The 72,089-nt window shown below is 47.7% G+C and overlaps 1 pseudogene; it reads left to right on the top strand.

Moving 5' to 3' along the window:
* The first annotated feature begins 38,458 nt into the window (after positions 1-38,458).
* LOC125519531 lies at positions 38,459-49,606 on the top strand (annotated as a pseudogene).
* Positions 49,607-72,089: the final 22,483 nt, after the last annotated feature.

Consider the following 72,089-nt stretch of genomic DNA (forward strand, 5'->3'; position numbering starts at 1 on the left):
CTCATGTCCGTGTCCTGAACTTCGATCTTGGTGACGATTATGTTGAACTTGATGATATCTTTGCTTCTGTTACAAAGTGAATGTTTCCTCTTTAAGCTAGCCAGCGTTGATGATGATTAGATAGCTAGCGCGGTAATGACTATGATGATTAAATAGTGGTAATTAGACGACTACGATGATTTTTAGCTAGCTAGAGTTTATTTATTTATTAATATGCGATGATGATGATGACGACTACAACTCATTATAACGTAAAACAATCCTAAATTAAATTGATAACACAAATTTAATTGAAAAATACAAAATAAAACAAAAACCCACAACCATTTAGTACCGGCTGGTGTTACCAACCGGTACTAAAGGGCTCCCGGCCCCCGGAGCTGGCTCGTGCCACGAGGTTCCCCTTTAGCACCGGTTCGTGCTGAACCGGTACTAAAGGGGGGGGGGGCTTTAGTGCCGAAACGTTAGTGCCGGTTCCATAACCGGCACTAAAGGCCCTTACAAACCGGTGCTAATGGCCCGTTTTCTACTAGTGAAGCACCACCAACACCACCACCTTGATGCATGTCTAGGTGTCCCCGGCGCTGGCGGCGAGGAGGAAGCACAACAAGGCTTGCCGTCATAGGAGGAGACGAACAGAGAATGAGTTGGTTCATGCTCGGGGGCAATTTAGTCATGATTTTGTGGTGTAATCTGGAAACTTATGCTAACCGTGTAAAAGGGGCAAATCCTCAAGTTTTTAGCAAAGTTGGGGCAAAATATCAGGATTTGCCACACCTTACCTAACACTTTGAGGATTTGCCCTTGTTTACATTGACATGGATATTTTGCCCCAAGTTTGCTAAAAACTTGAGGATTTGCCCCTGATAATATGGACCACTCTGCAATGTCCAAAATGCCTCTCAGCCCATCCTAAAATTCCCCATCTTCTTCACCGATTCAAATCTCGAGTGAGCTTTCTCCTCAAAACAGGAAAGAAAGAAAGAAAGGATGCATGTCAAAAAACGAAGAAGAAGAGATGATGGTTGACTACTGCCAGAACTAATAACGTTGCGTGCTCTACGCCGAGTGGGCCTTGCTGCAGCACCGGCGCCCAAGCTCGCCGCTGCCGACTTGGATGCTGGAGCCTCTACTGGCAGGGTCCCGCACGGTCTGCATCAGGATGATGGCCACTCGACGCCTCGTTGACAAGCGCGTGTGCATGGACTTCACGCGAACCTCCAGCTCGCCATCGCCGCAGCTCAGCTGTGGCGCGCGCTCGCTCACCCGCCTCATGTTCACGGGGCCTCCGTACTCGTTGTCGGCGTGCTCCGGTCATCTTTAACGGAACAAAAAGGGCATCGAGCTGGCCGACGGTGTCATTAGCGCCGGCGAGGTTGACTTCGTTGCTGCCTACTCGCTTCCACAACACCAGGATCAAGCTTGAGACGGCGAGTCCTGCATTTCCTCCACCAGGAGCCTAAGTCGGTCCACCGCAGCTAGCCAGCGCACCGTGCCATAGGGTTTGCTCGTCGAGGAGGCATTGGTTGTCGTGCTCGCTGGAAAAAAGCACCACCAACACCACCACCTTGATGCATGTCTAGGTGTCCCCGGCGCTGGCGGCGAGGAGGAAGCACAACAAGGCTTGCCGTCATAGGAGGAGACGAACAGAGAATGAGTTGGTTCATGCTCGGGGGCAATTTAGTCATGATTTTGTGGTGTAATCTGGAAACTTATGCTAACCGTGTAAAAGGGGCAAATCCTCAAGTTTTTAGCAAGGTTGGGGCAAAATATCCATGTCAATGTAAACAAGGGCAAATCCTCAAAGTGTTAGGTAAGGTGTGGCAAATCCTCAAATTCCCCATTGTTTATGATTGCTAAACATATGGACACCGTCAGTTAAGCACACACCCTACAGCGGCCCACTAAGCGAGACCATGACCAAATTAGTCCCTTAATTTTGTCCCCAGGTTTAATCACAACCTTCAACTTTGATTTTGTTTGTTCAAAATGCAATCCTGAGCTCCTCGTTTTTTCCCTTAGGATCCACCGTCTTCTTAATTCTTTTTCCTGTTGCTAAAACAATCCTAGAAGATTCACACAAAAAAAGCATCCTAGAAGAATTTTCTCATGAGCCCCAACTCCCAGCAGCCCTTGTCATGGTCGACCGTCCACCGCCGACGCCGCTCTCCCTACCCCGAGCGCGCTGCAGGAGGCACCCTACAGCGGCTCACAAAACCTCTGCTCAGCCCCGTACGTCACTGCTCGCCAAAAGTCAAAAATTCACTAGCTCAAAAAAATGAATTAAAAAAACAAAAAACATGAATATTGACTATTGGTGTTAACCTCCGGGTGTTAAATCACATTGAGTCACGGCCGGATATACTTACTTAAAATTCACTAGCTCAAAAACTATTGGTGTTAAATCACATGGCGATGTGAATTAGAATATTGACTCTAGTGCAAGTGGGTGACTGAAGGAAATATGCCCTAGAGGAAATATTAAAGTTGTTATTTTATATTTCCTTATATCATGATAAATGTTTATTATTCGGGCTAGAATTGTATTAACCGAAACTTGATACATGTGTGCATACATAGACAAAACACAGTGTCCCTAGCAAGCCTCTACTAGACTAGCTCGTTAATCAAAGATGGTTAATTAAGTTTTCCAACCATAGACATGTGTTGTCATTTGATGAACGGGATCATATCATTAGGAGAATTATGTGATGGACAAGACCCATCCGTTAGCTTAGCATAATGATCATTAAGTTTTATTGCTATTGCTTTCTTCACGACCTATACATATTCCTTTGACTATGAGATTATGCAACTCCCGGATACCGGAGGAATACCTTGTGTGCTATCAAACATCACAACGTAACTGGGTGATTATAAAGATGCTCTACAGGTATCTCCAAAGGTGTTTGTCGGGTCGGCATAGATCGAGATTAGGATTTGTCACTCCGAGTATCAAAGAGGTATCTCTGGGCCCTCTCGGTAATGCAGATCATGATAAGCCTTGCAAGAAATGTGATTAATGAGTTAGTTGTGGGATGATGCATTACGGAACGAGTACAGAGACTTGCCATTAACGATATTGAACTAGGTATTAAGATACCGACGATCGAATCTCGGGCAAGTAACATACCGATGACAAAGGGAATTACGTATGTTGTCATTACGGTTTGACCGATAAAGATCTTCGTAGAATATGTAGGAACCAATATGAGCATCCAGGTTCCGCTATTGGTTATTGGTCGGAGAGGTGTCTCGGTCATGTCTACATAGTTCTCGAACCCGTAGGGTCCGCACGCTTAACGTTCAATGACGATTTTGTATTATAGGTGTTATGTGATTTGGTGCTAAATGTTGTTCAGAGTCCCGGATGAGATCACAGACATGACGAGGAGTCTCGAAATGGTCGAGAGGTAAAGATTCATATATAGGACGATAATATTCGGACATCAGAAGTGTTCAGGGGATACCGGGTACGTATCGGGTCACCAGAAGGGGTTCCGGGCAACCCCCGGCAAGCTATATGGGCCTAATGGGCCAAGAGGGGAAACACACCAGCCACAAAGGGGCTGGTGCCCCCCCCATATGGTCTGGCCAAATTGGAGAAGGAAAGGGGAAGAAGGAAAGGAAAAAGGGAATAGGATTCCCCCTTCCCCCTCTTCCCTTCCAACTCCGAATAGGAATAGGAAAGGGGGGAGGCTAAATTGGGAGGGCCCCAAGTAGGATTCCACCTACTTGGGTCGCCCCCTTGGCTGCCTCTCCTCCCCTCCAACCTATATATATGAGGGGGGACACCGCTAGAACACACAAAAAACATTGTTAGCCGTGTGCGGCGCCCCCCTCCACAGTTTACGCCTCCGGTCATATTCACGTAGTGCTTAGGCGAAGCCCTGCACGGATCACTTTACCATCACCGTCAACACGCTGTCCTGCTGATGAAACTCTCCCTCGACACTTTGATAGATCAAGAGTTCGAGGGACGTCATCGAGCTGAACGTGTGCAGAACTCAGAGGTGCCATACGTTCGGTGCTTGGTCGGTTGAATCGAGAAGACGTTCGACTACATCAACCGCGTTAAGCTAACGCTTTCGCTTTCGGTCTACGAGGGTACGAGGAAACACTCTCCCCCTCTCGTTGCTATGCATCTCCTACATAGATTTTGCATGATCGTGGGAATTTTTTTGAAATTGCATGCTACGTTCCCCAACAATAGGGAGTGACTTTCATTCTCTATCTATCTTCTGCCGAGGTCGGGTTTTGAGTCTTACTCAACTTCACACCTTGCAACATTGGCAAGAACCCTTTCTTTGACTGACCATTTTGAACCTCTTTAAAACTTTGCCAAGGTATGTGCTTTGTGAAAGTCCTATTAAGCGTCTCGATCTATCCCTAGAGATCTTGATGCCCAATACGTAAGTAGCTTCACCGAGGTCTTTCATTAAAATTCTTATTCAAGTATCCTTTTATGCTATCCAGAAATTCTACATCATTTCCAATTGTTTGACACGAAAAATAATAACAAACAACGATAGTCGTGTTATTATCTCTCTACGTGTCAGGGGAAATAAAAAATTGCGGCGTGCCAGTGTACTGTAGTACACAAAGAAAAGGATGCGGGAAACGAGTATTTCATCAATCTCATTGGAGAAACAAAAGTACAAGATCCCGTAAAGAAAAAGTGCGCTCCGTGGCCTACTAGCGCGGCCAGCCTGACTATGGCGATTGCGGTCTCCTGGTTCCCGGGGCCTCGGAAGGCTCCCGGTTAATTACTCCCGCGGGTTGATCTGCGGGATACCTCCGATTAAGCCCTGTGGTCGTCTTCGTCGTCTTCGCTTCTCGTCCTCCATGCATGATTATGGTGATGTGTGTGTGGACAGCGGCAGAGCCCATGTCCTCGTCGGTACACGCGCCGCAAGTGGCGTGGCCTTAGTGGTGGCCGCGCCCGCCCTGGCCGTCGTGCCTCGTCGGTCTTGGCGGCGTTGGAGTAGTTGGTGTTGGGGTAGCATGGGTCGAGGTCGACTCAGACTTCTCGATGACCTGTTGCTTCATCGGGGTGTTCAAGGGGCTACGCCTTGCGGGAGTAACGGTTTGGGGAGACCGGCGTCAGTGTAAAAATAAACTGACACACGCTCACATTGGCGTGGCCAGGGTGGTTGGCGCCTCATCTTGGCTAGACGCCAAGTATTTGGCGGTCTGCCAAGGCAAAGGCGCCGCCTCACAGGGCCGTGGAAAGTGGTGTCGCAAAGGCCGCATCGCCTTGGGCTGTTACTACGCGAAAAAGTGACCTGTGCGCCGGCGATGCCATGGACCTGCACACTAAGGACCTGTCCGCCATGGTGGGTGCGCCTCTCGAAGGAGGGACTGGTCTTGGACAGCGTCGTTGCAATATTCGGTTCAGTGAAGGATCTATACGCCATTGACCTGTTCGTCGGGGACGCGGGCGTCATGAAGGAGGAACCGGTCTTAGACCCGTCGTTGCGGATATTGGTTCCACCAAGGATCTGTACGTCGTGATGGGAAAGGCGGGGGCTGCGTTATCGGCGAGCTCCGGTTCCGCCGCACCGTCCCCTCCAAGAGTGTGATGCAAAACCTGTACACCGGTGTCTCCTTCGCCATAAACCTGCCCACCGTGGCCTTTTTCGTCGCAATCTGTGCGTCATGAAGGGAAAAGCGAGACTCGGGTTGCGTCGTCAGCGAGCTCCGGTTCTGCCATGCCGTCTCCTCCAAGAGCGTGATGCAAAACCTGTACGCCTGTGTATCCTTTGCCATGAACCTGTTCACAGTGGCCCTGTTCGTCGCAATCTGTGCGTCGTGACCTGTACACCATGGGCTATTCGCCGAGCGCCATGAAGACCGCCATGGTAGAGCACCGGGGCTAGCAGTTGGGCCGTGTCGTTGGCGAGCTCCGACAGCTCCCGAGTCATCTCCAGCCAAGAACATGACACCTGAAAATAAAAGGCTTGGCGTAGACGATCTCCGGCGGTGTCGGTGCAGTTTGCTGTTTTGGTGCAGTCATCTCCGGCGGCGGCGATGGGATCACACGAGGGTCATCTCCGGTGACCGGCACATACTCTCCGCGTAGCGCATGCATGCTACAGAGGAGACAGAAGAAAATAGATGTATTAGATCAAAATCTCACCCTTCGGGAACGTGAGCTTGGTGTCCATGTCGCTGGCGCCGGTGTTCTCGCCTGGCTGCGTTGGCCCGTCGATGCTATCTGGTCTTCTGCCGGCTGCGTGGCCGCGTCCACCCCACCGACAACCAAGCAAACGACAGATGAGCGAGGAAGACCACTTGGAGCCGACAGAGACCTCCACCGTGAGCAACCACAATAAAGAGGTGAGCCAACAACAACGAAGGCAGGACTCTAAAGCGGTGCCTCCCAGAAGGGTACGACCATGGATAGCCAGCACTGCCCGATCCTAAAGATTAGGTTTTCACCCGGAGCAAGACGGCAGGAGTGGGAACGCCAAAACGGAGCCTTTAGGAAGGATACGACAACGGCCGCCGCCACTGTCGGCCAGTCGAAGGACTGGGCAAGTGGTGTACCCTGAAGCTCACACCCCTCCGTTGCACCCTAACTCCATCAACTATCCGCAACCACGCCACCTGCGTGACCATGGTTGCCCGCCTGCATCTGAGACGCGCGCTCCGCCCCAAAATACCACGCCTCCCTGCGCTAGAGCCACCGCCCTGCAACCAGACAACCCCGAGACAACACAAAGGCGCCGTCTTTGGCCCAACCGGCAGCACCTGACCAATGGAGCCACTAGCAGATGCTCCACCCCAGACATCGGTAGACCTGCGCCAACCCACTTGTGGCGAGGGAAGGGGGAGAAGGAGGAGATGACATATTCGGTGCGGTACACCCCTATGCCAGCAACAGGTGACGTGATCGCATCAAGGCCACCCATCCCTCCTATCGAGCTCCCCACCGAACACGAGGAAACAGGGAGAAGGAGGAGTGGACGCATCCGGACCGACACACTCCTGGGCCGGCAACAGGTGACCGGACCGCATTGAGGCCACCTGTCCCTCCTACTGAGCTCCCCATCGAGCACAACACCCTCGTGTCGCGCCACCATGGCAGCCGACACACATCCCCGCGAGGCCACCAGCAATCGCGTGCCCACAACCGAGAGGTACCAAATCGACCCGTAGCAGCAGCCAAGGGAGCTCACTGGAGATGCCTCCACGTGCCGCCCGCACACCAGCCGCCGGAGCAACCAAAGCGGGCGAGCCCGCCCACCATTCCGCCACACCACCAGCGCCCACAGCCGAGGAGGTGTTATGGGTTCACATTACTCAGGACACGTATGATACATGAGGGTGATGACTTCCTTTCATGGGAAATAAATTATGTCAATTGAGATTTTCACTCGTCTTATGCGTTCACATTACTATGGCACGTATGATACACGAGGGCGACAATCGACTTATTTCCATTGAAAATAATGGCACATCCATTGAGATTTATAGTCATCTTATGTGTTACAATACATGTGGGCAGTGACTTCTTTTCGGGGAAATAAAGCTTGTCGATTGAGTTTTCCATTCGTCTTCTGTGTTCACATTATTATGGCACAGACAATTAATACATGAGGGCAACGGCTTTTTTCACATAAACTAAAGCACGTCGATTAAGATTTTCGGTCATCTCGTGCGGTCACATTACTAGGGCATGTACCATAAACAAGAGTGATGACTTTTTTTTTACAGAAATAAAGCATGTCAATAGAAATTTCTAGTGGTCTTATGCGTTTACATTCCTAGGACACGCACAATAGTAAGTTAGCCTCTTCTAAGCATCGAAGTCATCTGGTGATGACAGTAATAACGAGTTATACAACAAAGATCTGTTATCGTTATCTTTAGAAATTTATTATTTCATTACTGACTCCAGTGTAACGCTGTTCTCAATTAACAGAAATTGCTGCCCAACGTAACGGTCAATCTGTGTCCAACTATGTAAAAAGGCAAATTTTAACATACTCCTGCCTAGCCTATCTCTTTACATGTGAGGTAAGAAGGTGAGAGTTAATCATACCACTAAGTAATGAGATCAACGGCTCCGATGTATTATATACTCTTACCTCTCATGTGAATAGAGGAGGTAAGAGGGAGCATGTTAAAACTGTGTCCAATCTGTCTCCGTGTATGTTTATGTTTTCTTGTAAACCTGTTGGGGCTTCTTGATCTTTATATCTATTTTTTCCTAGTGTTTACTAATTAAATGGGCAACTCTATTTTGTCCTAAAGATGATGCAATGACAATACTCTAGCTTAAAAAAATGGATCATTCCTGCCTTGTACTTGAGGGCTCATCTTAGACAATTTTCATGCAAGGAATGAACATCCTAGATGGAGGAAGAGTTGTTATCCTGGATAAGAGCATTCACGGATGCGTTAAAAAAACATGAGTGAGGTGATCTTTAAGATTGACTTTAAAAAAGCTTATGACTAGGCCAAATGGTCGCTTTTGCAGCAGGTTCTAAGAATGAAGAGCTTCTACGAGATATGGCGTGCTTGGGTCAATAATTTCTTTTATAGAGGTAGTGGGCTATAGAAGTCAATAATGACGTTGGCCATTACTTGCGAAATAAAAAGGAACACATCCACTATCCCCTATGTAATTTAAAAATTGGGGCGAACATGTTTGTCAGTTCTGAATGATCATGCCAATACATCCGACCAGATTACAAGAGTGATGCCTCATCTTGTGGATGATAGCCTCTCTATACTGCAATATGCCAATAGCATGATTCTTTTATTGAACATGACCTCGAAAAGGCAAAAAACCTAAAGGTTTTGCCTTTGGTGTTTGAACAGATGTTAGGTCTCAAAATCAATTTCCATAAATGTGAAATGTTTTGCTTTGGAGAAGCTAATAAAATGGCCATGCGGTACCGATGGTTGAGGAAGGCCAAATACTTAAATGAAAGAAGCAAATCGATGCATACAAGAGTTTGGTTGCTAAATCATGAAATTAATGAAGCTTACTTACAACAAGTTAAGCACCTATGTATTCGAGGCTTAAGGCCCTTCCCAATGCTCCAAGGAGTACTGGTGCTAAGGGTGCCACATAGGTAAAAAAAAAAGATGTGGCAAAGCAATTAAAGAGGAGAGAGAGAGCATTATGGTGACCCGGAAGTAACGATGCTAACACGTGAACCTATGAGAAATGGCTACCAACCAATGCATAGAGAATTGCATGCTACCGCGAACCAACCTGTGGTTGGATGGTTAGATGGACAGTGGTATCCCCTACCCACCAGGGTTCAAGTCTTTGTGCTCGCATTATTTCTGAATTTATTTCAGGATTTCTGGCGATGCGCTTCCAGTGGGACGAGACGTCCCCGTCGACGACAAGGCGCCTACGGTGACTTTGTAAATCTCAAGATAACATGTCGGCTCAGTCTGTCGAAGGTGCTCATAGGGATAGAGTGTGCATGCATGCATACATAGATGTGAGTGTATGTGTGTATGTATGAGTGTCTGCGTCTGTACTGTGTTAAAAAAAATGCATGCTACCAATGTTACAGTTCGCACAGGAACATCAGTAAGCTGTACTATATATTTTATTTAGGGTATAGTGGTACTACTAGCATTGCTGACCCTGATCCCAATAATTTTGGTAGATGGACTAGTTGGTGGATTTTAATGCTGCCGTACGAGTGTAACGACAATGGTGGAGGACGTTGGGCCCGGGCCGCTGATGCACGTTTCGGGCACTGACTGGTTGCCGATGCGATACACATGGGCGACCTTAAATAGCCCGGTCTCTCCCATTCCTTGCGTCCGTCCATCCATCCATCCGCCCTCCAAGCTACAACTCCATTGTGCGTCTCCTTTGATTCATTGCTACCAGTAGCTAGTATGACATCAATCCCTCCAGGTTCAGCCCTGAGAGATTGTGCAGCTGCCTATCCACAGCCTATAGACGATGAATCTGCAGCTGCTGCTCTAAGGTTGCGGGAAACTGTTGGACAACACAATGGTGATGTCGTATACAGGGGTAGCGGTGTGGAACAGGATATCACCCGCCATGTTTTTCGTTGGAACACTACTGATTATAGACAAGTCTTTGAAAATGGATTCCAAGCAAGGCCTCAGGGAGACACTCCCGACGGCACCTACTTCAATTTGGATCACCATGTCCATCATGGAGGTACTACTGTTTTTTCTTTTCCTTTCCCTTTTTTTTTTGCTTACCACGTACCGCATGTGGTATGCAGGAGCTCCTGGTGATCCCGATAGGCCTGAACCACACGCCTTCATTAGCACCACCGTAAACACTAGATGGGTTCCTGACCCTCCTACAACAATACTCCCAGTAGGAGGGCGAATGGAAATCTATCGTTACGAGATCTATGCTCCTGGTGGTATATGGGTTAATGAGACCCTTCTTGAGCGATACCGGTTCCCTGCTCAAGCCGAAGTTGCCTTTGTTGGTGGCATTGCACCTCAGTACATTCACTCTGCTCAATTATTCATTTTGACTCGTCCAAGAAGGTTACTACTTACTCTCCCCGCTCAAAATTATAGGCGACTTTCTTTTATCCTAAATCAAACTTCTCTAACTTTGATCTAATTAGTAGTCTTAATTTTATATTTTACAGAGCAAAGCTAAAGTGGTATATAGTTTGGAATTGACGGAGTAGTAATCTTAATTTTAAATTTTGTAGGATACATAATTTGTTTTTTCCAAACCACATGCGCCTAGAAATTCCTTTCTTTTTGTCCAGGCGCCTAAAAATAATAATATTGGCCAGTTTTTCAGTTAATTACTTTCAACAGGTATGATAGGTCAAATCCTATGTACTTATTGTGGAAATTGTATTGTCGACTTGACATAGCTCACCAAACTTTATTTTTATTTCTCTTCAATTAAAAACTAGTAATCCTCTTGTGTTAGCAAAACCATTTTTGCATTATGTAGGATATATTGGGCCTTTTTATGTTATCCAGTCCTGACGCCGAGTACTTTCTGGTGACACGCGATGAACAACGACGGATGACGACCAAGCTAAGCAACACTGGTTGAACTTGGTTCCTGCCCAACCTGGCTGGACGCGAACTTACAAAACTAGCAGCACATACCCTGATTGATTCTTTTGATATAGCGACGTACTAGTACTAATTGCATTGCGGCTGAAGCTAAGCCTAGCTAAACGATAGTCTTCATCGATTCTAGCTAGTAGCTCACGTACGCATATAACACTCGAAACAGCAGATCGGCATGGGCACGTATCGTGTCCGATGAATTACTTTATTACTTCTCAACTCACGGCGAGGCTGCACTCGTATGGGGGTACAAACAGAACTTTCCCTATGCATCTCATGGTCTGGTAAAAGCTCTAATCAGGTAGTAGTTGTTAATGAAGAGAGAGAAGGAGGTTGTAGCTTAGCTATGGAACATATACTCATCATCGCTCATACATGCATGTATAATTGGTTTGTATCGTAACACACAACAAGTATGTTTAATTTGGCTAATATTTTAATACATTAGTTGTAGTATGAGTGTGTAATTAAGAAGCATCTAGCGTTACTTTATGTTTTTCTCATAATAGTATATGTGCGGTCATTTTAGTTTATTTTAAATAATGGCAGAGGTAGGTAATTTAGATGCAAATTCAATGGGTTACTTTACAATATCTTCCATAATGGTAGATCAGATGAGCAATTTACTTGTAAATTTAGGCGTTGCTTTACATTATCTTTCCTAATGGCAGAAGTGGGTAGTGTCGATGTAGATTTAGGCGGTTACTTTAGTTTTATTTGACAATGGCGGAGGTGAGTAATTTATAAGTAAATTAGATTCTTTTTACAAACAAAGTACAAACATATCACTAAAGAGTAGAGCCGGTAAAACTAAAATAAATCTTGAATATATGTTGGGAGCCAAGCTGAGTCTAGAACTTAAACTTCGATGGGCTGGATCCACCACATGGAATCTAACCATCTAAGCCATGCTTAGTTCGCATAAGTAAATTGGATCCGGTGGCTATTATTATCAATGATTATTGTAAGAGCAGGCCTACCAAATTAATGGCCATATGTGTTCCCTTTTTCTGAGAATTTCTAGCATTTGTCTTTTTTCCTAGTGCATCTGGTCAGGATTGATGTGGAGTCTTCAAATAAAAAGAGTATCCAATTAATAATAGTAATATTAGTTTTACTTTTCATTTCTTTGATAATGAACATTTCATTTAATTTTTGTTGAAAATTTCATTGCATGCCACATTCTTCAAAAAGCGAGCGTGCGTCATATAGACATGCCAATGTAGTTTGTTAATATTCAGTCATTTGTTGAATAGATTATGGATTTTTTAAATAGGTTGCAAGCTAACGAATGCTGTTAATGTTAATTAAAACCTTCAAATTATGAGATAAAATAGTACATGTTGAGTAATATACATGTATTTTACCCAAAAATACTGTACACATGTATTTAAGTTCCCCTTTTTATTGAAAAATTTCTTGTGCAGGTTTCCAGAACGGGCCAGAGCAGATCAAAGAATTATACTAAACGGGCATTTCGGTCCAGATCCAGATCCGGACAGGAGGCTCATCATCCAGAACCCTGTACACTATTATGTTGATGATGAGACCAGCAAACGTCGAGCTTTAACTATCAAAATTTGGAGGCCACAATTGCCAAACGCCACGAGAAAGAAAAGAGATACATCCGATAACATTGTTGATTGGTACGCTAAGGGCGTAGAAGATTCGCCTGGTTATATAAATGCTGCATTCCGTTCATCTAGGAGCAACGAAGTATATTTGTTCATGCAAAACGAGTATGTGCTGGTTAACTATGCTCCTGGAACAACGGACGATAGCATTGTGAATGGGCCACTTCTTATTTATGACGGGTATCCGTCACTTCATGGCACGGCATTTGGTGAACATGGAATTGACTATGCCTTTGACAGCCACGATGGCAGTGAAGCAATCATCTTCTGTAGTAATCTCTGTGCCCACATAGACTATGCTCCGGGAACAACAAATGATAGAATCCTCAATGGGCCTATGACAATCACTGCCATGTTCCCCTTCTTCAACGGTACGGAGTTTGCGGACTCTATTGACGCTGCATTTACATCAAGCGTGATGCACGAAGCCTACTTAGTCAAAGGTGACTCCTATGCAAACATAAACTATTCTTCCAAGACTTGCATTGCCATCCGCAAGATCACAGAAGGATTTTATAGTTTGAGAAACACCATCTTTGAAAGTGCAGTTGAAGCAGCTTTCGCTTCTCACCGGACTGATGAAGCTTACATTTTCAAAGGAGACCATTATGCACTTATCAACGTTGCCCATGGTACAACCGACGACTATATCATTGGTGGTGTAAAGCCAATCACTCCCAACTGGCCCTGTCTTCGTCGAATACTGCCTCGCAAAAATCTTGGAGTTGATGACCATGGTCACCACAACCAAGAACAAGCTGACCAAGACCACGTACACGATGAGCCTTAAGGTTATAACCGGAATAAAGACATCCATTATATTGCACGAGGATGTATCTGTTATCCTATATATGATCATATGACCGGAATAAAGATACCCATTGTATTGTACGAGGACGTACAAGTTGCCATATGCCAACTTAGCTGCACTCTTTTTCCTCACACGGGGAACCCTTCACAGGGCGTGAGGTTTTTTAATGAGGCGGTCTCTTTGTAATATCCATTATCATATATGAAACTTGCTCCCCAAAAATATTAGTCTTTGTTATAGACATGTCAAAGTACCACATCTCTTCGGCACCATTTCTTTTTCTCGAAAAAAGATGTTAAACCCCCGGCTTATGCATCAAGCGATGCACGCATCTATATTATTATATTATTCAACAATGCTTTCCAAGATAAAACATCGATCCTTCCAAATCCACCTTCTATGCGACAAAAGTCACTTTACCTACACACTTGCTGATAATGATGGTCATGATCAGGACCGCCTGTCCTGACCTCACCCCTACACATACCATAAAAAGGCAGAGCACTGACCCAGCTATTGGCAGTACCACATTCCGATCGGTGATATAAATTGTACTCTAAGGGCATCTCCAAAATTGACCTCTAGGTCGGACACCGCATCCGTCCGCGAACCGGTGGGGACCAATCCCTGTAGACTGATGCGGGAGCTAGCCATCCAAAGCTATCCCCTAAATGTCCGTCGCTACGGTTAATTTGAAATTCAAATCCGTTCGATCACATAGCGTGCGCAGGATCACATCGGCACCCAATCGCAATCAAAAAGAGGCAACTATGTTTAGTTTTTACATGCTCAATCACAAAAGAATATTGGTCTAACAGTGCATGCAAAAAAGTGGATTTTCTACCCTGCCGATCGGCAATTCGAGCATCCACAATCAATCTGTCGTCGCCGGCATCTCGACCGCCGCCTCCTTTGCCACCTCCTTATCCGCCTTGTCCAGCTAATCCTTCATCCGCTTCAACCATGTTAAAACGGACGGCTCGCATAATTATCATCTTGTTGTCATCTAAATCCTCCATATTCAAGGTCAACATCTTCCTGTCCTTTGAAGCGGTTGTGATCTAAGCTTCTTCTCTTCGAGTATGGCCGTCTTCTCTTCCAGCTTGAGCTTCTTCTCGATCGCTGTCATCAACATGTTAAACTTCTCTACCTTTTTTCCTCTTTGACGTCGGGGCGCTTGATGGATGCCTCCTCCTTCTTCACCAAGATGTCCTAGAACCTCTCCGTCATTTTGCCCACCACACCTTCTCTCTTTGCCCTCTCCTTGTAAGAGCCCAGGACCAGGACCCTTTCCATTAGATCTTTTATTTATTTTATTATGCTGGATGTTATTGAATTGTGCGTTAAGAAAGCTGCCTTGAGTTTCATACCAACTTCTTGTCACGGCCATTTTCACCAAGCTCATACTCGACCTTTCAACTAGTCATGCTCAACTCCCATTATCTCAATCCCATGTTCAACTTGCATCAATCTCCATGCCAAGTTTCTAAATCCCAATCCCAACTTTCACCTTTCTTATATGGGATTTCTATTTTTGTTCCCCTCATTGCTTAGTCCTTCTCAATTTTGCCCAAGGCAACAACTTCTGCTCACTGTTCCCTTCCACGATGCCACACGCCCTCGCCTATGCCCAAACGGTGGTTTGCCTTTGCTCAAGAAAGTTGATTGTTAGCTGTCACTGTTACTAATGTGTGGGACACATCGTGCCATGTGGCACTCTCACAAACAGCCGTGTGTGTTCCCGAATGCATGAGTAGTCACATCATGGTCACGTCGGCGCTCTCACACACAGGTAGTACGCACCGTGCGGTTTCCCATATGAAGAGTCGCCTCGCCGGCGTGCCGCCCGTCAGGCGCATATTAATGCATTTTTATAGCCACACGCCAAGCACCGGCATGCACCAACTCCTGTCCAATCCACTCCCCTCCGCTCACCATGCGCATCCACCAAACCCTAGCCGCCTCCCCTTCCGCAGCTGCAGCCATGGCCAGACACGAGGCGGGAAGCAGCTGCCGGGGACGACATAGCGTGATGTGGATTCCCGGCATGCCACGCACCATCCGGGTCGAGGAAGCCTCGCTCCTCGCCCGCTATGACTTTTTGGTGCCGCCGCACACGCAGTACGCACATGAGCGTCGGCGGGCTAGCGGTGGAGCCTGTCCCCACCGTCGGCACAACGGCCATGTCGCGTGCAATACATGCTTTTCATCACAGCCTGCCGCTGGGGGAGCGGTCTAAACCGCAGTACGCACCTACCAGCGAGCCGTGGCCGCAGATCCTCGCGGCAGACAACGCCACCCGCATCCAGAACTACAACATCCAGTACCCTGTGTCGCGCAACAACATCGAGAAGAGGTACGCCTTCTAGGAAGTGTGTACCTTCACCGATATCATGGCCGCGTGCTGCGTGCGGCTCGGCATGGACAAGGACAATCAAGTTCCGCCGCCGCGGTCCACACTCAGGGTGGACACGGTCCGGGCCGGTCCGGTCCCTGACCGAGTCGTCACTTGGACCAGCCGCCGGCGGACCGAGCCGGACCGGACCGACCAGTCTGGCGGTCCTGTTTCTAGGGACCGGACCGGCGGCGGCAAAGTCCGGGCCGGACCGAGAGGACCGGCCAGTACACAAGCCAGAGCGCGCACTCGAGCACCGACGGTGGCTGCTCCGGCTAGAGGAAGCGCAGCTCATCGACGAGATGTCTGCAAGCTACAGAAGAACCAAAGGAAGCTAGAGTAACCAAGAACATCACCAATGGCAGCCCAACGGCGACGGACGGCCAGTGAACTGAGACGAAAGGGACGATGATCGATGCGGCGACGTAGGACATCCCATGTCGATTTCTTTGGCTGAGACGACTAATCAGACTCTGGCGCATCCAATGGACAAGGTCACCGGGGCCAGAGAGTCCTGTGGCCGCGCGGACGACAGCCCCGCGGTGGCGGACGTAGACGACGGTAGTTTTCTTGCGCCCCCGCCACGCCTGGGTCGTCACGCACCCGCCACAGCCCCGCCACGCCCTCGCCACAGCCCCGCCATGCCCCACCCAAGCCCCAGCCACGCCCCACTCGGTGCTCACCGTGCTCCCGCCGCGCTCCCGCCATGCCGATGCATCGGTTCATCGGTCCTGCGAGCTGGCTCGGTGAAAGCCCGGACCGGACCGACAAATTTTTGGGCCGGATCGGTTCGCGGCGGCGCGGCCGGATCTATGCCCAAGCGTGGGCCTTGATCGCTAGTCTGCCGTCGGCACGGTGGTGGGTGCGACTCGTCGGCAGCTGGGCAGATCCGCGGGATTCTACCCTTTTCTGGTCCTTGACAGCGCGGGCAACTCCGGGGGAAACCCTAGATCTCCTTGGGATCGAGCGATGGCGGCGCTTTTGCGTTGTAGTCCCTCTTTAGGGCATTGTTTTGGAGTTTGCTCCGGTTGATGGGACCAGCGACGTCGGCGGTGCACGTCTCGTGGAGCAACTGCCGATGAAAATCGCGCCGACTAGGGTCATGGCAGACGATGGCGGCGTCTTAGATGTCGTTCCCTTATCGAGGCATCGTCGTTGTAGTCTGCGTCATCACGCTAGGGATGCTCCGGGGGAAACCCTAGATCTGGGTCTTCCGGATCGGACGATGATGGCGTTTTATCGCTTTCCCTTTTGGGGGCATCGTTTTGGAGTAAGTGCTGGCTGGGGGATGGTGGAGCGGTGCTTCATCTCACACATTGATGGCGGCGGATATCGGCGGCAAGGCGCTGTGGAGGCTCGGCGTCCGATGCACGGAGATGGACTCGCGCAGGAGGAGGTTGTTGTCCGGCGTCATGGTGACGTCGATGGCAGAGTAGCCAGACAAGGTAGAAGCCTCAATATGATCTGAAGATGGACCTGTGGAAGATGGCAGCGACGACACACGAGTGCGTCTGACCTGATTGTGCCCCAGACCCGGTATGTTGCTCGGCCGGGGCTTCCGAATGAGTTTCAGCTTCCAGCTTTGGATGTTAGGTTTAGGTGAGTGGTTTGCGTAGTGACCCAGCTAGCACCCCTTCATCATTTTGGATAGGAGTAGCGGCATATGTTGCCAAGATGATGGATTCAGGCACATTGTTGTAATACTTTGTAAGATCCTCAAGAATAATTAATAAAGTGGCCGTATGCATCTCCCTTATGCAGAGGCCGGGGGTCATCCTCCTTTTCTAAAAAAATGTTACAGTGCCAGAAGCCATCCGGTGTGTCAAGTGCAGCATGTATCTGAAGTTTCCATGGAGAAGAAAGATTGACGCGAGGCTGAAAAGTGGTTAATCCTGGAGGAGTGCATCCTAGCTGAGAGTGAAGTTGGCTGAAAAACTCATTTCTTGTGTTTCTTTCCTATCTATATTGTTTTGCTGCTTCTTTGTGATCTGCCTGCCGTTGCAGAGGGCCGGAGTATGCTCTTATCGTACTATGCAGATTCCAAGAATAAAAGGACTAACAATTCAAGTGTGCAGCAAACTGTTAGTAGTAGTAACTACATATCTGAAAAACAAGCAATGCTGCTCCAGGCTCGTCAGAGTTAGCAAGCTAGGCAGAATGAACCGTCCAGTCTGAAGTAGCAGCATTACAACGCTTGAGCTTTGTCCCCGGAACTGAGCTGCAATCACAGTGTGAAGAATAGATTTACTGATCAACGGTACACCATCATACAGAAACATGCTCCTAACTAACTGTCCATCCATTTGATTTGCTGTGGTGATCCTTTGAGGAAGATGGAGCTCTCTGGAAGAAGTTCAGACGCCAACCGAACCAGCACATGGGGGCAGGGCAGCTCTCTCTCGACCCTTCTTTATTTTCTTTAACGTCAGCTTGAGGTAGCTGAGCGGTCGAGAGAGAGAGAGCTCCCGCGGCGTTGCCTCCCCGGCGGCGCATCCCGCGGCTCCTCGCCGCCCCGCGACTCCTCGCCGCCTGCTGTGATGGCTCCGGGCTCCGCCACCTCGGCGGCCCCGCCCCCCTCCACCCCCCTTGTTGGCCCGCTTTCAGCTCCCTCCTACCTGGAGGCGCTTTTGGCTCCGGGGGATCCGGATGCGCATTCATTGCCGGCGGGGGATGGGGTATCCTTGGGGCTGCGGTCGATGGGGACTGTTTCGGCGGATGGGGTGGTAGGCGGTCGCCTGCGCTCCATTATTATCGCCCCGGCGGGCACGGTCTCTTCGGCGCCCGGTCCTGGGTCTGTCCCTGACGGCCGCATTGATGGGGATGGGTGTAGGGTGGTGGGGAGAGGTAGAAGACCACCTTTTTACCTGCGGCCACCGCCTCGATCCAAACCACCGCCCTCACACCTCAAGGCGCTCCTGCTGAAGAAGGCATGGGGGAAGTGTTTCAAGTGCATCGAGCCGGGACACAAGATCGCAGAGTGCAAAAATCGCCCGAGGTGCCTGATTTGCGGTGAGGTCGGGCATCGGGCGAGGTGGTGCGGGGTCAAGGCGCAGGCGCAGGCACTCGGAGGCATGGGAGGGGCGGAGTCCGTGCTGGTTCCACCTCCACCGCCGGCGGGTCCCTCTCCTCGGGTCATTGCTCGTTCTGCGATGGAGGCTCCGGCGGCTGACCCTCAGGCCCGGCGCGGAGGACGGCGGCCATGGCGGAGGCGGAGAGGAAGCTTTCAAGATGCGCTGTGGTGGCGGTTGTGGTCGGAGCGCCGCTTCCCTTCGAGCTCGTCGACGTCAAGAGGGCCCTTGCGCTGCGGTTCTGGATCGACGAATCCGCTGTCAAGGTCTCGATGAGGGCCCTGGGGGAGCTGCTGTGGATCTTCGAAGACCCGGCGATTCACGATGCGGTGATTGGAGGCCAGGGTCATCTGGTGCTGGGGCGCGTTGCCTTCATGGTAGCGCCGTGGTCGCGGTTCCGGAAGGCCTCACCGGCGTGGCTGCTGTACAAGGTGCGGGTTTGCTTGGAAGGGGTGCCGGAGCATGCGTGGGATGTGGACTCCGTCGCCCTGCTGTTCGACCCTTCCGTGCTTATCGAGGGAGTTGACGAGGAGGTCCGGGGTGAGGAGGAGACTGGTTGCCTGCGCCTGTGGGTCTGGATGGATTCAGTGGAGAAACTCAAGACAAGAGGGATGCTGCAACTGGAAGAGCCAAGGGAGTCGGGATCGCCTGGGATGCACTATCCGGAGCTCAACATTTTCGAGGAGGTGCCTCCGAGATGGGGGAAGGTTGGCCTGCTGGGGCACCCGGTGCTCATCCATCTTGACCACGTGGTGGACTTCTCGCGGCCGCCGTCGCTGAGCCCGGGAAGCGAGATGAGCGACGACAGTGGGATCAGCGGTCTGCCGTCGGAGGATGGAGTGGTGCCGGACTGGCCGGGAAGATGGGGCTATAGATGGTTCCTCAGCTACGAAGATGGTGATTTCCCGCCGGCTCCGCCTAGGCAGTTGGCTCACTCGCGGCTGCGCTTCCCCGACAATGGAGGCAGTGGTGGCGGAGGGGGAGGAAGGAGGACGTATGGCAGTGGAGAGGGTTAACGTCAGGCTAGTGCTGGCTTGCGACAAGGTGGAGCCGACCGGCAGCGGGCTGTTGCTGGGAGAAGACAGACGGGGCACGACTGTTGGAAATATGCCCTAGAGGCAATAATAAAAGCATTATTATTATATTTCCTTGTTCATGATAATTGTCTTTATTCATGCTATAATTGTGTTATCCGGAAATCGTAATACATGTGTGAATAATAGACACCAACATGTCCCTAGTAAGCCTCTAGTTGACTAGCTCGTTGATCAACAGATAGTCATGGTTTCCTGACTATGGACATTGGATGTCATTGATAACGAGATCACATCATTAGGAGAATGATGTCATGGACAAGACCCAATCCTAAACATAGCATAAAGATCGTGTAGTTCGTTTGCTAGAGTTTTTCCAATGTCAAGTATCCTTTCCTTAGACCATGAGATCGTGTAACTCCCGGATACCGTATGAGTGCTTTGGGTGTACCAAACGTCACAACGTAACTGGGTGACTATAAAGGTATACTACGGGTATCTCTGAAAGTGTCTGTTGGGTTGACACGGATCAAGACTGGGATTTGTCACTCCGTATGACGGAGAGGTATCACTGGGCCCACTCGGTAATGCATCATCATTATGAGCTCAAAGTGACCAAGTGTCTGGTCACAGGATCATGCATTACGGTACGAGTAAAGTGACTTGCCGGTAACGAGATTGAACGAGGTATTGGGATACCGACGATCGAATCTCGGGCAAGTAACATACCGATTGACAAAGGGAATTGCATACGGGGTTGCTTGAATCCTCGACATCGTGGTTCATCCGATGAGATCATCGTGGAGCATGTGGGAGCCAACATGGGTATCCAGATCCCGCTGTTGGTTATTGACCGGAGAGTCGTCTCGGTCATGTCTACATGTCTCCTGAACCCGTAGGGTCTACACACTTAAGGTTCGGTGACGCTAGGGTTGTAGGGATATGTATATGCAGTAACCCGAATGTTGTCCAGAGTCCTGGATGAGATCCCGGACGTCACGAGGAGTTCCAGAATGGTCCGGAGGTAAAGAATTATATATAGGAAGTGCTGTTTCGGCCATCGGAACAAGTTTCGGGGTCACCGGTATTGTAACGGGACCACCGGAAGGGTCCCGGGGGTCCACCGAGTGGGGCCACCTGCCCCGGGGGGTCACATGGGCTGTAGGGGGTGCGCCTTGGCCTACATGGGCCAAGGGCACCAGCCCCAAGGGGCCCATGCGCCTAGGGTTTCCAAAGGGGAAGAGTCCCACAAGTGGAAGGCACCCCCTAGGTGCCTTGGGGGGGGAGGGAAACCTCCCTTGGCCGCCGCCCCCTAGGAGATTGGATCTCCTAGGGCCGGCGCCCCCCCCCTAGGCCCTCCTATATATAGTGGGGGAAGGAGGGCTTTTTGATCCATGCCTTTGGTTGCCTCCTTCTCCCTCTCCAACACCTCCTCCTCCTTCATAGAGCTTGGCGAAGCCCTCCCGGAGTACTGCAGCTCCATCACCACCACGCTGTCGTGCTGCTGCTGGAGCCATATTCCTCAACCTCTCCTTCCCCCTTGCTGGATCAAGAAGGAGATGTTACGCTGACCGTACGTGTGTTGAACGCGGAGGTGCCGTCCGTTCGGCGCTAGGATCTCCGGTGATTTGGATCACGTCGTGTACGACTACCTCATCCCCGTTCTTTGAACGCTTCCGCTCGTGATCTACAAAGGTATGAAGATGCATCCAATCACTCGTTGCTAGATGAACTCATAGATGGATCTTGGTGAAACCGTAGGAAAATTTTTGTTTTCTGCAACGTTCCCCAACAGTGGCATCATGAGCTAGGTCTATGCGTAGTTCTTCTTGCGCGAGTAGAACACAATTTGTTGTGGGCGTAGATGTTGTCAACTTTCTTGCCGCTACTAGTCTTATCTTGCTTCAGCGGTATTGTGGGATGAAGCGGCCCGGACCAACCTTACACGTACGCTTACGTGAGACCGGTTCCACCGACTAACATGCACTAGTTGCATAAGGTGGCTGGCGGGTGTCTGTCTCTCCCACTTTAGTTGGAGCGGATTCGATGAAAAGGGTCCTTATGAAGGGTAAATAGAAGTTGACAAATCACGTTGTGGCTTTCACATAGGTAAGAAAACGTTCTTGCTAGAACCCTATTTCAGCCACGTAAAACTTGCAACAACAATTAGAGGACGTCTAACTTGTTTTTGCAGCAAGTGCTTTGTGATATGATATGGCCAAAGTTGTGATGAATGATGAATTACATATATGTGATGTATGAGATGTTCATGCTATTGTAATAGGAATCACGACTTGCATGTCGATGAGTATGACAACCGGCAGGAGCCATAGGAGTTGTCTTTATTTTTTTGTATGACCTGCGTGTCATTGAGAAACGCCATGTAAATTACTTTACTTTATTGCTAAACGCATTAGCCATAGTAGTAGAAGTAATAGTTGGCGAGCAACTTCATGGAGACACGATGATGGAGATCATGATGATGGAGATCATGGTGTCAAGCCGGTGACAAGATGATCATGGAGCCCCAAGATGGAGATCAAAGGAGCTATGTGATAATGGCCATATCATGTCACTATTATTATTTGATTGCATGTGATGTTTATCATGTTTAGCATCTTGTTTACTTAGAACGACGGTAGTAAATAAGATGATCCCTCATAATAATTTCAAGAAAGTGTTCTCCTAACTGTGCACCGTTGCGACAGCTCGTTGTTTCGAAGCATCACGTGATGATCGGGTGTGATAGATTCTAACGTTCACATACAACGGGTGTAAGACAGATTTACACATGCAAACACTTAGGTTGACTTGAGAGCCTAGCATGTGTATAGACATGGCCTCGGAACACAGAAGACCGAAAGGTCGAGCAGGAGTCGTATAGAAGATACGATCAACATGAAGATGTTCACCGACGTTGACTAGTCCGTCTCACGTGATGATCGGACACGGCCTAGTTGACTCGGATCATGTTATACTTAAATGACTAGAAGAGGGATGTCTATCTAAGTGGGAGTTCATTGAATAATTTGATTAGATGAACTTAATTATCATGAACTTAGTCTAAAATATTTACAATATGTCTTGTAGATCAAATGGCCAACGTAGTCCTCAACTTCAACGCGTTCCTAGAGAAAACCAAGCTGAAAGACGATGGCAGCAACTATACGGACTAGGTCCGGAACCTGAGGATCATCCTCATAGCTGCCAAGAAAGATTATGTCCTACAAGCACCGCTAGGTGAACCGCCTGTCCCACAGAACCAAGACGTTATGAACGCTTGGCAGACACGTGCTGATGACTACTCCCTCGTTCAGTGCGGCATGCTTTACAGCTTAGAGCCGGGGCTCCAAAAGCGTTTTGAGAGACATGGAGCATATGAGATGTTCGAAGAGCTGAAAATGGTTTTCCAAGCTCATGCCCGGATCGAGAGATATGAAGTCTCCAATAAGTTCTTCAGCTGTAAGATGAAGGAAAATAGTTCTGTCAGTGAGCACATACTCACTATGTCTGGGTTACACAACTGCTTGACTCAGCTGGGAGTTAATCTCCCGGATGACGCGGTCATTGACAGAATCCTCTAGTCGCTTCCACCAAGCTACAAGAGCTTTGTGATGAACTTCAATATGCAGGGGATGGAAAAGACCATTCCCGAGGTATTTGCAATGCTGAAATCAGCAGAGATAGAAGTCAAGAAGGAACATCAAGTGTTGATGGTGAATAAAACCACTAAGTTCAAGAAGGGCAAGGGTAAGAAAGCCTTCAAGAAGGACGGCAAGGGAGTTGCCGCGCCCGGCAAGCAAGCTGCCGGGAAGAAGCCAAAGAATGGACCCAAGCCCGAGACTGAGTGCTTTTATTGCAAGGGAAGTGGTCACTGGAAGCGGAACTGCCCCAAATACTTAGCGGACAAGAAGGCCGGCAAAACGAAAGGTATATGTGATATACATGTAATTGATGTGTACCTTACCAGTACTCGTAGTAGCTCTTGGGTATTTGATACCGGTGCAGTTGCTCACATTTGTAACTCAAAGCAGGAGCTGCGGAATAAGCGGAGACTGGCGAAGGACGAGGTGACGATGCGCGTCAGGAATGGTTCCAAGGTCGATGTGATCGCCGTCGGCATGCTGCCTCTACATTTACCTACGGGATTAGTTTTAAACCTCAATAATTGTTATTTAGTGCCAGCTTTGAGCATGAACATTGTATCGGGATCTCGTTTAATTCGAGATGGCTACTCATTTAAATCCGAGAATAATGGTTGTTCTATTTATATGAGAGATATGTTTTATGGTCATGCTCCGATGGTGAATGGTTTATTCTTTATGAATCTCGAACGTAATGCTACACATGTTCATAATGTGAGTACCAAAAGATGTAAGGTTGATAATGATAGTCCCACATACTTGTGGCACTGCCGCCTTGGTCACATAGGTGTCAAACGCATGCAGAAGCTCCATGTAGATGGACTTTTAGAGTCTCTTGATTATGAATCATTTGACACGTGCGAACCATGCCTCATGGGTAAAATGACCAAGACTTCGTTCTCAGGAACAATGGAGCGAGCAACCGACTTATTGGAAATCATACATACTGATGTGTGCGGTCCAATGAGTGTTGAGGCTCGCAGTGGCTATCGTTATGTTCTCACCCTCACTGATGACTTGAGTAGATATGGGTATATCTATTTAATGAAACACAAGTCTGAGACCTTTGAAAAGTTCAAGGAATTTCAGAGTGAGGTTGAGAATCAACGTGACAGGAAAATCAAGTTCCTACGATCAGATCGTGGAGGAGAATACTTGAGTCACGAATTTAGCACACACTTAAGAAAATGTGGAATAATTTCACAACTCACGCCGCCTGGAACACCTCAGCGTAATGGTGTGTCCGAACGTCGTAATCGCACTCTATTAGATATGGTACGATCTATGATGTCTCTTACCGATTTACCGCTATCTTTTTGGGGCTATGCTTTAGAGACTGCCGCATTCACTTTAAATAGGGCTCCGTCGAAATCCGTTGAGACGACACCGTTTGAATTATGGTTTGGGAAGAAACCTAAACTGTCATTTCTAAAAATTTGGGGATGCGATGCTTATGTGAAGAAACTTCAACCTAAAAAGCTCGAACCCAAGTCGGAAAAATGCGTCTTCATAGGATACCCTAAAGAAACTGTTGGGTATACCTTCTACCTCAGATCCGAAGGCAAGATCTTTGTTGTCAAGAATGGATCCTTTCTAGAGAAGGAGTTTCTCTCGAAAGAAGTGGGAGGAAAGTAGAACTTGATGAAGTATTACCTCTTGAACCGGAAAATGGCGCAACTCAAGAAAATGTTCCTGAGGTGCCTGCACCGACTAGAGAGGAAGTTAATGATAATGATCAAGATACTTCTGACCAAGCTCCTACTGAAATTCGAAGGTCCACAAGGACACGTTCCGCACCAGAGTGGTACGGCAACCCTGTCTTGGAAATCATGTTGTTAGACAACGGTGAACCTTCGAACTATGAAGAAGCGATGGCGGGCCCGGATTCCGACAAATGGCTAGAAGCCATGAAATCCGAGATAGGATCCATGTATGAAAACGAAGTATGGACTTTGACTGACTTGCCCGTTGAACGGCAAGCCATAGAAAATAAATGGATCTTTAAGAAGAAGACGGACGCGGATGGTAATGTGACCATCTATAAAGCTCGGCTTGTCGCTAAGGGTTATCGACAAGTTCAAGGGGTTGACTACGATGAGACTTTCTCACCGGTAGCGAAGCTAAAGTCCGTCCGAATCATGTTAGCAATTGCTGCATTTTACGATTATGAGATATGGCAAATGGACGTCAAAACGGCATTCCTTAATGGTTTCCTTAAGGAAGAATTGTATATGATGCAGCCGGAAGGTTTTGTCGATCCTAAGAATGCTGACAAGGTGTGCAAGCTCCAACGCTCGATTTATGGGCTGGTGCAAGCATCTCGGAGTTGGAACATTCTCTTTGATGAGATGATCAAAGCGTTTGGGTTTACGCAGACTTATGGAGAAGCCTGCATTTACAAGAAAGTGAGTGGGAGCTCTGTAGCATTTCTCATATTATATGTAGATGACATACTTTTGATGGGAAATGATATAGAACTCTTGGACAGCATTAAGGCCTACTTGAATAAGAGTTTTTCAATGAAGGACCTTGGAGAAGCTGCTTATATATTAGGCATCAAGATCTATAGAGATAGATCGAGACGCCTCATAGGTCTTTCACAAAGCACATACCTTGAGAAGATATTGAAGAAGTTCAATATGGATCAGGCTAAGAAGGGGTTCTTACCTGTGTTACAAGGTATGAAATTGAGCTCAGCTCAATGTCCGACCACGGCAGAAGAGATAGAAGAGATGAGTGTCATCCCCTATGCCTCAGCCATAGGTTCTATTATGTATGCCATGCTGTGTACCAGACCTGATGTAAACCTTGCCGTAAGTTTGGTAGGAAGGTACCAAAGTAATCCTGGCAAGGAACACTGGACAGCGGTCAAGAATATCCTGAAGTACCTGAAAAGGACTAAGGAAATGTTTCTCGTTTATGGAGGTGACGAAGAGCTCGTCGTAAAGGGTTAAGTCGACGCTAGCTTCGACACAGATCTGGATGACTCTAAGTCACAGACCGGATACGTGTATATTTTGAATGGTGGGGCAGTAAGCTGGTGCAGTTGCAAGCAGAGCGTCGTGGCGGGATCTACATGTGAAGCGGAGTACATGGCAGCCTCGGAGGCAGCACATGAAGCAATATGGGTGAAGGAGTTCATCACCGACCTAGGAGTCATACCCAATGCGTCGGGGCCAATCAAACTCTTCTGTGACAACACTGGAGCTATTGCACTTGCCAAGGAGCCCAGGTTTCACAAGAAGACAAGGCACATCAAGCGTCGCTTCAACTCCATTCGTGAAAATGTTCAAGATGGAGACATAGATATTTGTAAAATACATACGGACCTGAATGTAGCAGATCCGTTGACTAAACCTCTCCCTAGGGCAAAACATGATCAACACCAGAATTCCATGGGTGTTTGATTCATCACAATGTAACTAGATTATTGACTCTAGTGCAAGTGGGAGACTGTTGGAAATATGCCCTAGAGGCAATAATAAAAGCATTATTATTATATTTCCTTGTTCATGATAATTGTCTTTATTCATGCTACAATTGTGTTATCCAGAAATCGTAATACATGTGTGAATAATAGACACCAACATGTCCCTAGTAAGCCTCTAGTTGACTAGCTCGTTGATCAACAAATATTCATGGTTTCCTGACTATGGACATTGGATGTCATTGATAACGAGATCACATCATTAGGAGAATGATGTGATGGACAAGACCCAATCCTAAACATAGCATAAAGATCGTGTAGTTCGTTTGCTAGAGTTTTTCCAATGTCAAGTATCCTTTCCTTAGACCATGAGATCGTGTAACTCCCGGATACCGTATGAGTGCTTTGGGTGTACCAAACGTCACAACGTAACTGGGTGACTATAAAGGTATACTACGGGTATCTCCGAGAGTGTCTGTTGGGTTGACACGGATCAAGACTGGGATTTGTCACTCCGTATGACGGAGAGGTATCACTGGGCCCACTCGGTAATGCATCATCATTATGAGCTCAAAGTGACCAAGTGTCTGGTCACGGGATCATGCATTACGGTACGAGTAAAGTGACTTGCCGGTAACGAGATTGAACGAGGTATTGGGATACCGATGATCGAATCTCGGGCAAGTAACATACCGATTGACAAAGGGAATTGCATACGGGGTTGCTTGAATCCTCGACATCGTGGTTCATCCGATGAGATCATCGTGGAGCATGTGGGAGCCAACATGGGTATCCAGATCCCGCTATTGGTTATTGACCGGAGAGTCGTCTCGGTCATGTCTACATGTCTCCCGAACCCGTAGGGTCTACACACTTAAGGTTCGGTGACGCTAGGGTTGTAGGGATATGTATATGCAGTAACCCGAATGTTGTTCGGAGTCCCGGATGAGATCCCGGACGTCACGAGGAGTTCCGGAATGGTCCAGAGGTAAAGAATTATATATATGAAGTGCTGTTTCGGCCATCGGGACAAGTTTCGGGGTCACCGGTATTGTACCGGGACCACCGGAAGGGTCCCGGGGGTCCACCGGGTGAGGCCACCTGCCCCGGGGCCCGGGCCACATGGGCTGTAGGGGGTGCGCCTTGGCCTACATGGGCCAAGGGCACCAGCCCCAAGGGGCCCATGCGCCTAGGGTTTCCAAAGGGGAAGAGTCCCACAGTGGAAGGCACCCTCTAGGTGCCTTGGGGGGGAGGGAAACCTCCCTTGGCCGCCGCCCCCCTAGGAGATTGGATCTCCTAGGGCCGGCGCCCCCGGCCTCCTATATATAGTGGGGGAAGGAGGGCTTTTCATCCACGCCTTTTGTTGCCTCCTTCTCCCTCTCCAACACCTCCACCTCCTCCATAGCACTTGGCGAAGCCCTGCCGGAGTACTGCAGCTCCACCACCACCATGCCGTCGTGCTGCTATTGGAACCATCTTCCTCAACCTCTCCTTTCCCCTTGCTGGATCAAGAAGAAGGAGACGTTACGTTGACCGTACGTGTGTTGTGTTGAACACGGAGGTGCCGTCCGTTCGGCGCTAGGATCTCCGGTGATTTGGATCACGTCGTGTACGACTACCTCATCCCCGTTCTTTGAACGCTTCCGCTCGCGATCTACAAAGGTATGTAGATGCATCCGATCACTCGTTGCTAGATGAACTCATAGATGGATCTTGGTGAAACCGTAGGAAAATTTTTGTTTTCTGCAACGTTCCCCAACAAAGACGGCTCTGGCCGACGGAACTCCGGCTCGTCGACGATACCTCTTGCGCCGTTGATCGACGCCGGTGAGGTCCAGGGAGGGCGGTCCGTGGTGGACCCCTTCATCGGGTCTGATGATACCCCCATGCTCTCTGATCAGCAGGGCTTTGATGGGGTCAGCATGGGTCAAGAAGGGAAGGGGGCAGGGGCTCAGAAGAAGATGGCGGAAGAAGGGACGGACCAGTTTCGTGAAAGTCTGCAATCTCTGGTCACCACCCTGGCGGCTGGTGCGGGGCAGCCTGATGCAGAAGAGGCAGGGCTCGATGAGGAAGGGGGGACAACGTGCGGGGGAGGAGAAAAGGACGTGCATGGCCTTTTCCATGCAGAGGGCCCCACTGGCGCATGTGCCCGAGCGTCGGTGGTGGACCGCCAAGAAGAGACAGGGGGTGATGAGCAAGCGGCCCTGTTTGGACCGCATTCGCCGCGCGGTAGCCCAGGAGGAGGAGGGCGCGGAAGCCCAGGAGGGGAGGGGATGGCCAGGCCTTGCGGGCTGCTGGAGGCGGAGCTGAGTGTGGATGATGGGCCGATCCCGGTTGGGCCGCCAGCTGCCAGCGACCGCCTGGTGTTGGCCCAAGAGGTGGAGCGGGGATCTTTGGGGGCGGGGGAGCAGGAGGTGGAATCAGCTGATCCACTCAGTCTGTTCCTCATCTCTTGCTCCTCCTCCCCACCTGCGCTGCTGCTGCCCTGTCCTCCGGTCGCCAAGGAGCCGGCGGCGCCGCTGGCGGTGAAGCCCTCCAAGAGAAGCAGCGGAAGGCTGGCAGCCAAGCTGACCGCGGGGTGGTCAACAATGGACAAGGTGCAGCTGGTCCTGCTGAAGAAAAGCGACATCTGGGCGGGTGAGGCGCCGGCAGCGGCGCCGACGGGGGACGATCTTCTCAAGTACAGGGAGCTGTACAAGAAACCGCTGTCTGGGCAGTTCATATCAGCGATTGAGGCGCTGATGGATGCTACCAGCGGCGGGAAGGGGGCAAGGCAGGGAGGGCCGGTGGTCGGCGCCTGAAGATCTTTCTCAGATTCTGTATCGCTGAGATTTTAGCCAGGTTCTCTATGATAGTTCTGCCTTTGTATCTTGTGGTTAGAGTTGGGGTGGAGGGATGGGAGTTTGGTGTTGGCTCCGGCAGTTTATGTTGCGGCTGTGAGGTAGTGCTGCCGTGGAGATGTGTTGTTGCTGAGTTATCCCAGTATGATTTATGGATTGCACCTATCTGAATTGGAATGTGAGGGGGATAAATAACCCCACGAAGAGAAGGGCTATTCAGATTTTCGTTGCCGAACTTAAATGCAGTATTGTCTGTTTGCAAGAGACAAAGATTTGTGACATGTCACGCAGCATTGTGGCGGAGACGCTTGGGCCGCGATTTGCTGACAGTTTCATTGCGCTGCCTGCGGATGGATTGAGAGGGGGAATACTCATTGCTTGCTCAGAGGACTATGAGATTGAGGTGGAACCACCCGCGGATGGGGATTTCTCGATCTCGGGGACAGTTAGAAGAAGGGCCGATGGTTTTTGCTGGTCGATTACCGGGGTGTATGGGCCTCAGCAAGATGATGACAAAATAAGGTTCATTGAGGAAATGAAGAGGATCAAACAGCACATGCTACCAAGATGGATGATGATGGGGGATTTCAACCTGATCGCGAGAGCTTCTGATAAGAACAAAAACAGCGTCAACCTGAGGATGATGGGCCGGTTCAGGGCAGCCATCGACGAGATGGAGTTGATGGAGTTTCCCCTGCTTGGAAGGAGATTTACATGGTCAAACGAGCGTGGGAATGCAACTCTCACAAGGATTGATCGGGTGATAGTTTCCAGCGACTGGGAAGCGGCGTTCCCTCACTACCAGCTTACCCCGGCCTCAACAAATATATCCGACCACTGCCCACTGGTTCTCAGACCGATGGATGTATCCCATCACAGCGCGTTTAGATTTGAGAACCATTGGCTCAAGTGCCCTGATTTTGACGCAATTGTTGCCCAGGCATGAGGCAGAGAGGTCCAATCGAGGGACGCCATTAGGGTGCTCCACACAAGGCTGTCAAGGACTGCGAAGGCGCTGAAGGCGTGGAACAAAAACAAGAAGAGATGGGCTGTTTTCATGTCGGGGCTGGCGAGCGAGGTGATCTTCTGACTTGACCTTGCCCAAGAGGACCGGGATCTAACTGACGAGGAAAGGCGCCTGCGGAATCTGCTCAAAGCCAAGCTGTTGGGATTTGCGGCGGTGGACAAGGCCCGATTGAGGCAGAAATCAAGACTGACGGAGATCAAAGAGGGAGATGCCAGCACCAGGTTCTTTCACATGCGGGCGAGTGGCCGCCGGCGTAAGAACCACATACCGGTCCTCTTGGGAAGGGAGGGGCCGGTCGTTGACCATGCTGGAAAGGCTGCGATTCTGAAGGAGCGGTTTAAGGGACTCATGGGGTCGTCGTTCGGGCGCGCTCAAACACTGAACTGGGAGGAGTTGGGACTGTCGCGTAGACAACTGGACCACCTGGAGGGGGCGTTTACGGAGGCCGAACTGCTCTCAGCGATCAAAGAGACCCATGGCGAGAAGGCGCCAGGCCCCGACGGGTTCACGGGGGCCTTCTTTAAGAGAGCCTGGCCAGTCATCAAACAGGATTTACTTGCGGCTGTTAATTGTGTCTACAATCTCAGAGGGCGGAATTGGGACCTGCTAAACACGGCAAATATCGTGCTTATCCCTAAGCGGGACAATGCTCAGGACCCCGGAGATTTTCGGCCTGTGAGCCTCATGCACAGCGTTCCAAAGCTTGTAAGCAAAATGCTCGCCGCTCGGCTGGCTCCAGAGATACACAACTTGGTCACGCACAATCAGAGCGCCTTTATTCGAGGAAGGTCAATCCAGGACAATCTTCTCTATGTCAAGAATGTGATAAAGGCGGCTCACTCGGCAAAATCACCGCTTGTGTTCCTTAAGCTGGACGTGGCCAAGGCTTTTGACTCAGTATCCTGGGAATATCTGTTGGAGGTGATGGAGGCAATGGGGTTTGGACAGAGATGGAGAGACATGATTGCTTTGATATTGGCGTCGTCCTCTTCCAGAATACTGTTGAATGGAACGCCCGGATCGCCTTTTCTCCATCTCCGTGGCCTGAGGCAGGGGGACCCTCTGTGCCCCTTGCTTTTCATCATTGCTATGGAACCATTACAGAGGCTGCTTGTGATGGCATCAGAGAGGAACATTCTGAAGCCGCTAGGGACGCGAGTGGCACGATTCCGGGCCAGTTTCTATGCGGATGATGCGGCCTTGCTCATCAACCCGGCACATGAGGAGATGTCCGCTGTCACTGCCATCTTGGAGATGTTTGGAGATGCGTGGGGTCTCAAAACAAACCTGAGTAAATCGGCAGCATACCGAATTCCTTGTTTGGACAGCGACCTGCAACAGCTACTAGGGCCTACTGGGATTGCCCAAGGAACCCTCCCCTGTCAATACTTGGGGCTGCCCCTGGGAGTGCGTAAACCGAAGAGGATTGAGGTGCAGCCGCTCATTGATAAGATTGCCGGTAATCTGTCTTTAAGGAAAGGCCGGCTTCTGAACAGAAAGGGCAGATTGGTTTACACAAATTCGGTGATCACGGCCACGGCAACATACTTCTTGACTGCTTTCCCCCGGAAAAATGGTTTATCAAGAAGGTGGATAAGTTGAGGAGGAATTTCCTTTGGGAGGCGGAAGATACAAACATTGGGGGGAGAAGCCTTGTAAATTGGACACAAGTGTGCTCCCCAATAAAGAATGGAGGGCTGGGGGTGAAGAACATTGAATGTTTCAGTCGGGCCCTCCGACTACGATGGGAATGGTTTCGCTGGGCTGAGGAAGATAGGCCATGGAAGGGATCGTCGACGCCATGCGATGAGAAGGACAAGCAGCTGTTTGTGAGCTGCACTTCGATCATGCTGGGGGATGGGCGAACGGCTGCTTTTTGGATGGACAGATGGCTGAATGGAGAAGCCCCATGCATGGTCTTTCCAGATCTGTATCAACTAGCCAGGTTTAAAAAGATAACGGTGCGGGAGGCGCTCCACAGCAGAAGATGGATGCATGGACTGCCAAGAATGACAAGGGAGGAGCAGCTCAACCAATTCGTGCGGCTCTGGGAAGAGGTGCAATTGCTGCATCTCACGGACGACAAAGACCATATCTGCTGGAACCTAAATGCAAACCTATGCTACTCAGCAGCCTCTGCTTATGACATACAATTTGTGGCAAGAGTGGTTAAACCTGATCTGGCCAAAATATGGAAGAGTAAGATGGAGGGGAAGATCAAGTTCTACCTATGGCTGTTGATCCAAAACAGGAACTGGACCGCCGATCGACTGCAAGCAAGGGGATGGCCCCATAATGCAATGTGTGTTCTGTGTGACAGACGGCGGATCACATCACACTAGGCTGCTGTTTTGCCAAAGAGGTCAGGATGCAGTTCCAAGGAGGTACTGGGAGAATGGCAATAGAGGTTCCGTCGGCTGCAACCATTAAGGAATGGTGGGCCAGCCTATGTGAAGGCAGGGGGACAAAGAGAGGAACAAGGAGCAAATCACGTTAGCGGCTTACATTGCTTGAAACATCTGGAGGGAAAGGAATAGAAGAATCTTCGAGCAAAAGGAGCTGACGCCGGTTGCCCTTGCTGGAATGATAAGAGATGAGGCTCGAGTTTTCTACGAGGCCACTAGCCCTGTGACCATAGAGGGCTGACCGCTGGAGGAGGAATTTGTCTTCTCCCCCAGCTCTTTTTTTGCTGGTTTTCTTCCTATTCTTTGCCCCTGTTTCTTGAGGGCCGCCTAGGCTTCCTGCCTGGCCGAGTTGCTATCTGCCTTGGCAGACTGCATGTTATAATGACTTTCTCTATCCTTCTTAAATGCAAAAGCAGTGTTCCTGCTGTTTCACGTCGAAAAATCCTTTGAGGAAGAGAGATCCTACATGCAACATGACACTAACTAGCTCAGAGATGCTGGCCGAAGTTCAGAAGACAAGTGTGGAATATGGTGCAGCAGACAAGTGTGGCGTCAGCGCCAAATGTGGCCAGAGAGGAGACGGCAAGGGGGCGGGATAGGACGCAGTTACTTTCCAGTCTTGAATCATATATAGCTTCCTCCTCAGGATTTTGTCTTCTCCAAGAGGGATGCGAATCAAAAATCTGAATTATATGTGCATTAGACAAACAAACCAGTGCTACCAAAAACCTGAATCATGATGTCACGTACACTGACAACATGCCATGCAACTTCTTTAAACTAGCTACTACTACTACTGAATCAATCACCGCCAGATGCAATATGTAGAGTCAAAAACGCTCTTATATTGCGGGACTGAGGGAGTACCTTTGATAGGTCGGATACGAAGACAGAGGCTGCCCAGTTACTTTTGTTGTTTGGGCGGAAAGTCCAACTGAACCTCTGAATACCTATCTCAAAATTCACTCTTGGCCGTGAATTATGCTGCAGAATCCCAATGATGAACATATGGTCAGAAAACCTGACAATGTAAAAAGGAAAGAAATTCAGGAATATAAATGCTCGGCTCATTGTTTTGAGTTGCCCAAAAGATGAACCTGCTAAACTGGAACTCAAACTCTGATGGATGCAAGTGAACTCAAACTCACGAATAACAGGTTCCATATATGCAGTCCTCCAATCTGCACAAGATGTTTTTCCTTTTGAACACAAGCTGTAGTTGGCGCTCCGTGGTTCCCAGGTAATCAACCTGTTCCGATAGTGCACGGATGAAACATGTCGTTTTGTCATTGAGATCTGTTCAGAAAAAAAGGGCTAGGCAAACATTCTTGCTTTAAACCAACAAGGATAGCCGTCTCCATCGGCTGGTAGGTTATTGAACCACAACTTCAGCCTCAGAGTCTGGGTCTGGGTCCGTCAATCAATAGGGAGCGGAACACCTGAAGGGTGATAATGCCGCATGATGCATGAAACAATTCAAACACCTGAATCATCATGCCACACAAACATAGGATGGAACAATCAAGTCAAGAATGCCAACTGCGAAATTCGCATTTGGCTGTTTGTAATTGGCTGGGATCACCATGTGTGTCATATGCAATGCTTCAGAGGACGTAGATCACATTGTATGGTGTGTTGATCAGAAATGCTTTAGAGATGAACGTGGTTCTCTGAAGAAAATTCCTTCCAGGAATCCTTTGTACCCGCTTAACCGTGCAGTTTCCTTCATGCATGTTACAGTACCAGAAGCCGGCGAGGTGTGTCTGTGCGATGGCGGAAACGTCTTACCTCCTTAGAGGCGACGGGTTTATGTTATATAGCAGGGGCGCAGCTCCCTAATACAGCGCATACATAAGTTGTTGGAGAGATTACAGGAGATCGAGACTTGGAGAATAAGAGATCGAGTTGGTTACAAGGAGATAGAGATAAAGGAAAATACTACTACCAACCTACCAACCTATACCGATCCTAGACTCCAACAGAAAGATATGGCATGAGGATGCGCTAGGTGGATTTAGATTTTCGTGCTGAACATTTTGATATATTATACGTTTTTTTTCTGACATCATATGTAAAAGTTATAGCTGTTTTACATTTTCCCTACTTGATTATCAGTTTGATTGAACTCTATTCTCGTAAAGTTCTTGTGGCAGGAAGGTCGGAATAATTTATGTGGATACTACGTTTGCGAGTTCATCCGCCACTCGACCTCTGAGCGGGGCTACGCTGACAAACAATTTGAAGTACATAAACAATAATATTCACAATTTTATTTTATTATCATCAATTGTGTTGAGTTTCATTCATAGATATGTATTGAACCCTTTCTTTAAATTAGATGTGGGAGATACGGCAAGAACTCCTACCACATGATCGCATACGAGCAATTCAGGAGGAATTGGCGGGATTCTTTCTTGACCACGTCATACATAAAGACAGAGAATACCATGTGAAAATTGAAGCTGATTTTCGGTAGATGATGTCAGAGATCGTAAGAGATGTTATATTGTATATATATGGTAGCGTCGGATAGATATACGAAAACTTGTTGTTCAACCAATCTCAGAGAAAGAGAGGTCACTTCTCTCTGTATATGTTCATGACGATCTTGCGTAATTAATGGTTCCTTCATTTGCTTACTATCTATCGTGTAGAGTTCTCTCTATATGTATAGTAGCTAGTGTTGACCAAGCACGGAGAAAGAGAGGTCCCTTCTTTCTATTAGCTAGCTAACACAATATGAAACCCCTAAATTAACCCTCCAAAACCCCCTAACACCCCCCCCCTCCCTCCTTCCAAAAAAAACAAAAATCCCAGCTCCTGCTAGCTGCTTCCAAATTGTAAAGATCCCCAGGACTATGCGGACATGACTGCAATGCTCCAGAAATAACTTCAACCAATCATTATCGCTCCATATCGGCAACTTTGTTCATTTGTTCATATGAAGTAATTATTTTCTTTGTCTGCCAGGGTTTGGAAAGATTTCGCTGGAATAGTTCCGGGACTACCGAGGGAGCTGCCATTTACACACCCGAAAGTAAGTAGTACTAGCTAGTTCCGCGCACCCGTCTGTTTTGTCCCGGTTCCAGAACCGGGAGTAATGCCCTGTTTCCTACTAGTGAAGCCCCACTTCTCGGTACCGTGGTGAGACATCGTGGGAGTCTTCAGGGCCGTGTTGGCGTGGGGTGGTGAATGATATGGTGGCGTGCTCCGGAGCACCCAGGGTGATGGTTGGGATTGGGAGAAATCCATGTCGACCTATCCGATTTTGACGTGGTGGCGCCTGAGGGTGCCGCCGGACCTTCCTGAAGGGCGTCGGGTGCCGCTACCCTTCCTTTCTCCTTGCCGCGTACCGGGGGAAACCTTGGGCAGCATAGTCGTCATCGTCGCGTCTCTTCGTGAGGTGTTGATTGGTACTGGCGCTTCGGAGTCTAGAAGATTGGTGGGAGACCTCCGGTGGATGCAACGGTCGCAAGACTTCTATGTTTTTGTTGATCCACCGTTGTCGGCATTTATTCCTTTTGTATTTTCTCTTGTTTTTCTTTTGGGCGTGATGGTGTTGCTTCCATCTCAGCATCTATCGTTGGATGTATCGGATGTTTGCTATATCAATATAGCGGAGCGCAAGCCTATTTCGTGAAAGAAAAAAAGAAACAAGAAGAAAACCAACCAAACCTAAGGTGAAAATCCGGTCAGAGACAAAAATTTTTTGAGGGGTACGTATCAGGACAGAGACAAAACTCCCAAGACAATCACTCGGCCTCGCCCCCGCTATTGAGCCGGTCCGTGTCAATGCGCCTTAAGGCTAGCCCATGCTTGTACTCTAAGTAAGAAGAAAAATAATATTTGCGCGCCAAGAGAGAGACGTCTATTTTTTAAACCGGCGAATACAGGCGTGTTCTCTTGGAAAAGGAGAATAGAGCTACCCTGCTTTTCTTTTTTGGCGGGGAAAGCTACCCTGCTGCTAGACGGGTTCCTTCGTTGTTGTGCGTGTATGCGCTCGGGCGACCGGGCTAGGCTTCGTGTTCGTGTTCGTATTCTTCTTTCGTGTCCGTCTATGTGTTAGCTACCTAGCACATACAGTACTACCCAGATGCATGCTAGTTCGGGTTCCTTCGTGTTCGTGTTGTCTATCCACCCGCCTCTTATACTCGCCCCGCTTCGAAGCTAACACTAATAAAATAGATCAGTTTGGAACCTCCGCGGCTAATATTTTACGTGTACGTCTGTTGTCCTAATACGGACTCACTCACTGATCATCGTCGCTTGTATCTGTCACCGCTGCATATATAATCACTGACCCAGGTAGATAGATCATACAAGAAACGAAGTAGCCAACGAAGCAAGGAAAATATACATGGAGCTGGGGCTGGAGCTAGAGAGCAGCGTGGTGGGCGCGATTGCGGAGGCTAGCCTCGACCGGAAACGGGATAAACTACCGGCGGCGCTTCTACTGTGTGGCGTCCTTGAGGCATCCGGGGCGCTGTGGCTGCTCGTCTACCGGGGTCCCGGCGGCATCTTCCTCCTTGCTGGCAAGGTGGTCTTCTACTCCTACTACGCCATTCTCGTCGCTCTCGTGCTCTTTGGGTGTGGAGAGGGCTGGGCTGGCCTCTGGGTGAACCGAAATCCGCGTGACCGGCAAGCCGCCGGGAAGACCGTCCTGTGGTGCTCCATCCTGCCCCTTGTCCTCGTTGCGGGCCTTGGAGGTTTTGCGTCGGCCATCCCCAAATAGTTCCCGCCTTTATAATTTTTTGTACTTATGTTGTGATTTCTTTTAATTTTGAGTGGTAGTATGAATATGTATTTTTTTTCCTAAATTCTGTTACCATACTTGTATTTGTGTGAATAAATGGAGTGCTTGAATATTTGAAATAAAAGAGGGTATTAAAATTTTTGAAATGAGGTGGACCTTCATTTGTTGTTGTTGAGGTTTTTGCTCATGGTCATAGCCCAGCCCATGTATACAGACTGGCCATTTAGCCCGTTAACAGTCTTTATTTATATGTGGAGCTGAGGTCTCGTCATAGCCTGCAATTTTTGCTTTGCTTCCTCCGTCCGTCCACTCCACGCCACGGCCGGCCGCTCGCTCACGATCCCTTCCGCCGGATCTGGCGATGGAGGCCGCCGGGATCGGGTGGCTAGCGCAAGAGATCCTTTCACACCCCCTGATCGGCAAGCCCTGGGTCCGCGAGGCCGGGCTCGCGGAAGAAATCGAGGGGCTCACGTCTGCAATCAAGGGAGTCCGCATGGCCGTCTCCGCTGTTGACGGCAGGGAGGTCGGCAACGAGCCACTTGCTGAATCTTTTGCTTAGCTCAAGGAGGTGCTCTACGATGCGGCCAACGTGGTCGACGACCTCGACTATCACAGGCTCAAACAGGGTAAGCCTGCCTACCGCCTGCACCCTGCAGATTACTTCTGTTGTCAGTCTCGGTTGCAAAATACGTAGTAGTTAAATTAGATTTTATCTGAGCTGAGCTCGGTTCTTCAGGCGGTGGTTAGAAATAGCCGATGCCGCTGTGAAATGTTTTGGTCAGTTTGTACGAGTTAGTGTTCTGCTGAAACGCTTCATGTATGGTGGAATTAGAATTTATCCGACCTTCCTTCTTCAGTTGGTGGTGTAGAAATAGCCTATGCCGATGCCGTTGCCGTTGCCGTTGTGAAATCTAGTTTTTTCAGTGTTTTGGTCAGTTCATATGAATTACTAGCGTTTTGTTGAGACTATGGGAAAAGTATTCTTTTTTCGTTCCTCGACTCTCTCGATAAGTCAATATTGTAGTCGTCGTTAGATTATCTATGGATCTGAATGTATTTTTTATTATTTCTAGTGTCCATTATACTATTATGATTCACGATGAGTAGATTGACAGTTTTCTTGCACAAAAAAAAACAGGTAAACCTTTGGCCTCACAACTTCTCAAACCAGATAAATTTAGTCCCTCGTACCGTGGTTTTCATCCAAGGTGAATTTTGATTAAAACTTGACATGTCATTGGGGTTTGACGAACGAAAAAAAATAGCATGCTATGACAAAATAATGAGGCCCCTAAAATAGGCTATTAGCGATATTGTACACTAATTCATTTACAGAGACATTGCTCAAAACACTATAGCGGATTATTAGCAATGCTATAGCACACTATTTTTTTATTAGGTTTAACTGCCACGTCATGGAGAGGCGACGGCCATGGTGGCACTGCACGCAAGGCGCGACGGACTTGCTCATGGGATGCTGGACTTTTGTCATACTCGTTGTCCAAGTCATGCGGCCGACACCAGTAGGTTGCAGGTGCCGTGGCGGTCGTGATTTTTTTTTCTTTTGAAACAGAGGCAAAAGATTTGCGTCACCAATTAATTAAAACGAAGAGAATTTCCCAGTTAATTAACAAGAAACCGGGCAAAAACCGATACATATAGACCATACGTGGACTACTCGCTAAGAAAGAAACTCCATGACACCATGGTCAATCCGACAAACATACATAACACGCATTAACCACGATCCCTCGCACTTCTACATCGCAATGAAACCCCCAACAAAACCAAGTTTGAATACAACAAACACCATCACATCCATGAGAGACGAGCCAATCGGAGATGGTTGTTGAAGAGACTGAGTATCATTCATTAAGCGGCCGCGAATGCCATACCAATGACACCACTCTTCTTGACTATGTTCATGAGAGCCTTCTTCACCTTATTGATTTTGCCTGTAGAAGCCTCCTCCGATGGAAGGCAAGCAATTGCCTTGCCATACCCAGGGCTAGCTGCCTCCGAGCCAGCGAGCAAGCTACATAGCTTTTTCGTGAAGACCGCCTCGACAATACGTGCCAATATACCTTCATGGTCAAAGACAGGTGACCAGATGGACTTCAACGCCTCATAATTAGGTGCCAAAGCACCTGCCTCATCAACCTCGGCACTCACAGATGCCACCTAGCCAACAGCCATAGGTGGGACAACAATAGCAGCATTCAAACCTCCATGGTCCACAAAGACGATCGGATGACTCGGCTCCAACGACGGCAGCGAGGTCATAGTCGGCATCGCCAAGGGCCCTCCAATCAACCCCATCTCCTTAAAAAGCACCGTAGACATAGGAGAAGTGGGCTCCCCACAAATCTGCAGCAGCTCAGGCATAATCTGCAACACCGGAGTCATGACCTCGACAATGGCTTCAATCCCTGAGGCAATTGGCACGACAGGCAGCTCCATAGTCGACGCCTCGGTCGAGACGACCTTCGTAAACACCATCGAAATATGTGAACTTGGCTCCCCACCAAGGTCATGTAGCTTAGGCATAGTCTACAACACCGGAGCCACTACCAACAAGCGGTGATGGTGGGCAAGATCTAGCACGAGGGGAGAAGGAAACATACAAGTCTGCTTCCTCCCAACCGCAAAACCAAACTGAAGCGCGGTCATCGGAGACACAGCAGGCCCAACCTGCATTTTGCCAAGAGCATCCTCGGCTCTCGCTAAAAGACTTCCAACACGTGCTAGGCAGCCGCAAAGCTCAGAACAAAGCAACTCGGCCTGCTCCGTGAGAACGGGCTAAACTGGCATGTCTGCTAGGATTGCATCATTGGCGGACGAGGAGCATCATGTCAGGAAGTTGTAGATGGGTCGTTGCGGCGCCTTACATAACAGACGAGCTTTGTGGCTGAAGCAGAGGCAACTCATGCACCAAACGGGATCCCTGCACTCACGGGTGCAATTTTGACTTGTGAGTCTCTGTTGCAAAATACAGTTAAATTAGATGTTTTATCCGAGCTGAGATCCGTTCTTCAGGTGGTGGTGGTGTAGAAATAACTGATGTGGCTGCGAAATGTTTTGGTCAGTTCGTATGAGTTACTGTTCTGTTGAAACGCTTCATGTACAGTGGAATTAGAATTTATCCGAGCTTCCTTCTTTTGGTAGTGGTGTACAAATAGCCGTTGTGAAATCTAGTTTTGTTCATATTTTGGTCAGTTCGCACGAGTTACTAGCGTTTTGTTCAAACTATTCATGTCCTGTCTAGTTTCCCTTACAAAAAGAGATTTAAAAAATACCCGGTCTTTTGAGGCCTGGGAGTGTTATTTCTGAATCTATAACCTTTTGACAAGGCTTGGTTTCTAATGTAAAGGAGGCAGGGAGTTTACGGTTAATGGGTTCATGCTAATACTTTTCTTATTTTGGCACAGTTACTTCAACATCAATGGTCGATACTGATATACCGCCAACAAGTAACAGTCGTGGGAAAAGGCAACGCTCCAAGGCATGGGACCATTTTGTCGTGACAAGAGATGTTAATGGAAACCCTGAGAAGGCAGAATGTAAGTATTGTCAAACGGTAGTTCAGTGTAAGACTACAAATGGGACAGGGGTTTTGAGCAGGCATATCAAGAGTGCTGGTTGTAGGGCAAGTCACCAACCACAAGACCCTTCCTTGAGGTATGATTTACGGCATATCAATGTCTCTGTGTTTTATCTTTAGGGATAAATTCTAATTAATTCATAAAGCCTAGAATTTACTTGTTTCTGCATCCATGTGTATCCCTTATTCTTCTTGTTCATTTATATAAACAATTTGCTTAAGAACCCTTTCTTTATTGTTGTAGCATAGGCAATGCTACTGGAAATGATTTGCCTGTTCCAGTTGGTAATTCATTCAGCAGAAAAAGAATGAGAATTGATCATGAGCCAACACAGGTCACAACAGATAACACATACCTGTCGAACAAGGACGGATTTTCCAGCAGGTTACGACAAATAGTTAGTCAATTGCAGGGCATCCAAAAGGATATGAGAGGGGTTCTCGACATACTTGGGTTAGACTCTGCTGCAACTCCAAACCACCGTCAGAGTACAACGCCAGATCTATGCCAAAGAACATCAAGTGTTGTTCAAAGAAAAATGTATGGGAGAGCGGCAGAGAAGAAATTCATCATCAATTTGATAAGAGAACCCAAATCAGCTGCTGGTGTCACTGTTGTGCCTATTGTAGGCATTGGAGGAGTTGGGAAGACAACTTTCGCTCAATTTGTATACAATGATCCAGCAGTGAAAAATCAATTTGACCTCACGATATGGATTTGGGTGTCTAATATCTTTGATGAAGTGAGACTCACAAGGGAGATGTTAGATTTTGTGTCTCAGGAAACACATCAAGGGCTTTGCAGTTTTGCCAAGCTTCAGGAGGTCTTGAAGACTAAAATCAAATCGAAGAAGTGTTAGAATAAATTCGAGGCATACCGTTGATCATCCGAGGACCAAGCAATCACACGAGCACAACACCGAGATTTGTTAACGAGGTTCACCATCATGGCTACATCCCCGGGGCAATGACTACGGGCGCTCTTCCCCATGACACCATCACAATACCGCACCCCGGCCTCTCGGGCGCCGGCACACGCCGCCGGCTCCCCCGCGTGCCCATGCTATTATGTTGGCATAGGTTACATCGTGTGTCTACCCCCGCTATATATGAGAGGCCTAGGATACAAGTGTCCTATTAGGACACAACTACTACCCTGTCTACACACAGTCCAAAACCAAGTCCAACTGTAACCTACCTTGTACAATAATATTCGACACAACTCTAACAAACTCCACCTTGGAGAATATTCTCCACCACATTGGATTCATCCATGCATCGAACCTCCTTGTACATTGGACTTGAGATACGCCATGAGCACCGCTGCTACTCCCAGACTCCATGTGACTCCACCTGCAACTTGTAGTCCCTCCTTTTCTTGACCATAGTCAACACTCGAGCAAAATTAAGTTCCTTGTTACTCTAGTCCGTGTTCCCAACTTCCGGAGAATCCGTTCAACGCCATCACACACCGACCAATGTCTGCGTGAAAGTGATCAACTCACGTATTGGATGCCACATATAAGAGTTACCTGAACTCAACATCACCGCTCTTTCTTGACCGTCTGTCTGAAACTTGAAGGAATTTCACCGTCGCCCTATGTCACCCTGAGTCAAATTCACAGTTGTCTCACCCTTCTTCCCGGATAGTCTCTGACATGTCACATAGCTATAGCACTCCGCCTCCTTCTGTATTTGTCATCTGCACTTTGCATGTGCACCGAACACCACAGAATATACGGCCATGTACTCTCTCCGCTTTTGACAATTTCAGACTTTCCGCCACTTTCTCATATTCTCCATGGTCAACTCCTGTCCATCAACTAGCACCGATAGACTCAGTCACCAACTTGAATCCGGTACTCGTCAACACTGCTTCAGCACCCGCTGCACAATTTGTCTGACCACATGTCTGACCACCAGTGCCTTGGCCTGTCGCTGTGTCCCGTGCTTACCGCACGCCTCGCCGCTATCACCGCGTCGAGCCTCTGCTGTCCTGGTCGAGTCTCCCGGGTAGCTAGCCCACACTGCCTCAACTCCCACTGCAGAGAACCATCGATCATCACCGACCGATGCCGAGTATCACGCCTCCATCAGACCACTGGTACCCAGTCTGAAACCACGTGTCTCTCGCTATCCCGCTGAAATAGGCTTCGACTCTCCGTTAACTTACGCCGTAGCCCCTCCATCAGCTCAGAGTGAAGTCGTCCATCAGACTCCAGCTCCACCTTCAACATGACTCCATGGTGTTTGTACGTGCCACCCCTGCGCCCTGTCGACTTCAAGCTCTCATGTGTGCACCACCTTGAATCAACCCCGCGCCATAGTCCGTCGAAGCCGCACAAGCCCTCAGGCCTGCACCACGTGTTTCCACGCCCCAGAAGTCGGCCACCATCAGCATCACGCTCCTATGTCGTCGTTGCTGAAATCACCGCCATCTTTTGCTTTGACCGACATCCCCGTCGATCCATCAGACAGTCCAGTCCGACCCAGCCGAAAATATCCGACTGCAACCATGCTCCACCCTGCATCGTCTCCGCCCGCACATCTCTATGCATTGCTTGACGCCCTGTGTTTGCATGATCCCTACCACGACATGCTCCAGACTCCTCCAAGCTTTATACGCACGCCGCCGCCCGCCGCAAATGGTCCATCTTTATTGACTTGGCATCCCGCTACACCATCAAGCATCTCGTTGCTTCAGTAGATTATTCACCCACAAATGCCATCAAAGTTCTCTGTTTTGCCAGCACTGACAATACCCCAACTTTATGGTCACATGATGTAAAAATACCACCTGCGTCTGATGCAACACTTGATTTCACTTAGCTGATCGAACCAGACAATCTCGATCTAGACCTGCGACTCCTCGTCTTCATCGATTGCAGCATACAATCGCTGTCATCCCGTACATAAACTGTACGTGTACCAAACAAAGAGACCCAACGAGGAAATCCATCTAGCATCCTTTCCATATGCACGAGGTCATAGAGATCCAAAACTCCACCACGTCTTCATGTATGCTTGACTTTTCCTCTCCCTCTCCTTGCTCATGATCAACAGCGCTAGCAATCACTCGTCAAGACGCTTCCTTTTTTTCAACAAAATCTCGTGTCGTAACTCCAGCGCCTAAGCCTCCGATCGTATGTGGCTCTTACGCGCAACCACCACGTCCCGGACTGCCCCCACCAGCGCCCGAACACTTGGACAGCACACCACGCTGGGCCTTCATGCAGCTTCCAGCCTGATCTGGCCCACCGGCCCGCACTGGGCTGCAGCCACACGCGCGCTCGGGCACACCGGCCGAGCATCCGATCCCGAGCGGTTTTGCTCCATACACGTCGCAGTCCCGGCTGTCCACGTTACGCCGCCACCACGAAACGGATTCGATCTCGCCGAGCGCTACCTCTGCCTGTTTCTGATTGCTTCCAATCTCGCCGAGCTGATTTACGATCCCACCGTCCCTTCTGCTAGCTTCTGGCCTTCGATCTCCGTGAAATTTCACGATCGCAGGACATACCAGCGGAACAAACTGATCTGATCTTTCAGCGACATCACCTCTGGATCAATTTCACCGTCTCTTCGAACCTTGCTCATGATACCACTTGTTAGAATAAATCCGAGGCATACCGTTGATCATCCGAGGACCAAGCAATCACATGAGCACAACACCGAGATTTGTTAACGAGGTTCACCATCATGGCTACATCCCCGGGGCATGACTACGGGCGCTCCTCCCCATGACACCGTCACAATACCGCACCCCGGCCGCCCGGGCGCCGGCACACGCCGCCGGCTCCCCCGCGTGCCCGTGCTATTATGTTGGCATAGGTTACATCGTGTGTCTACCCCCGCTATATATGAGAGGCCTAGGATACAAGTGTCCTATTAGGACACAACTCCTACCCTGTCTACACACAGTCCAAAACCAAGTCCAACTGTAACCTACCTTGTACAATAATATTCGACACAACTCTAACAAGAGGGTTCTACTTGTTTTAGATGATGTCTGGGATGATAGAAATGATAGCCGATGGGACCAACTATTGGCTCCTTTTATGTCTGAGAATTCAAATAACAATTTGATACTCATGACAACTAGAAAATCATCTATTGCAAAAAGTAGAGGAACTGTTAAACCAATTAGGTTAGGTGCATTGGGAAAACAGGATTTCTGGTTACTGTTTAAAGCATGTGCATTTGGTGATGAGAACTACAAAGAGGAAGAAAGTCTAAGTTATATCGGACAACAAATAGTACAAAAGCTAAAAGGAAACCCATTAGCGGCACAAACTGCAGGAACAATATTAAGAGATCATCTTAGCATTGAACATTGGACTAGAAATCTGAGGAATGAATATTGGAAATCCCTGCAGCTCACTAGCGGCATCATGCCTGGTTTGAAGCTTTGCTACGACGGGATGCCCTTCCATTTACAACAATGCTTCTCCTATTGTTCTATATTCCCATACAATTATCAGTTTCCTGCTGAGGAGTTAATTCATATGTGGATTTCACAGGGATTTGTGAAGCGTGATCATTCAAGTGAGAGTTTGGAGGACATAGGGCAGTCCTATCTAACTGGCTTGGTAAACCTGGGTTTCTTCGAACAGGTTGAAGAAATTGAAGAAGTCATCTCTTTGGGTACACAAACATCCTATGCAATTAGTGGTCTTGTGCATGATTTTGCGAGGGTTGTTTCAAGAACAGAGTGTGCAACAATAGATGGTATATATTGCAATGAAATATTGCCAACTTTACACCATTTGTCAATACTAACTGATTCTGTATATCTTATGGATGACCAGACAAACAACATATCTCGTAGTGAGAAGTTTGAAGAAAAAATACGAATTGCATTTACATCAGTAAAAAAACTTGAGGGCATTGGTCTTAATTGGGCAGTATGACTCTTTCTTCTTCAAAGTCTTCAAAGAAGTATTCCAAAAGGAACATCATTTGCGAGTGCTTCATTTGTCTGCAACATCTGCTGATTCTCATTCCTTCATGTGTAGTTGGGTAAATCATACACATCTCCGGTATCTAAAACTTGAGGGCGTTCATGTTGAGCTGGGTTCACCGTCTCAAGTTAAGAGGAAGTTTTCCCATCAAATATTAGATGGTTGGCTTACCTCTTTGCAGATAATTCATCTAGAGAATTGTGGAGAGGGCTGGATACTTCCATGTCTGGAAAGGTTTCCATTTCTTACAAGGTTGAAGTTGAGCAACATGCGGGAAGCAAGAGAAGTATCGGTTCCATCATTGAAGGAGCTAGTTTTAGTTGAGATGCCAGAGTTGGAGAACTGTGTTTGCACATCTCTGGGTGATATGAACTCTAGTTTAAGGGTACTGGAGATCCGAGGTTGCCCTGCACTTAAGATGTTTGATTTGCTTGAGAAACATCATAGCTTCAAAATGGAGAAGAATGCATGGTTGCCCAGTCTTATGAAATTGGTAATCTACGATTGTCCTCGCTTGCAAGTATTGGCCCCTCTTCGGCCTTCAGCCACATTTTCTGAACTTTTAATTAGCAGAGTTTCAACGTTTCTGACTATGAAATCTTTTTCCATGGAAACGTTTGAAATTAGGCCAAACAGTTTTTTGGGTGAGTCTTCTGGTGTAATGAGACTGGATAACAAAATCTTGGCATTCCATAATCTGAGGGACCTCAAACACTTGGAAATAAAAGGCTGCCAGAATCTGGTGTCTATACCACTAATAAGTTTTTCTCATCTGTTATCTCTAGAGAGTTTGAGCATAAAAAACTGCACAAAACTCTTCTCTTCAGACATTCTGTTACCGCACACACATGAAGACGTGATAGCTGCAGATTATAATGCCTTTCCATACCTTGAAAGTCTCAGTATTGTTTCATGTGGCATAATGGGGAAATGGCTATCTATGATGCTTCGACATGCGCCGACCATGAAGGAATTGGTGATAAAGGACTGTCCAAAGTTGACAGAGTTGCGGATTGAAGGAGGAGGAAACAGGCAGTCGAATTTTATCCTAGCCTGGGAGGCTTCATCATCAGGATATCAAAATGATTTGTCAGCAAGCTCGGCTCAAGATGGATTGTGGTGTGTTCCATTAAATGTCACCACCTCTCTCAAAAAGATAACTATTCTTGAATGCCCTAGTCTAATATTTGATGGGAGCAGGAAAGGCTTCGCTGGATTTACCTCCCTTGAATATCTAAAAATTGAGGAATGCCCCGAGCTGTTCTCTTCTTTGGTGCACGGAAGATTGCTCCTGCCGCGATCACTTGAAGAAATTGCAATTGATGAGTATTCCCAGGAAACCCTACAGCCTTGCTTTCTGAATAACCATACTTGCCTAAAAAAAAATAGCAGTATCCGATAGCCAAAGTTTGAATTCTCTAATGTTGCACTCCTGCACGTCTTTGGAATATTTGACAATTAAAGTATGCAAATCGCTCGCCACATTACACGGCATGGAATCGCCTGGAACCCTCAGGTCTTTGGCATTATATACAAACTCATGTTTGGAATTTCTACAGCTGGAATCATTCATTCTGCTGGAAGATCTTCATATTTTAAGCTGTACTTCGCTCATCACACTAGTGGGCTTGCGATCCCTCGTGAACCTCAAGCATTTGCAAGTAGTCAGTTGCCCTACCACGTTTGGAGAGAGTTATGAGCTAACAGATGGAATTTTCCCTAGACTGGAAAGTCTTACTATCGGTGATTTGTCTCGCCTTACCACATCATTCTACAAGGGCCTCACCTGCCTCCAACGACTAGAACTATATCTTGTGAAAGAGGCAAGACTAACAGATGAGCAAGAGATAGCGCTTCTGCTCCACAGGTCCCTGCAGCATCTCAAATTTAATAATTGTGATGACCTCGTAGATCTTCCAGCGGGGCTGCACAACCTTCCTTCGCTCAAGACGTTGGAGATCCAATGGTGTCCACGCATCTCAGAGCTGTGGAAGGAGGGCCTCCCACCTTCGCTGGAGAAACTGGATATAATGGGTTGTGATGATCTCATAGATCTTCCGGCAGGGCTGCACAGCCTTCCTTCCCTCAAGACATTGAAGATCGTCTATTGTAAGCGCATCTCAGAGCTGCCGAAGGAGGGCCTCCCACCCTCGCTGGAAGAGCTGGTGATCAGAAATTGCAGCAGCAAGCTGTCAAAACAGTGCAGATTGCTAGCGACAAGGAAGCTAAACGTGAATATTTATGGGCGCTATATGAACTGATTACCCGATGTCATTCTAAGGTCTTGTAAGTTGTACCATATACCATGTTCTTTTTCGGGTTACCAGAATAATTGTACAATTATAAGCTATACTGGAGTGAGTGCCCAGGATATATATGTATATATACTTCAAGTCAGTTGTACGATATGCCATCGTTCAGGTGTTGCCCTCCCTAGCTATTCAACGATGCATTGGCTTCCCAGTGGTTGCACATCTTGTTTTTCACAAATCATAAGATTAACAATTGGTGCGGAGGAGCAATTCATCTTCTGCTATGTTCACTCCATCTTCCTCCACCTCCTCCACTTCTCTTCTCCTCTCTCCTTGTTAGTGTACACCTTACCAAGTTTGTTACCTGCACTTCTCTTATTCTCTAAAAAAAAGTCGCTCTCTTAGGATTGCCTCTTTACACTTCTTAATTCCTCCTCCCACCACCCATTATGCCAGATCGACCAGGGATCAGCGTGGTGACAACTTGGCAAAATGATGCATGATGTTTCTGCAGTGTTAATCATCACATATGGACGCAGCGATTCGGTGCTCGAGCTGCCGAAGGAGGGCCTCCCACCCTCACTGGAAGAGCTAGAGATCCACCACTGCAGCAGCAAGCTCTCAAAACAGTGCAGATTGCTAGCACCAAGGAAGCTAAACGCCAATATTGATGGGCGCTATGTGAACTGATTACCTGGTGTCATTCTAAGGTATTACTTGTAAGTTGTACCATATACCATGTTCTTTTTCGAATTAACAGAATAATTGTACAATTATAAGCTATACTGGAGTGAGTGCCCAGGCTATATACCATCGTTCAGGTGCTACCCTCCCTAGCTATTCAATGATGCATTGCCTTCCCAGTGGTTGCACATCTTGTTTTTCACAAATCATAAGACTAACATGTTGGGTTTAGAACGCCGCTGGATCACAATCCACCAGAGTTGTACGTGTACGTGCAAACCTAGCAAGCAACCACACAGGTTGATTGATGAACAGTGCCTTAGCACATGCACGCCTACCCACGGACGTACCTACTGAACTTGGCTTGACTAGCGACGAAACCAACATAACAATTGGTGGGGAGAAGCAATTCTTCTTCTCGTACTCCTTCCTTCAATTTATATAGGGCATAATACGTTTTTCGAGGCTAACTTTGACCAAATGTTAAAGCAATAATATATGACAAACAAGTTACACAAAGCATACCATTAAATTCGTATTCGTATGTGAAAGGAGTTTCCAATGATATAATTTTCATATTGTACATCTCATGTATTATTAATCTTATCAATAGTCAAAGGCGGTCTTGAAAAACGCAATAGGGCCTATATAGATGGAAGGAGGGAGTTTTGAAAGGAGTTTTGTATTTTACTTACTGTATGGTGTATGGTGTAGGCAACACACCTTCTTTTCTCCAGTTTTGTTGGTTTAAAGAAAGAATGTTTGCTTAGCCTTCTTTCTGAATATATATGAATGCTAATTAAAAATTCGTTTTCTGCAACATTGGAACAGGTTGATTATTTGCTCACAGTCCATGCTACACCCAACCGCTGACTACATCTTGTGCAGATTTGATGCATGGTAATGTTTCACTGTCAACTTCACAGTTTCGGTTCCAGTTTGGCAGGCTCACCCATTGACCAGATGACTCGAAGTAGACCGAGCAATTATATCCATGACGATGACTTCAATTACCTGTTCATCATTTTCTGTGTCTTAGATTCGTTACTCTGTTTCTGCAGAAGGATTCACATCTGCATACTCCAAACCTGCCCCTGCGTGGCCTAACCTAGGCGACACGGGGGGCGATCTGCCGCCGCCGGCCCAAAGGCCTCCTCCCTCGTCCTCTCTCCCCTGCCGCCGCCGGAGGCCACGCTCGTAGCCTGGCCAGCGATGGCGGCGACGGGGCTTTCCCCCTCGCGTGGTGGCTGCGTCTTCCCCTGGCGGCGGCGGCGCACGGACCTGCGGGGCACCGGCGACGTGGAGTGGCGGGTTCCTGGCGGCGAGTGTGACTGCGGCGTCAGCACAGGCGCGATAGTGCGACAGAGGAGCTCATGAGGCAGCGGCCCAGTTCGAGGGTCTCGCCGTACCCAGATGGGCTTCGGCGGGCCGGCGGATCTAGTGAGCGTCTACAGGCAGGCATGGTGGGCCTGACGACGCCAGCCTAGGCACAATGGTGGTGCCATGGCCGGTCAAGCGGCGGCGGCCTGGATTCTCCGTCCAGTCCCCGGCAGCGATGGCGGCGGTTCGTGTACAAGTTGCTTGATGGAGGTCCTTTGTTCAGATCCGGGTGAAAACCTGGCCAAGGCCGGCGGTGATGGCGCTGTTATGCGGCATTTCCTTCTTGAAGGCATCGCCAAGGTGAAGTTCAAGACAGCTATCTGCTACCTCCGGGGGAAACCCTAGATTAGTTGATCGGATGACGACGGCGCATTGGTGTCGTTTTTCTCCTTGGGGGTGTCATTCTTGGAGGCGTACACGAGATCGAGGGATAGGTGGGCGGCTTTCTTGGTGGAGCGGTGCTTCATCCTACACATTGATGACGGCGGATCTCGACGGCGTGGCGCAGTGGAGACTCGGCGCCCGATGTACGAGGATGGACTCGCGCAGGAGGACGACGTTGTCTGGCGTCGTGGTGGCGTTGATGGCAGAGAGACCTAGCACGGGAGGTGCAACAGTACAGCTCTGAAGATGGATTGGTGGCAGGTGGCTGCGGCGGCCTCATACCCGGCAGGTGTCCTGGTTGAGGAGTGCGCCGGACTGGTAGGTGCCCCATACTCGGCAGGCGTCCTGGTTGGGACCTCAGGTCTTAGATTTTAGGTTTGGCTGTGAGGTCTGTTTGGTATTAGGCCCAGACAACCAGCACCCCTTCATCAACTGGATAGAAGTAGTGACAGATGTTGCATAGACGGTGGCTTTAATCTTATTATTGTATGACTTTATAAGGTTTTGTGTGAATAATTAATAAAGTGGCCGTATGCATCATCCAGATGCAGAGGCCGGGGGTCATCCTTCTTTTCTAAAAGAAAAAACATGTGAAGTTGGTTTATATTAAGAAGTAACCACTTAACAGTGAGCCTCTGTCTTGGCCTTGTTAGTGTAGGGAGAGCTACACCGTTGTGCATAGTTGACCATTTCAGAGGTAACTGATGACATCAAGTGGTGGTTAAAAGAGTTACATTTCAAACTATGGGTGTGGCATGATTTCGGAGAATATTGGGCAGTACTAATTTGTTTCATGTATTTTGTGTGGCAGGCTTTCTCCGCTCCCTGTCTATGAGGTCCAAACCATGATGATTCAAGACTCGATAGTAGTGCAGCGCCTCCTCCATTATGTCTGTTAGAGTTGTGTCAAATATTGTGTACAAGATAGGTTACAGTTGAACTCTGAGTAGTATTGTGTTTAGATAGGATATGAAGTCGTGTGCAAGTAGGACACTTGTATCCTAGGCCTCTCATGTATAGTGGAAGTAGACACACGATGTAACCTATGCCAACATAATAGCACCGGAACGCAGGGGAAGCCGGCGGTTTGTGCCGGCGTCCAGGGCGGCCAGGTACGATATTGTAGCGGTGTCATGGGGGAGCCCTTATAGTCAGGCCCCAGGAATGTAGCCATATCGGTGAATCTCGTTAGAAAATCTCGGTGTCGTGCTCGTGTGATTGCTTGATCGTCCTCGAATGATCGACGGAGCGCCTCAAATTTATTCTAACGAATGGTATCAGAGATAGATTGTTCGGTGGTTACGGATTGTTGATTTAGAGGAAGGATCTATCTGAGATGTAACCGGCTGCGGTGAGGTTCTCAGCATGATCGGAAAAGGCAAATCAGAGTAGAGGTGGCGGGACTTGCAGCAGCACCTACGACGGCTGGCAAGACGTGCGGCGGTCGATCAGGTGGATCGATCGGGCGAGCGTCAAGCGGCGTACGGGAATTGCGGCAGCAGCGACACGGTCCAGCGCGAGTTCTCGGTGACGGCGCTGCGTCACAAGGCCCGGGAGGGGCTGGCATTGCGCGACTAGGCCATATGCTGGGTCTGGCCGATGGTCCAGGCGGGGCTGCTGTTGGGCAATGTTGGTGCAGTGCGTGGCCTGGTTAGGCTGTCTTGTGCTCTGGAAAGTTGTGGAGGCACAGAGGCACCTGACACGGGATTTGTTTGTTAAAAAAAAGGAATTGCCAAAGCCACGTGTGTGTACATGGGCAGTTTTCTGCTAAGGTGCATGGAGAAGCTACAACAACAAATAGAGACAAGAAAAATTGTGCAGGTTGCATGAAAGTTTTTCGGGGTCGATTTGCTGAGAAGGCTTGGAACACGTGGACAGGCTACGGAGGCGCGCGTAGACATGCGCGTCATGAGGATCATGTTTAACAGGGCGTCGAGTAATGTATGGTATGTGCTTGTTGACACGATGCAGGGTGGAGCATGATTGCAGTCGAACAAGTTCGGCTGGGTCGGACTGGATAGTCTGACGGATCTACGCGAGTCGGTTGGCACAGAAGACGGTAGTGGGATCAGCTACAACGATATAGGTGCGTAATGCTGATAGTGACCGACCTCTATGCGTGGAAACACGCGGCACGAGCCTGAGTGCATGTGTGGCTTCGACAAGACTATGACGTCGGGTTGATTCAAGACGGTGCACATGAGAGCTTGAAGTCAACGGGGCATGAGGGTGGACTGATCATATACCATGAAGTCATGTTGAAGGTGGAGCTTGATTGAGGGGCTACGGTGTAAGGATCCAGAGAATCGAAGCCTATCCAGTGGGGAGGAAAAAAGCGAGTGACACGTAATTCGGACTGGAGCTCAGTGGTCTGATGGAAGCGTAAAACTCGTCATCGGTCGGCGATGATCGATGGTACTCTGCAGTGGGGGGTTGAGTGGTGTGGGTTCGCAACCCTTGAGACTCGACCGGGATAGCGGAGGCTCATGTGGTGAGACAACTGCGAATTTGACTCGGGATGACTACAAGCAATGGTGAAATTTCTTCAAGTTTCAGACATGCGGTCAAGAAAGGAGCGGTGATGTTGAGTTCTGGTAACTCTTATGTGTGACACCCAATATGTGAGTTGTTCACTTTCACGCAGGTCAGTGATCAGTGTGTGATTGCGTTGGACTGATACTCTGGAAGTTGGGAGCACAAACTAGAGTAACAAGAAACTTAATTTTGCTCGAGTGTTGACAGTGGTCAAGAAAAGAAGGGACTACAAGTTGAAGGTGGAGTCATATGGAGTCTTTGGAGTAGCAGCGGTACTCATGGAAAAGCTCAAGTCCAATGTACATGGATTTTGACGCATTGATGAATTCAAGGTGGTGGAGAATATTCGCCAAGGTGGAGTTTGTTAGAGTTGTGTCGAATATTGTGTACAAGGTAGGTTACAGTTGGACTCTGAGTAGTATTGTGTTTAGATAGGATATGAAGTCGTGTGCAAGTAGGACACTTGTATCCTAGGCCTCTCATATATAGTGGGGGTAGGGTTACAGTTGGACTCTGAGTAGTATTGTGTTTAGATAGGATATGAAGTCGTGTGCAAATAGGACACTAGTATCCTAGGCCTCTCATATATAATGGGGATAGACACACGATGTAACCTATGCCAACATAATAGCACCGGAACGCAAGGGAAGCCGGCGGCTTGTGCCAGCGTGCAGGGCGGCCGGGTGCAGTATTGTACCGGTGTCATGGGGCAGGAGCGCCCATAGTCAGGCCTCGGGGATATAACCATATCGATGAACCTCGTTAAAAATCTCGATGTCGTACTCGTGTGATTGCTTAGTTTTCAAATGATCGACAGAGCGCCTCGGATTTATTCTAACAATGTCCACTCCTCTGCTCTGGCCACAATTGGCGCTGAGGCCACGCACGTTCCCAGGGCGCTCAGCGCCGCCGGCCCACTCCATCTTCCTCCTGTCCTCCACTTCCTTATCCTCCCTCTTTGTTAGTGTACGTAGTTTGTTACCTTTCTCTCATAAATGTGTCTTTACGCTCCTCCTTGGTTCCTCCTCCCACCGCCCCTCACCTCAGCCCAGATCGACCCACGGGATCGATCAGAGCATGGCCACAACTTTGTAAAATGATGCATGTTTCTGCAGTATTGATCAGTACTATCCTATTCTTCCACACTTTTGTAAATACTTATACTTGGAAGGCTGGAGAGTGTTAATGCAGTTTAGTTCCAGCTGGCGAGCAAGTTCAAGTGTGTTGTGATGTTGCTTTGCTTCAGACTGGACAGCAAGCTGTGAGACTTGGATCATTGCTTTTGCATGTTGTTCATACATGTAATTACCAGTACAATTTTGCAGCAGCCCACCTGAACAACGTGCACATATTTATTTGTAGGATTGTGTTTGTGTATGCATGATAAAGCATGATCACTTCTGAGCAGTGTAATGCTCAGCGTGCCTGGCTGAGAATAGAAAACAACATTTGGCGTAATTCAGAGGAAAAGACCAGGAGGCCCAGCTTATTATACTGAAAGCTTTACAAGATCCTCAAAGCTCATCTCCCCAGCGACGGCGACCTACTCCTCGCCGGCGACAAGTATAGGGTTCTCCCCTCCGTCTTCGTGGGTACCTCCCCACCACCAACCATTGCCCCTTCCATCGGTAGCTCACCTGCTGCACCCCCGCCTTGCTCTGCAGGCACCGCCACCAGAACAAATGAGGGGGACATAATCGAGCTTACCATCCATGGATTCAGCCACATGCAGGTGAGAAGAGCAGGATATTGAGATTTACAATGTTGTAGTTATTTATTTGTATGTTTATTCATAGACCCTTTTTCCCTCCATTTATTTGTACACATGCATGCAGATACCCACTCTCGGAAAGAGTGGCCCATGGGGTGGCAATGATGGTTCTGTTGTTGACTCAGAAAATCCCTCAAGGATAGAAAGTATCACCATCCTCTATAAGGGAATAATTGCTTCATTCGAATATTCTTACATCGATTACTATGGCAACAGGCGCACAACAGGTCCTTGGGGTAGTAAGAATCCCAATCGCACAGAGGTACAATTATTATCATAATATATGTTCTAGCCAGAGTTTCATTTACTTTAATTCACGTGTGAATTAAGAAAATACTTTAGTTTATATGCATGGCCTGGCTATATACTCAGTCAGTTAATTTTATCAGGTGAATGTTTTTTTTTGCAAAGTCAAGCTTTTCTATCATGAAAATACGTCAATTTACTTTAATGTATATAAGGTGCATTAGTTATCACATCAGTCCCATTAGATCCATCATGCAATATGTTTTTACATTATATTAATTAGGTATTGCAGATTTTGATAGTTTATCTTTAAATTTAATCAGAGATAATAGAAAAGTTTAACTTTTTAAAGAAATCAATGCACCAGTATATACAACGGAATGAAGGTACAAGTGTGTAGATTATTGTACTTTTGTGGTTGGTCAATTAGGAACTTGCAAATATTATGAGTTCATTGAGTGATTTTTCCCTTTATTGATATGCAGATCGTGTTGGGACCCGGGGAAATTCTGACGGCAGTATCTGGAACAGTCATCAAGCATAATACTCCCATGGAGACCAAAGTCGATGTTGTGCAGACACTCGAGTTTGTAACAAACAAGAAAACATACGGACCTTACGGAAATCTTGACAATAATAAACAACTTGGTACTCCTTTCAGCGCCGTCGCGCCGGATGGCAAAGCAATTGTTGGCTTCTTCGGGCGTACTGATGGCAGATACGTGAACGCAATTGGAGTTTATATTGCCTAAGAGGTTTGGTTCAGTGAACATTTCAGTGTATGCTCCAAAATAAAAGTAAAAACGATGGTTAAAGATATCCTGCTTTCAGTGGTAATTGATCCATGTATATATGCGTGTGCGGGTGTATTGTGTTCTTTAAATAATAAAGTCCCTTGTGGAATCACTTCTCTAAAACTTCAGCTGTGCATGCCTGATTGTATCGTGTAAGGAGCTCTCGTTTTGTTTTGTTTTGTAACGTGTAGGGAAGCTTTTTTTTTTTTGCGGGTGAACGTGTAAGGAAGCTATTGACCATACTCACTTACCTAATCTAATTCCAGTTGGCCTTTCGTGATGTTTCCTTTCCAGACGTGATTAGCCTTTCGCTCGCGTGGTGCGTGTACCTTGTTTTTACTGGCTTTGTGTAAATTTCTTCTGGTGGATTATTTTCTCTCTTCTACTCCAACCTCTGACCGGCTCCATCAACTACACCAGGCGGTGGCTCGCCACTGCTAATGCGACATCCTCTGATTTTGGGATGTGGTTCACAAGGAACAATTGAAACACGAGGACTTGATATCCAGTCCTATAAATATATTCACAGCGATGAGCGGCTTAGATGGCTTCCATTTTTTGTTCAATAATTACACAGTCAAAACTACTGGAGGCAAGTCTGAAAGGATATAATTTTGTTTGCTTCCCTGAATCGAGAGGATGGTGTCATTTCTAAACTGAATGACTTCGTTTGGTCTAGAGGAAGTTTTCTTTTAACACTAGCATCTAGTCTAGATCTAATTTAACTTGAACGGTGAGATCACATGGTCGCTGATATAAGGAACCATACGAAGGTGGCGGTGTGAACACAGCAAGCGCGAGGTCTTAGTCTTCCAACAACTAGATGATATCTCCACGCGTTGCTACATCATTTGCATTATATTTCGATGAGATTTGCAATATAAAAATTTAAATTAGTAACAGGATAACTGAAACTGAGAACACATAGTATAATTTACTGTATCTAATTGTTGAGAAATATTCTGTGTTTCAAAAAATGACCATGAAAAACATATAAATGTTTATACAATTTAAGAAAATGTTGTGTTGTTCAGAAAATAATTAACGCCATTTAAAAAGTTTACAATCTGTAATTGAAAATGTTACTGTGTATTCAAAAGGTGTTCAAAACAAGAATTTAATAAAATGTACATCATATATTTTCAAAATGCCCAAAATGTATCTGAAAAATGTTTCAGGTGTGCTCTAAAAATATACATTGTATATCGAGAAAAAGTAGACATGAGTTTAGAAAAAAGAAAACCAATAAAAGAACAAGGAAACAAAAATAAAAAATAAATCGATGAAAACAAAGAAAGATACAAAAAACAAATATAGTCTAAAAAGAAAAGAAAGCCAAAGTAAAAAATGAAGAACGAAAGAAAAAAAATGAGAAAAGCCAATGAGAACACAAAGAAAACCAAAGTAAAAAATATAGAAAAAAGAAAACCGTGAACAACAAATAAAATCAACAAAACTACAACAAAAAATGAAAAATGAAAAAAATGGACCGACTGAACGTACAACGGTCGCTATGGGCTACAGCGACTACCCCGCTAAATTGGAGAGCCCGCTAGTGTGTCGCCCGTAGGCGGTTCCTTAGGAATCAGTAGGGGCCACAGATAGGCTGTGTTCGGTACACAGGGAGAAAAAACAATGGAAAAAAACACTTCACAGGAGTAGGGCTGAAGGTTACCAGAGAACCTACAGGGTCTATGAACATGGGAATCTAAAAAAGTAGGCTGTTCGGATCACGCTTGAGCGGCTACAGAAAAACGATGGGAAAGCACATGAGCCTTAAAGGTTACACCTCATTGCGTCACACATCAGCATATTTTAATGAGCTCTGTATGCTAACTGCCAAAGCTCAAGGCATCTCGCCTCGGTCTTCCGCGGAAAAATGAGTTCCAAGCAGATGTTCCATTTCCTCTGGATTCAGCATCGAAAAGACAGATTTCCTCTGATTTACTGTAGGAGATTCCTGCATTCCCAACACCACAAAAGAAACTAAATCTCCCTGAACAGTATTCCTTCCATATTCCTGCGAAAATCCTACAACCCGAACGCAGCCATAGTTGTTGTGGAAACCTTCTCTTCGGCGCTTTAGCCGCCGGTTCGCTTAGCGGGCGCCGACAGCAGCCTCGTGTTGGTGCGCCCAAGCAGCGCCCTCGCCTTGTCCCTTCATTCAATGCAGGTGTTCCTTTTTTTGGTGTTTGTCCTTTCTTTCACAAACTGAAAAATACATGAATGAAAATTTATGAATTTCAAAACAGTTCATCGTTTCTAAAGAGAAGTTTATCAATTTTGATACACAGTTCACAAAAATTTGAACAAATTCATCCACTTTGAAAATAAACTCATAGAATTTGAAAAAAGTTCATCAAAAAATGAAAAAAAAAATCATCAAATTTGAAGAAAGTTTGAGAAAATTTTCAAAAAAGTTCATCAAATTTCGAAAAAATATTAATCAATTTTGCAAAAAGATTCATGAAGAATTATTTTACTCGAATTTGATAAAAGAAATAAAAAAGCGAAAGAAAAAGGGAAAAAAGGAAGAAAAGAGATAAGACAGAAAAACATGTAAGCAATCACAACAAGTGCAGTGTACAATTTGTTTTTGTGTCTTACCCTAGACCCGCTTATCGTGGGATCGAATCCCAGCTCTTGTGGTCCTTTTGCTGTTATAAACAGAAAAAAAAAGGAGATCGGTGATTTGGTGCTCAGGTTCATCTGCACCTGCGATGCAGAAAAAAATCAAAATAAATAATATAAAAATTCAAAAAATTCCCTTTTTTTGCATGGTAGATAATTTGGTGCGTGAGGTGCACTCCAAATTTCAGATCATTTGAATATCTAAGTAGCTATTGGCAAAAAAGATAAATTTGAGGTCTGTAAAGCAGTTTACCTCCTCCTCGCTGGCGACAAGTATAGGGTTCCCCTCCGTCTCCGAGGGTAACTCCACACCACCAACCGTTGCCCCTTCCATTGGCAGCTCACCTGCAGCACCCCCTGCCCCCCGCCTTGCTCTGTAGGCACCGCCACCAGTGGGCCACGACGCTCGCCAGCCCCATGACTCGCAGAAAGGAGCTGGCGGAGGGAGACCTTGGCCCTTTGAGTTCCAATGATCACACTGGTGCTGACGGCGAAGTTAATTCGAGGTCCATGGAGGGTCGAAGCAGGGGGGTCGGTCGCCTTCGTCTTCTCCGATCCCGTCGATGCAGGTGAGCCGACCTTCCACCTATTCGGGGGCACCTTTCTTAGATTTACGAAGAAGATACTACTACGCTCCATCTATTTACTATATTTAGGCATTGAGGTAGTAGCACCTTCTTAACTTTTACCAAGATGAAAGTTAACCTGCAAAATGCAATTAACTAAAGTGAACTGAATTTTGTTTATCTCGTGATTTGTTGCATGAACTATCTCGGAGTATTTCTTCACAAAAATGCCTCAACTAATATACTAGTGTAAGTTTTAGACCTGATGCCCCCAAAGTATATTAGTTGAGGAGTACAACAACCATTGTAAATTTGCGGGTTTCATGATTTTAGACAATATGGAGAAACTATTCATGAGATCTTGAGTGATACTTTAAGGATCTACTGGAGGTGTCTCTAAATTGAATTTTCAAAGATCTTTGCCACAAAACCTCTCAATCCTGATCCACCTCCTTTACCTAAGAAGAGAATCACACTATTCTAGATGAGAAGTGGTAACTATGCCTAGCACACTATCTGGATTTTATCACTTAAAACTATTGATCCTTCAAGGTTGGCGTGGTAATTATAATTTGCCTAGAGACATTTGTCATCCTGTCAATTACCGAAAAAGGGTTTCCCCCGCTTTGTATGCCAAAGCAAACCACCAATGTACACAGCAATGCTAGGGTGAGCAGCACATCAAGCCCAAAGAAAAAGAAGAAGAAATAAATGCCAACAGTGGCAGCTCAACAAAGGGCTAAAGACCCGCGACCGCTGCGCCCTCCAAACAAACCACCACAGCCCGAGGCTCCGATCTACCGCAAACTAAGCGGCACCTTCAAGAAGGGATGCGACGCCAACGAAGCTGCTACCCGGACAAGTCCTAGGGTTTCCCCCAGTACGCGGAGGGAGGTGGGGGATAGCTACTACCGGCACCCTCCAAGAAGGGATAGTGGCACCCGCCGGTGTCACCGCATCGGAGCCGGACGAACCGGCAAGGATTTTTCCCGCACTCCAAACCCCACCGGCCAACCGAAGCCGACCAGCCAAACCACCGCCCAACACCATGCGCCATCATGGTTGCGCCGCCACCAACACCGTCTCGCTGCGAGCAGCACCACGAGGCCAAGAAGACCGGAGAGAAGATCCAAGCGACGGGAGCAGCAGCACCAAGCCGAGCGGGAGGGAACCACCTCCACCGCCATCGTGCGAGAGGCCCGGGCCTCCGGCACCGTCGCGGTAGCCGTCCGGACATGGCAGCAGGGCATACCAGGCCACCCCTGGCCCGGCCAGGCCCGAAACGGGCCCGCTATGCCCCGCCGGCCGCGCTGCAGCAAGCTGGCGACGGCGCCGCCAGCCCCCGCCGTTCATCGCCCCCCCTCTCCCAGGATCCACGCCGCAGACCCGTCCCGCCCAGGCCCAGATGGGGCCCAAAGGGCCCAGATCTGGGCCGAGTGCCGCCGCCAGGCTGCGCCGCTGCGCCACCCCGCCGCCAACGACGGCGCCGCCGTCCAGCCGCCCGCCCACGCCGCGACGAGGAACCCCGCCGCCAGCCAGAGCGCGCCGCCTAGGAGCACCCCCCCCCCCCCCCCGGTTGCAGCTCCGCCCCGCACCGGAGTGCCACCAGGAGGGGAAAGTCAGGGGGCCACCGCCACCAGCGACCCCGGGGCCAGGTCGGCCGCGGGCGCCAGCGACGGCGGCGGGGAGGTTGGGAATGATGTACACTCCAGTGTTCCAGAGGTTGGGAAGTTGAAGTGTTTACAAGTGCAAAAAAGGTTCTGTGTCAAGAAAGAGAGTGTAGGACTTGAAATTAGTGAGTTGGGGAAGTTAACAGAGCTTGATGAAAAAAGGATATACCCAAATTTGCGAGCAGAAATCAAAGGTACAACACTTCAAGCCTTTTGTTTTAAAAAAACTTTATGCCTTCAAGGGCTTACTTTTTTTCCCTCTTCATGTAAAAAAATTGAGTTATGAAATATGTTGTGTTTTTGCTTGTGCATGTAGATTTTTCAGTGGACCTGCAGGACTGCAGGTGAATGCTAGCTGTCTTGATTTTCAGGCCTCAGAAATACATTTTCATTGCGGGCTGTCTTGATTTTCAGGCCTGAGAAATACATTTTCAGGCAAAAGCCTCTCTATCTCACCTTGTTCCCAGTGGACGCAAGCTGTTCAAGCAAATGGATACAAGCGAAAAACAGAGGAGAAGCAGAGCAACACACACTGGTTAGTTTTCCAGGCAACGAATGCCTTTCCTTTTTCTCACTGAACCAGCGACACACGCCGGCTCTTCTCTTTTGATGTTCGGTTACAGAAACCGACACCACTGTGGCCATACCAATGCACGCATACAGCCCACACTCTACTACAGTACTTGGGTACACAGTCAGTACAATCACTACGTGAATTGATGGCAGCAACAGATTCAGTTAACCATCACCTCATTCACCTGCAGTGCACCAACACATGGGCACCTTCCAGGTTTTAGCAAGATCCTATTACAACAGGTTTACACAGCTTACAACCTGCAGGTGAATGCTAACAGTCGTTATTTTCTTCTCTTTTTCCAAACGAATTGCACGATGAAGCTGTCTTGTTGATTCTGTATGTAGAATTTCAGTGGACCTGCTGGTGAATGATAGCTGTCTTGTTGCTTCTCTTCAAGGGCTTTACAATGTAACAGAACATAAATAAAATTGGTATATACTCTGCAAGTGAGCATGTATCAATTGTGTCGTCGAATGATGTTACCTGTTAGGCATGAAGTACATAATTGTAACACGGGGAGGCAGTTCAGATGCTATGCTTGCTAATATTATTGAAGACATTATATCCTTAAAATGTTTAGAAACGAAAAATATGAGCTTGAATTTGGACACTGCATCAGAGCATGTATAGTAGTGTAGATTATGCCTTGATCAATGTAACCAGTTCTTGTGGCATAAAGAACAAATGCTGGTCCATGTTAATTAATTTTAGATGATAAGAGTTATTGTTACTGTATATGGATGTTCAGTCTTGATTCACTGTGGCAGGATGATTCAGACATTTGACTTGTTTTATTTTTAGGCACCTTCTCATTGTCTCTGGAGGGTAATTTCAGCAGTATCAGTACTTGGGGTGCGCATCCTCGCCGGTTTTAAACTGAGGGCTGTATTAAACTAGGGTATAAGTTGAGGATTGAAATGTGCATTTCTCTCTATAACAAAAGAGTTACATTCTTTTCTTTGAAGCTCAGCGGTGTCTGGTTTTGAAGAACACCATAGGAGCTTTTGTTCTTTATATCCACCTAACTCCAATGGAATCACGATGCCACTATGATTTTTAAATTTTGCGGGTCCTAATAAATTGATTCGCTAATGACCTTGGATCTTCGAAAATGACCTTTTCATATGTACGAAGTTGGTCAGAGCACGTGAGAATAAAAATATAATGAATTTTGTCGATGCCTATCATTGGATCTTCGAAAATGCCCTTTTCATGTGTGTTCAAAAGGTGTGACAGTGACAACAAGTGGGCAAAAGGTTCATTTCTCCGACCTTTGCATTCTTTCCTTGGATTATGCAGAACCATTACAGTCAAAGGCGAGTTTTGCAGTTGGCATTCTAGACTTGATTGTTCCATCCAAACAATAACGTTAACAGGATCCTCTTTCTTGATGTCAGTCTGGCATGATGATTCATGAGGTTTTTTTACTTGTTTCATGTGGTATCATCATCCTTCAGGTGTTCCCCTTCCTATACATTGACATATCTGAGGAGATATCATCTCGTCAGGAGAGTACTGGCCCGACCCGACCCCCGCGTTGCCAACCCCTGGCGACACGGGGGTGATCCACCGCCGCCGGCCCTAGGCCTCCGCCCTACTCCCTCCTCCCACCGCCGCCTGAGGCCACGCCGGCATAGCATGGCCAGTGACGGCAGCGGCGGGGCCTTCCCCCTCACGCGGTGGTGGCGATCTCCTATCGGCGACGGCGGCTCATGGCTAGGCGGTGCACCGGCAGCAAGGAGCAGCGGGGCCCTGCGACGAGTGCGACGGCGACGGCAAGGAGCAGTGTCTGAAGGAAATATGCCCTAGAGGCAATAATAAAGTTATTATTTATTTCCTCATATCATGATAAATGTTTATTATTGATGCTAGAATTGTATTAACCGAAAACATGATACATGTGTGAATGCATAGACAAACACAACGTCACTAGTATGCCTCTACTTGACTAGCTCATTAATCAAAGATGGTTATGTTTCCTAACCATAGGCATGTGTCGTCATTTGATTAATGTGATCACATCATTAGGAGAATGATGTGATTGACATGACCCATTTCCGTTAGCCTAGCACTTGATCGTTTAGTATATTGCTATTGCTTTCTTCATGACTTATACATGTTCCTGTAACTATGAGATTATGCAACTCCCGTTTACCGGAGGAACACTTTGGGTACTACCAAACGTCACAACGTAACTGGGTGATTATAAAGGAGTACTACAGGTGTCTCCAAAGGTACATATTGGGTTGGCGTATTTCGAGATTAGGTTTTGTCACTCCGATTGTCGGAGAGGTATCTCTGGGCCCTCTCGGTAATGCACATCACTTAAACCTGGGAATAGTTTGTAATCCAAACCAAATCCAGTCCAATCCGTACATGTATAAGTTCAATAGCCAAACCAAATCAATCGAGACAAAAAGGGCTATAATCCAAACCAAACCAAACTGCTCGTGTTTTCAAGCCAAACCCATCCAATCCATTCCGCAGATATAGTTTGAGCCCAAAGTTTCAGATTATGGACCTGCTCACATATTCACGTGGATAACTATTAATGCATCATCTCCCTGAATGTGCACATATGCTTGTGCACATCGAAAGCAGTTGGTACAACGACGAAGCCACGAACCTCCAGTCGTCGAACACTCCAACTGGTACGGCCTATGCTGCCCCATGAAGAACAGCCGGCCATGGACGCACTAAGGCACACTGAACCGAGCTGTGGTGGCATCTCCTCTGACCATGCGCTGCCGGTCTTGGGCATGGGCATGGACGGCGCAGAAGCTATGGTGCGGGTGGGCATGGGGGCACAGCGGCACCACCGGTTCACCTCCAGAGCGTCACAACGGCCAGAGCACGAGTGCCGGCATGGTTCTTTGTCTGTGCGGTCAACCGTCATGCCGAGCCTCACCGGTGTGCCAAATAGATCAGCCTGGCCGTGGCCAACCTCGCACCCCCAGTGAGTTGGTCAGAGATGCCCCCAATTGACGGCACAGTCGCCGTCTTTCCTTGCCTCCGGTGACCAGTCGTCGCCACATCAATCGAGGTCCTTTGTGCCCTCGGTTCCATGGAGGTCCCCTGAAAGCTTCTCTTCGCTCGCCGATGAGCCATGCATTCTCATAGTCAGAGACCACGACGAAACGCGCGCGGTTGACGGGCCCCACCACTGCGGTGCTCCTCCTCTCTCCCTGACCACAAACCACGAGTGCACGAGCTAGAGACCACGGCGGCGCAGCACGCGCGACAGCGGCAGTGGCAACCGGCGACTCCTAACCCAGTCACTCGATCTGGTTTCCGTCCATGGGTGTAAATTGTTTGATACCGATTTGTCTCAGTCCAAACCAAACCAAATCAGTCCAATAATTGGTACAGTCCAGTCCAAACCAAATTAATTAGGGGCTTAGCCCATTCCATCCAATCTGAAGGCAGACCAAAAGGGAAACTGAACTGAAACTGTAGTTTCAGTCCAAACCATTCCCAGGTTTAACATTACTATAAGCCTTGCAAGCAATATAGCTAATGAGTTAGTTACGGAATGATGCATTACGTAACGAGTAAAGAGACTTGCCGGTAACGAGATTGAACTAGGTATTGGATACCAACGATCGAATCTCGGGCAAGTAACATACCGATGACAAAGGGAACAACGTATGTTGCTATGCGGTTTGACCGATAAAGGTCTTCGTAGAATATGTAGGAACCAATATGGGCATCCAGGTTACGCTATTGGTTATTGACCGAGAATAGTTCTAGGTCATGTCTACATAGTTCTCGAACCCGTAGGGTCCGCACGCTTAACGTTACGATGACAGTTTTATTATGAGTTTATAAGTTTTGATGTACCGAAGTTTGTTCGGAGTCCCGGATGTGATCACGGCCATGACGAGGAGTCTCGAAATGGTCGAGAAATAAAGATTGATATATTGGAAGCCTATGTTTGGACATCGGAAGTGTTCTGGGTGAAATCGGCATTTTACCGGAGTACCGGGAGGTTACCGGAACCCCCCGGTGACCTAATGGGCCTTAGTGGGCCTAGTGGAGAAAGAGGAGAAGGGGCCAAGGGGCAGCCGCACGCCCCTCCCCCCCAAGTCCGAATAGGATAAGGAGGGGGGCGGCGCCCCCCCCTTTCCTTTCCCCCCTCTCCTCCTTCCCCCCAAGTCCTAGTCCAACTAGGGAAGGGGGGGAGTCCTACTCCCGGTGGGAGTAGGACTCCTCCGGCGCGCCTCCTCCTAGGGCCGGCCGCACCCCCCCTTGCTCCTTTATATACGGGGGCAGGGGGCACCCCATAGACACACAAGTTGATCTACGGATCGTTCCTTAGCCGTGTGCGGTGCCCCCCTCCACCATATTCCACCTCGGTGATATCGTCGCGGAGTTTAGGCGAAGCCCTGCGCCGGTAGAATATCATCATCATCACCACGCTGTCGTGCTGACGGAACTCATCCCCGACGCTTTGCTGGATCGGAGCCCGGGGTTCGTCATCGAGCTGAACGTGTGCTGAACTCGGAGGTGCCGTACGTTCGGTACTTGGATCGTTCAGATCGTGAAGACGTACGACTACATCAACCGCGTTGTCATAACGCTTCCGCTTACGGTCTACGAGGGTACGTGGACAATACTCTCCCCTCTCGTTGCTATGCCATCACCATGATCTTGCGTGTGCGTAGGAAATTTTTTGAAATTATTACGTTCCCCAACAGTGGCATCAGAGCCTAGGTTTTTATGCGTTGATGTTATATGCACGAGTAGAACACAAGTGAGTTGTGGGCGATACAAGTCATACTGCTTACCAGCATGTCATACTTTGGTTCGGCGGTATTGTTGGATGAAGCGGTCCGGACAGACATTACGCGTACGCTTACGCGAGACTGGTTCTACCGACGTGCTTTGCACACAGGTGGCTGGCGGGTGTCAGTTTCTCCAACTTTAGTTGAGCCGAGTGTGGCTACGCCCGGTCCTTGCGAAAGTTAAAATAGCACTAACTTGATGAACTATCGTTGTGATTTTGATGCGTAGGTAAGAACGGTTATTGCTCAGCCCGTAGCAGCCACATAAAACTTGCAACAACAAAGTAGAGGACGTCTAACTTGTTTTTGCAGGGCATGTTGTGATGTGATATGGTCAAGACGTGATGCTATATTTTATTGTATGAGATGATCATGTTTTGTAACCGAAGTTATCGGCAACTGGCTGGAGCCATATGGTTGTCGCTTTATTGTATGAAATGCAAACGCCCTGTAATTGCTTTACTTTATCACTAAGCGGTAGCGATAGTCGTAGAAGCAATAGATGGCGTAACGACAACGATGCTACGATGGAGATCAAGGTGTCGCGCCGGTGACGATGGTGATCACAATGGTGCTTCGGAGATGGAGATCACAAGCACAAGATGATGATGGCCATATCATATCACTTATATTGATTGCATGTGATGTTTATCCTTTATGCATCTTATCTTGCTTTGATTGACGGTAGCATTTTAAGATGATCTCTCACTAATTATCAAGAAGTGTTCTCCCTGAGTATGCACCGTTGCGAAAGTTCTTCGTGCTGAGACACCACGTGATGATCGGGTGTGATAGGCTCTACGTTCAAATACAACGGGTGCAAAACAGTTGCACACGCGGAATACTCAGGTTAAACTTGACGAGCCTAGCATATACAGATATGGCCTCGGAACACGGAGACCGAAAGGTCGAACGTGAATCATATAGTAGATATGATCAACATAGTGATGTTCACCATTGAAACTACTCCATCTCACGTGATGATCGGACATGGTTTATTTTATTTGGATCACGTAATCACTTAGATGACTAGAGAGATGTCTGACTAAGTATGAATCACTTGGTACTTGCGAACGTGCCTCATGGGCAAGATGACTAAAACGCCGTTCTCCGGAACTATGGAGCGAGCAACTGATTTGTTGGAAATCATACATACTAATGTTTGTGGTCCAATGAATGTTGAGGCTCGCGGCGGGTATCGTTATTTTCTCACCTTCACAGATGATTTGAGCAGATATGGGTATATCTACTTAATGAAACACAAGTCTGAAACATTTGAAAAGTTCAAAGAATTTCAGAGTGAAGTGGAAAATCATCGTAACAAGAAAATAAAGTTTCTACGATCTGATCGTGGAGGAGAATATTTGAGTTACGAGTTTGGTTTACATTTGAAACAATGCGGAATAGTTTCGCAACTCACGCCACCCAGAACACCACAATGAAATGGTGTATCCGAACGTCGTAATCGTACTTTACTAGATATGGTGCGATCTATGATGTCTCTTACTGATTTACCGCTATCGTTCTGGGGTTATGCTCTAGAGACGGCCGCATTCACGTTGCATAGGGCACCATCAAAATCCGTTGAAACGACGCCTTATGAACTATGGTTTGGCAAGAAACCAAAGTTGTCATTTCTTAAAGTTTGGGGCTGCGATGCTTATGTGAAGAAACTTCAACCAGATAAGCTCGAACCTAAATCGGAGAAATGTGTCTTCATAGGATACCCAAAAGAGACTATTAGGTACACCTTCTATCACAGATCTGAGGGCAAGATTTTCGTTGCTAAAATCAGATCCTTTCTAGAGAAGGAGTTTCTCTCGAAAGAAGTGAGTGGGAGGAAAGTAGAACTTGATGAGGTAACTGTACCTGCTCCCTTATTGGAAAGTAGTTCATCACAAGAACCGGTTCCTGTGACAACTACACCAATTAGTGAGGAAGCTAATGATATTGATCATGAAACTTCAGATCAAGCTTCTACTGAACCTCGTAGGTTTACCAGAGTAAGATCCGCACCAGAGTGGTACGGTAATCCTATTCTGGAAATCATGTTACTTGACCATGATGAACCTACGAACTATGAGGAAGCGATGATGAGCCCAGATTCCGCAAAATGGCTAGAGGCCATGAAATCTGAGATGGGATCCATGTATGAGAACAAAGTATGGACTTTGGTTGACTTGCCCGATGATCGGCAAGCCATTGAGAATAAATGGATCTTTAAGAAGAAGACTGACGCTGATGGTAATGTAACTGTCTATAAAGCTCGACTTGTTGCGAAAGGTTTTCGACAAGTTCAAGGGGTTGACTACGATGAGACTTTCTCACCCGTAGCGATGCTTAAGTCTGTCCGAATCATGTTAGCAATTGCTGCATTTTATGATTATGAAATTTGGCAAATGGATGTCAAAACTGCATTCTTGAATGGATTTTTGGAAGAAGAGTTGTATATGATGCAACCAGAAGGTTTTGTCGATCCAAAAGGTGCTAACAAAGTGTGCAAGCTCCAGCGATCCATTTATGGACTGGTGCAAGCATCTCGGAGTTGGAATAAACGTTTTGATAGTGTGATCAAAGCATATGGTTTTATACAGACTTTTAGAGAAGCCTGTATTTACAAGAAAATTAGTGGGAGCTCTGTAGCATTTCTGATATTATATGTAGATGACATATTATTAATTGGAAATGATATAGAATTTCTGGATAGCATAAAAGGATACTTGAATAAAAGTTTTTCAATGAAAGACCTCGGTGAAGCTTCTTACATATTAGGCATCAAGATCTATAGAGATAGATCAAGACGCTTGATTGGACTTTCACAAAGCACATACCTTGATAAAGTTTTGAAAAGGTTCAAAATGGATCAGGCAAAGAAAGGGTTGTTGCCTGTATTACAAGGTGTGAAATTGAGTCAGACTCAATGCCCGACCACAGCAGAAGATAGAGAGAAAATGAAAGATGTTCCCTATGCTTCAGCCATAGGCTCTATCATGTATGCAATGCTTTGTACCAGACCTGACGTATGCTTAGCAATAAGCTTGGCAGGAAGGTACCAAAGTAATCCAGGAGTGGATCACTGGACAGCGGTCAAGAACATCCTGAAATACCTGAAAAGGACTAAGGATATGTTTCTCGTATATGGAGGTGACAAAGAGCTAGTCGTAAATGGTTACGTCGATGCAAGCTTTGACACTGATCCGGACGATTCTAAATCGCAAACCGGATACGTGTTTTTATTAAACGGTGGAGCTGTAAGTTGGTGCAGTTCTAAACAAAGCGTCGTGGCGGGATCTACATGTGAAGCGGAGTACATAGCTGCTTCGGAAGCAGCGAATGAAGGAGTTCATTTCCGATCCAGGTGTCATACCTAGTGCATCGGGACCAATGAAAATCTTCTGTGAAAATACTGGTGCAATTGCCTTGGCAAAGGAATCCAGATTTCACAAGAGGACCAAGCACATCAAGAGACGCTTCAATTCCATCCGGGACCAAGTCCAAGTGGGAGACATAGAGATTTGCAAGATACATACGGATCTGAATGTTGCAGACCCATTGACTAAGCCTCTCTCACGAGCAAAACATGATCAACACCAAGACTCCATGGGTGTTAGAATCATTACTATGTAATCTAGATTATTGACTCTAGTGCAAGTGGGAGACTGAAGGAAATATGCCCTAGAGGCAATAATAAAGTTATTATTTATTTCCTCATATCATGATAAATGTTTATTATTCATGCTAGAATTGTATTAACCGGAAACATGATACATGTGTGAATGCATAGACAAACACAACGTCACTAGTATGCCTCTACTTGACTAGCTCATTAATCAAAGATGGTTATGTTTCCTAACCATAGGCATGTGTTGTCATTTGATTAATGGGATCACATCATTAGGAGAATGATGTGATTGACATGACCCATTCCGTTAGCCTAGCACTTGATCGTTTAGTATATTGCTATTGCTTTCTTCATGACTTATACATGTTCCTGTAACTATGAGATTATGCAACTCCCGTTTACCGGAGGAACACTTTGGGTACTACCAAACGTCACAACGTAACTGGGTGATTATAAAGGAGTACTACAGGTGTCTCCAAAGGTACATGTTGGGTTGGCGTATTTCGAGATTAGGTTTTGTCACTCCGATTGTCGGAGAGCTATCTCTGGGCCCTCTCGGTAATGCACATCACTATAAGCCTTGCAAGCAATGTAGCCAATGAGTTAGTTACGGAATGATGCATTACGTAACGAGTAAAGAGACTTGCCGGTAACGAGATTGAACTAGGTATTGGATACCGACGATCGAATCTCGGGCAAGTAACATACCGATGACAAAGGGAACAACGTATGTTGTTATGCGGTTTGACCGATAAAGATCTTCGTAGAATATGTAGGAACCAATATGGGCATCCAGGTTCCGCTATTGGTTATTGACCGAGAATAGTTCTAGGTCATGTCTACATAGTTCTCGAACCCGTAGGGTCCGCACGCTTAACGTTACGATGACAGTTTTATTATGAGTTTATAAGTTTTGATGTACCGAAGTTTGTTCGGAGTCCCGGATGTGATCACGGACATGACGAGGAGTCTCGAAATGGTCGAGACATAAAGATTGATATATTGGAAGCCTATGTTTGGACATCGGAAGTGTTCCGGGTGAAATCGGCATTTTACCGGAGTACCGGGAGGTTACCGGAACCCCCCGGTGACCTAATGGGCCTTAGTGGGCCTAGTGGAGAAAGAGGAGAAGGGGCCAAGGGGCAGCCGCGCGCCCCTCCCTCCCCCAAGTCCGAATAGGACAAGGAGGGGGGGCGGCGCCCCCCCTTTCCTTTCCCCCCTCTCCTCCTTCCCCCCCCCCAAGTCCTAGTCCAACTAGGGAAGGGGGGGAGTCCTACTCCCAGTGGGAGTATGACTCCTCTGGCGCGCCTCCTCCTAGGGCCGACCGCACCCCCCTTGCTCCTTTATATACGGGGGCAGGGGGGCACCCCATAGACACACAAGTTGATCTACGGATCGTTCCTTAGCCGTGTGCGGTGCCCCCCTCCACCATATTCCACCTCGGTCATATCGTCGCGGAGTTTAGGCGAAGCCCTGCACCGGTAGAACATCATCATCGTCACCACGCTGTCGTGCTGACGGAACTCATC

Source organism: Triticum urartu, chromosome 7, assembly GCF_003073215.2.
Source record: "Triticum urartu cultivar G1812 chromosome 7, Tu2.1, whole genome shotgun sequence".
NCBI lineage: Eukaryota > Viridiplantae > Streptophyta > Magnoliopsida > Poales > Poaceae > Triticum > Triticum urartu.